The 72,089-nt window shown below is 39.3% G+C and overlaps 1 long non-coding RNA gene across 1 annotated transcript; it reads right to left on the bottom strand.

The window, feature by feature from the left end:
• Positions 1-14,652: 14,652 nt before the first annotated feature.
• LOC132056144 (uncharacterized) lies at positions 14,653-56,790 on the bottom strand. The gene is made up of 2 exons (XR_009414725.1): positions 56,672-56,790; positions 14,653-14,924 (listed from the first exon to the last, which is right to left on the bottom strand). It is a non-coding gene; the product is annotated as an uncharacterized LOC132056144 (long non-coding RNA).
• Positions 56,791-72,089: the final 15,299 nt, after the last annotated feature.

The following is a 72,089-nucleotide window of genomic DNA, read 5'->3' as shown; positions in this document are numbered from 1 at the left end:
AATAAGCCACAATAGAGTCACAATCCTCGTCTTAAAACAGTAACAGGTAAGGTGCTACAATATCATCATCAAAATATATCACTAGTCACCAATATCTACTATCTCCACGTGGTAACGAGCCAACAACAAATAGAACAAAATACGTCACAACATAGAGGATGGCTAGCCCCAATCATATAACAAGGCCCAACCTAAGGCAATATCCAACCTAACTTCTTACCAGAAGGTTTACATGCATTCTCTGATAATATCATCTAAACACACTCTTCACTAATTGAAGTCTCACCATAAGGTAAACTATAACCTACCTGGAGAGCTGAACAGCAAAGTCTCCCAAATCAAACCTTAATCTTCCCTTGCCTTTGAGCCTCGAGATAATGAAAGTATAAATATATCCGAATCATGAAATTAGAATAAAAAAGAACATCATTCAAACCTACTTTTATTAAAGACCCAAATCCCCAACCTATGGAATGGATTCTATGAACTAGAAGGACGAAATTAGGAATCGATAGGCCTCAACATGAAATTAATATACTAGGTGATCAATTCCCATCAATAATAATCTCAGAGTACTAACAAAATACTTAAATTCGGATTCTAGGCAAAAACGCAAAATTTAGATATGAACCCTAACTCCCAATTCCATCTATTAGCCACTAATTAGGAAGGAATCATGCAATAATAGATTCTAATCATCAATCCCATGCTTAATAAAGCTAGCCCAATCAATAAAGTAAGATTTAATAGCCTAACATGATGAACCTATTGAACCTTCTTTTAATCCTCAAGCTCTTAATGAAACTAGCATGATAATGGATTCCTAAGGTAATATTGTAATCATGGAATGGAAAGGAAAGTAAAGGGACTTACCACACTGAATTTCCCCCAAGAATTGCCTTGAAATACTCCCAATAACTCAGTTTTCAGAATAGTAAGAATGAGGAACTTAGGGTTTTTAAAACTTATTTAATGAAATTTCGCCCGATACCCTCTTTGAGACAACGAAGCGGTCCAGCTTCAACGCCCCCTCAGATTGTTGCGGCAGTCAACTAGAGTTTGCCGCTGTTGTGGCATGAAAACCGCTATAGCGGTGTCGCTGTTGCGGTACTGGTGCCGCCATAGCGGGCACCTGAGACTAGAAAAATCCCCAAGTTCTACAATCTCAAATCGAAATCCCGACTATCCCCGAGGCTATCTGCTCACATACCATATATGTAGACATACATAAAAATACTCTATGAATGTACTCGTGGCCTCGAAATTCCCAACGGAGGTCTGGTTGATCGAGTCAACCCCCGGTACCTCAAATCTAACTTCCCAATCCAAGTCCCAAAATGCACCCGAGTGCATTGGGAAGTGAACCAAGTATATGTACAAGTTCTAAGACCATCTGGACCTCTTGGAATCAACGAATTCCAAAAAAAGTTTCGTTTACCCAAAATTCAGATTTTAGTCAACTTTTTTTCGCTTTAAGCCTAAACTTCCCAATAAGTCACCAAAATCAAACTCAAAGACCTTGAGAAGCATGTCAACGGTCCCCTAGGGTAAATATGAGCTAAAAAAAGCTCTAGAAAGGTCAAAATATCAAAAAGACTATAACGACCATACGGGTCGTTACAGTGACTTCCCTTGGAGAAGCAGAGAAGAAAAAATTCACGGATGTTGGTTTCCTCTTCGTATCATTCCACCTGTAATTCTTTTTAAGGTCGTGATACATCTTGGGGGAACTTGGGTGAATGGATACCTAGAATTGTGGGCTTCTGACATGATCTTATCTTTAAGTCTATCTACATCTAGAACATATAATCTACCTTGGTACCTCAAAATATCATCATCTCCCCCTTGTTCAAAAGATGTCGTCTTATGCTTATGAATCCCCTCTTTCAGCTGCAACAAGTAGGGATCACTAAACTGTTCCTCCTTCACTTCGGCTACTAAAGAGGATTCGGCCCTATTATGAGCAACAACTCACCATCTTTGTGGCCCAAAAGTTGAGATCCTAGGTTTTGCTAAACGATGAACTTCTCTCACCATGATTCTCTTATCTGCCTCAATCATGAGCCAAATTTTCCAAGACTTGATTTTTTTTTGAGGTACTTCCTGAAAGTATTCATAGTATTGTTGTGCACTAAGTCCTTGACTAGTACTCTGAAGATTAGAGTCTCGTGCAATGGAACTACCCTCGTGACACATACTTGGCATGATCTTATGTTTTTTCTGTGATCCCCTAATTGATAATAATTGAACTTGACACAAGTCGATCGATGATCATTCTACTCACTTCGTATTTTCTTATACATGCAAGGCATCATTTCCCATTTCCAAAATTATTTCCCCAAAATGTCTCAAGGGAAATTTAAAGTGTTTTTGAGTGGATTCTTCTTGAGGTAAGTCTCTTCAACCTTGGTATCTATTATTTAGCTTTCCTAAGCTTAAATAAATGGTAAAAATCTAGAAAACTAATTGAAGAAAATAAGTCTCAACCTTAACTTTTTCATTTGAATTTTAGGCTTCAAATGTGAGATTAATTGATGGATTTGACCAATCTAAGCATGGAATTTCATTAATTAGAAACCAATAGGCTTGAATCTTCCATTTGAGTTAAGAAATTGAATATGGAAAAGCTAGGGTTTATGCCTAAGTTTTGCTTTGAATGATGAAATTGATCAATACTTGAGCTAAATTAGCAAATGGAGAATAGAATTGAACTTCTAGAACATTGGGTTACCAATTCCATCTTTGAACTACCTGTTTTAACCTTGTGGGTCCGAATTCCTTCTTTTCCTTAGTTGATTTTGATTCGAATGAATGTATAGTAATATGGGTACCGTTGTTTCCCGTTTCTAACTTGAATTCGATAATGGCTAGACTTTGAGTATTCGGAGGCTTTTCGAGGGGGCAAGGCTCAAATCTAGTTGTTCGTGGCACCAGCTCGATAGCGAGGTAGGTTACGGGTTACCTTTCGATTAGTCTTCAGTTAGCGAAGCATATGTAGAAGTTAGTTATTGACAGAGAAAGCATGTTAAGCCTTCGGGTATGAAGTTGGGATAAATATTCTTAGGTTGGTATTGCTGATGAATTTGTGGGCTTGTCGCCTCATTTATTGTGATTTGTCTTGTTTCCCTGTGCGTGGTGTTGGGCTTGTTCAACAATCACTCTACAACCGATTAGAATAATAAAGATCAGAACTTCAATCTAATTCCACCCATCTCCCCCCTTTTTTTAAAAACTAGGGTTTTTAAGTCAACATTCATGTTCTTTCTTTCATATGATTCACCCATGGATTCTAAACACTTGCAACAGCCCACACTAGTCTCAATCTATTCAATAAACACAATTACAAGTCAAAGATCTTACCTTTATTGAGATTCCCCCCAAAAGTCGTCTTTAATTGTTCTTCCTTTGATTTTCAAGAATCTATGGATTGGATGATAATCTACTGTTAATCCTTGTTATTTTGATATAGTTTTAATCAAAGGATGGGTAGGAACTGACCTTGCAATGTTTGGATAAGTTCTAGGGTCGTTTCGCCTCAAAAAGTAGGCAAAAGACAAAGTGGAATGAATAATTTTTGAAAATTCATGATCTGTACTTTTATAACAATGTCACCACCTGCAACACAACCTGGGAGATGCAGCCCCACTGCAAGTTGTGCCAGAGAGGCACAACTTCGGGCGTTCAACTTGCGAATCAACTTGCGAAACGCAGATCGGTAAGACGGTCATAACTTCTTGCTCACACTTTCGTTTGAGCTCTATCATATTAGTTGGAAAGGTATTTCAAAGGGCTACAACTTTCATGCTTCAAGCTTTCTCAAATTCGCAACTGATTTCTACATAATTAGGCTTGAAGGGAAACCTAACGTAATTTTAGTCAATTCTATCGTACCTTAGGCTCCTCATTATGCGTCCTGGTCTTAAAACAACTATTTCTACCCAAACTCATCCCAATATAACGTTATATAGCTATAATGTCACACTAATACTCATTTAACATGTTCACACCTTACCCGGATTTACGGAGTGTTACATTATCCCCCTCTCAGGATCATTCATCCCCAAATGAAAGTTATGGCCTAAGATTTTCACTAAACCTCAGGTTTAAAATAATTTCACTACAGTTCCTTTGTATTGCAATTTATCCCATCATAAGAGTCTGTTAATATCCCTACCACAACCACATAGTCCTCACAGGGACTCCCACAACCAACGCAAACAAGGAGAAATATGAAATAAGGAATTCACTCCTTTAGTCTACACTTTCGCTAGGATTCGATAACCAGAAGGTCCACACATGCTTGGAATAGGGAATAAGTGAGGGTATTTATAGCCTGAGCATTATTAACGATAGCTAGATGGTAACTACACCCCTTCGAGTTCATTTTGTGAGTCCTAATATATGAAATAAGTCTACCTCGATGTTTAGCAATATCACTCTTCCACTCTATAATGGGTTCATTGGGAAATTCAAGCCTAACTATTTTTGATTAACAGTTTAAGGTTTCATATCACTTGGAAAACAGTCTATTCCCATAATGGCATCAAAGTTCACTATTTATAATTCAAACAAATCAGAAGTAGTCCCACGACCCTTAACCACAACTACACAGTCTCTATAGATTCTAGAAGCGATAACGGGGACACTAGTAGGGGTATTGATATAAAAGAAAATGGTTCTAAGAATTGTTCAGGCTCCCCACAAAATCAAGGCTAAAGTTCGCAGTCACATAAGAAATATTCGAATCCCGATCAATCAGCTAATGCATTTCAAGAGAACAAATAGTTAGAGTACTTGTGACCACGACATCAGAGGCTTCAGCCGCCTCCCTACGAGTCAAACCATAAAGTCGAGCTTGTCCCACATTAGCGGTGTTAGCAACTGCTTTGCCAGCCCCATTACCACGAGCATCAGGAGTGTTGTTAGCATTACCAGTAGACGAATTCTTGGCAGCAACGAGAGTAGATGAATTATTCCTTTGGCCCAAAGAATGAGAAACACCTATAAATGTCTTTATAGCCTTTCAACCATGCAGGTGATCAGGCTGTACAAGGAAGACTCCACTAGACACAGCTCTACAGACACAGACACATCCTAGGACATATCTAAACCTAAGCTTTGATACCAAGCTTGTCACGCCTTGAACCCTAGACATAATAGGCATTCAATGCTATAAACAACACCGGAAGCATCTTATGAATCATTAAATCAAGTTCCTTTTTAATAATTTTCATTATCTATTCAAACAAATTATAAATAGCTAATTGAGCATGATCACAATTATTAAATAAAACAGCAGAAGTCTAATATAAATATAGCGTCATAAGAATGTAGCAATACCCAATGAGTCAAACAACGACTTCAACAACTACCCACAGTATCAATGTCTATCTATGGAGCTTCTAAGATGATAAAATAATGAATTTTCTAACTTCAAGATGCAGTCTGAAAACTAAAAGCAATAACCAAGACAGCGGTGTCCCGCGAAAAAGGATGTGGGGTCGCCAATAAGCCTGAAAGTAGCAAAGCTCTCCTAGTCCGCACGCGTATCACAAACTTGCTCCTCAACGATACCTGACACACTATAAAAAACAGCAATGATATGCCTAAGTACTGGGTACTCAGTGAATGCCTAAGGTGCAATAGTTAATAAAACAAAATAAGATAGTAAAACTCAGAAAGCAATATTTATGTAACAGTTTAACAACCAAAGGCAGAGTAAATCATCAAAATTAACCAAAATCATCAAAGAGAAAGAAATAACAAAGAACACCATGAGTTTAACTCATTTACCATTTACCACATCAAGTCTTTCACTTACAATTCTGAAATCATCAACAATCCAACTTATGGAGGACAAAAGAATCAATACAATCCAACTCACGAACAAACAATCATCCAATACACCAGGGTTATTATCCCTTAGAGGCTAATCGTCCTCTAGACTAGCACAACAACCAGGCTACCAACCTCGGAGGTCAATCATCCTCTGGACTGGCACAACAATAGATACACAGGGCTATACTCCATGGAGGTCAATCGTCCTATGGACTAACATATTCGTCTTATGGACTAACACATCAATGCTCAAAAGCGATACGTTCGGATCTGTCACGTTCCAAACAGACGAGAGTGGCACCCACCCTAGTCCTATAGTGGGCAAACCAATCCCTTAACCCATTATTCAAGATAATTTCAATTACTTAAATCAATTATAAAACACTACTCATGAGTAAATGACAAAATCTTATAAAATATATAAATAAATAAAAAGTGAGGAAATCTAGGTATTACATCCCCAAAATCTGAAAGTCATCACCCAAGAACTCTAACCAATAATGTCTAAAGAGAAGAGATAATTGTTTAAAATAAACATAATGTCTGGCATGAAAATAGACATCTAAAATAAAGAAAGATCTTCAAGCAGCATGGCACGGATGGGAGCTCACCCTCTGATCTTGGTAACGAATAACCTACACTAGATGCAAGGTCTGGAAGACGTGTCTAGCTCAAAATCTGAACTCAAAAAAAGTGTAGCAAGTGTAGGTCAATACAAACAATACGTACTGGTAGGTATCATAGGCCGACAAAGATTAGTATCATGCATACATACATAACATAAATGGAATAGGCAGACAGGCACAACAAACATGAAACCACAACAAGTATCCTCGTACAGTACTCACTCAAAAATCAGCCACCGATCATCAACAAAGAACATCGCTAGACAGGCCAAATGTAATGCAATAAATGATAAAAATCTCTATCTCTGCACACACATGCTAAATGGTAATGTTTTCACCAAATAGCCATGACATGTAGGGACCCATGGTGTCTATGTACCACTCATTCTGGAACGAACCTTGGACCACGAACTCATAATTACGCTACATCGTCACCCCCTGTCAAATGTGCCTTAAGAGATGTATATGTCCCATCCCAATCATCATCAATAAATGTCTCGTAATCACAATACAAGAATAGCTCAAAAATACGTATCAAGTCAACACCAATGAAGCATAATCAAATAACACAAGTCACGATAAGACTCACAGATAATCTGTTCAATTATAATATAATATGTAGCTATCACAATTCATCTCTAAAGGGTATATATGAACACCTCCCTTTCAACGGTCTCAAGAATACAATTCATGTTTATCAACCTCAACAATGGAGAATCGCTTCACACAATTTAATCATACAACTAACAACGATCTCCCAAACTTCATGTTCGAAGACCTAGACATGCTTTCTCTCATAAATTCTACAACATATACAATTAACTAATTAAAGTCTAACTCAAGTAAACCGTAACCTACCTTAAGCAGATTTGAGCAATGGAATCACTTCGCAACAGCCTTTTCCCTTTCGTAATGCCGCAGAACGTTCAAAGTCTAGAAATGACAATGCTAAGTAAGTAATAGAGTGTTAACTCTGTCATGACCCAATTTCACTAAGTCGTACGGGCACCTACCCTTCCCACCTCTATAGGCGAACACTCAACTCAACATTCACAACTAATAGAAAATCGCGGAAGAAAGTAAAATAACATAAGTCTCATAATATGATATAATATAAGCAAGTGCGAAAGTAAAGAAAATCCACCCCAGTATCTAGGCTGGTCATACAAGAGCATCTAAATCCGAATATACTAAAAGTCTGAACAATAATACATAAGTAGTCTCAAATCATGCCTTAGAACGGAAAACAAGACATAAGTAATAGAAGAATCGTCAAAGCCAGCAGACGCCATGCTCAACTTGGAAACTCGAGTGGAATCTGAAGAGTCAATCAGCCACGAGTCAGAGAAGTAGATCTGACCTGGTACTCTACATTCATAAAGGAATATAGCAAGTTCAGGTCAGTACGAATAACAGTACTGGTAGGCATCATCGGCCAGCTAAGCATAGTTAACACAATTCAGAAATTAAAGCAGCTAAGCAAATAAAGCAACTAAACATGAGGCAATATAATCATAACTGAGTATCCGTCATCACCTATGTAAACATCTAAAACCCAATATAATAAGTCTGAGTACATCCGATCCGAACCAATCACCACGATAGAATCATCACAATCTAATCATCACAACACAATCACCACAATCCAGCCATCACAACATCTCACTCAAGTCATAATGCAATGCAGTGCAATAATGGTATGAATGTGATGCCATGCCATGCAAATGAGGTGTACAAATGTACTCCGGGCGGAAATATCGACGTCTCCATAGCACAACCCAGCGTGACTCGTGAAGTCTAAATGCCACCCATCCCGGATCTTTTCCCAACAGACAGACGGGACCCTAGCTAATTACTCACAAAGGGAGTCTTACTGGCACCACCCTGGGGGACCCGCGGAGTCCATGCACTAACAATGATTTCGGGATAACATCGAAATCGGCCATGCAACAACGATGCCTGAATATAACCATCAGACATCGGCCTCTTCACAATCACTCAAAAGAGTCTGTCAAGTATCAGTTTCACAAATCAATGATTCCGGAATTGAACCTCGGATATCGGCCTCCACACAATCACTCAAGTAAAAGAGTTTATCAAATATCAATTTCATATAAACAACGATTCCGGAATATATCTTTGGACATCGGCCTTTTCACAATCACTCAAGTAAAAAAGTTTATCAAATATCAGTTTCGCTCAATCAACGATACTGGATCATCACCGGATATCGGCCATGCGTGATAAATATCAGAAATGCGTGCAATGCATATGTCAATCATCAACAATCAAGCTCAATATCACAAGTACCTTAACGGGGTACGCTAACAATGCATCACATCACAATACCAATAGTGGGTATGCCAGCATATATCAAATCAAGTACCAACAGTGGGTATGCCAACTTATATCGAGCATAAATACCAACAATGATATGTCAATTCTATCCAAATCAGGACAGCAAATAGAACTGCTATTTACCAGCTACACATGGCATCAAGCCACACATTTAAACAACCAAATACACATAACGGAGTGGCTAGTTCTAACACACATCAGGGCCCAACCTAAGGCAATATCCATCCCAACTTCAGACCTGAAGGTTCACATGCTGTCTTCGACATCATAATCTAAATATGTGATTCACTATACGAAGTCCTACCAAAGGTAAACCATAACCTACCTAGACTGTCGTACCGCAACACCAACAAGTCACTCTTTTGCTTTGTCCTTCCTCTGAAGCTCAGAATAAAAGTAGTCTAAGCATAACCGAATTCTATATTAGAAATCATGAAGAATGATACTAAGATTGCTATGATATCAACTAGGTCCATTTTAACCTTAGAAATTAGGGAAACGGCTCACAAGGGCAAAATGGAAAATTCACGGGCAAAATACCAAATTAAGTACTAGGTGATCATAACCCAACCACTAATTGTTGATTTAACTCAAGAATTATCCCAAATCTGATTTCAAGTAAAAAAACCCCAAATTGGGTATGAACCCTAATTCTCCAAATCCAAAATTCAACCTTAAAAGTGAAATATATAAGGTTACTAAGCTTAGATTCATCACATTTTAACATCACATCATCAATTTATCAATTATAATCCTAGGGTAAAGTCTCCAAAACCCTCCTTCAAATTCCATTTCTAAGGGATTAAAAAAGGAAGGGAAAAATCTAAGATGATTGTGATTAAAGAGGAGTAAAGGATTATACCAAGTTTTTCCTAAGTTTCTTCAATTTTTTCCAAGCTCCAATATCGAGATATGAAATAATTTGTTCATTTAATGGACTAACTCCCGAGACCATCTGCTCACAGCCGCTTGTGGTTATGGTGCTGCCAAAGCGGGCACCAAACACCGGAACTTGGCCTAAGTTTTTCTTTTCCACGATTTTTTGACTAAAACACGCTACATACGAGTCCCACATAAAAACACACTACGAACGCACCTGTGGCATTGAAATTCCTAACGAGATCTTGTTGATCGAGTCAACCATCGATGCGTTAATTCCCATTTCCCATTCAATGTCCCGAAATGCATCCAAATGCATTGGGAATCGAACAAATGCACACACAAGTTCTAAACGACTATCTGGACCTTTCGAAATTGATGAAATTTTGAAAAAGGTTTGTTTGCCCAAAAGTAAACTTTGGGTCAACCACTTTCACTTTAAAGCCTATATTTTTATCAAAGTTGTCCGAATCCGATCTAGACATCTCGGCGAGCATATCAACGATCCCCTCGGGTCAAAAGTGAGCTAATCAATGCTAGGGAACGGGTAAAAACACCAAAAGGACTATAACGACCAAACGGGTCGTTACATCAAATACCAATTGAACCGTTGCTCGTCCTCGAGCAAAGAAAGAAAAGAAAGTAGGGAAATACCTAAATCGGTGAACAACTGGGGATATTGACTACTCATATCAGACTCAGTCTCCTAGGTAGCCTCCTCAACAAGGCGGTGCTTCCATTGCACCTTCACAGAAGCAATCTCCTTTGACCTCAACTTTCGAACCTGCCTATCTAGGATCGCGATAGGCTCCTCCTCATAAGTCAAATTCTCATCAAGCGATATAGAATCCCAACGGACAATGTAGGTACCATCGGCGTGGTATTTCTTCAGCATCGAAACATGAAAGACCGAATGAACTCCCGCCAAGCCTGGTGGTAATGCCAACTCATAAGCTACATCGCCGATACAGTCCACAATCTCAAATGGACCAATATACCTAGGGCTCAACTTGCCCCTCTTACCAAATCTCATAACACCCATCATGGGTGAAACTTCAATGGAACCTGATCATCAATGGCAAACTTCAAGTCCCGGACCTTGCGGTCCGCATACATCTTCTGCCGACTCTGAGCCGCCAGGAGCCTGGCCTGATTAACTCTCACCCTATCAAGGGACTCTCTTAATAGATCCATGCTCCTAGGTCAAGCCTCAAACCCATCGAACAAACCAATCGGAGATCTACACCTCCTACCACATAAGGCCTCAAAAGGCGCCATACCAATACTCAAATGATAATTGTTGTTGTATGCAAACTCTACCAAGGGCAAGTGTTGATCCCAATAACCACCAAAGTCAATAACATACGCTCTCAAAATGTCCTGGAGCACCTAAATGTTCCACTCGGACTGGCCATTGGTCTGGTGATGGAAAGCTGTACTAAAGTCTAATGGGGTACCCAACACATCATGAAATGCTCTCCGAAATCGGGAAGTGAAGATAGTACCCCGATCAGATACAATAGAAATAGGGATCTCATGTAATATCACAATATCCCGAATATAAATCTTGGCTAACTTCTCCGCGGTATAAGAAACCTGAACTGGAACAAAGTGAGCAGACTTAGTCAATCGATCCACTATCACCCAAATAGAATCAAACTTGCCAGGGGTCTTCGGGAGACCCGTGACAAAGTCCATGGTAATCCTCTCCCACTTTCACTCGGGAATGGGCATCCTCTGAAACACCCCCACCAGGCCGCTGGTGCTCATACTTTACCTGCTGACAATTTACATACTTAGCCACAAATTCAACTATATCTCTCTTCATACGGCGCCACCAATAGTGCTGCCTCAAGTCACGGTACACTTAGTCGTTCCCGAATGAATGGAATAGCGAGAGCTATGGGCCTCCGATAAAATCAACTGAATAAGACACCAGCACGAGGAACGCACACGCATCCTCTAATCCTCAATATGCCCTCAGAATCAATCACGGCCTCCTTGGCCTCACCCCTCGAAACCCTATCTCGAATCTTGCTCAACTGAGCATCCTCAAACTGATGAGCCTTGATCTGATCCAATACTGATGACCTCGCCTCTATACAAGCCAAAATCCTGCCCGGGGCTGAGATATCAAGACGAATGAAACTGTTGGCCAGAGTTTGAACCTCCATGGCCAACGAACACTCAGAAACGATCAATCGAGCTAAACTCCCCATACTCACCGCTTTGCGACTCAAGGCATCAGCCACTACATTGGCTTTACCAGCATAGTACAAAATAGAGATGTCATAGCCCTTCAGGAGCTCCATCCATCGGCGCTGCCTGGAATTAAGATCTCTCTGAGTAAACACATGTTGAAGGCTACGGTGATTGGTAAAAACCTCACAATAGACACCGTACAAGTAATGCCTCCAAAACTTCAAGGCGATGACTACGGCCAACAGCTCCAAATCATGGGGAGGGTAATTCTTCTCGTGAATTTTTAACTGACGGGAAGCATAAGCTATCACTCTACCATTTTGCATCAACATAACACCCAAACCCATACGGAAAGCATCATAGTAGACAGCGAAGTCCTTGCCTTCCATAGGTAAGGCTAAGATCGAGGTTGTGGTCAAAAGAAGCTTGAGCTTTTGAAAGCCCTCCTCACAATCATCCGTCCATTGGAAGGGAATATCCTTTAAAGTCAATTTGGTCAAGGACGAAGCAATGGCAGCAAAACCCTTCACAAAGTGACGGTAGTAACTGGCCAAACCTACAAAACTACGAATCTCAGTAACGGTAGTGGGCCTCGCCCAACCCCTCACAGCCTCAATCTTCTGTGGATCAATCATAATCCCCTCCTTGGACACCACATGGCCCAAGAATGCTACAGACTCTAACCAGAACTCACACTTAGAAAATTTAGCAAACAAACTATGTTTATTCAATAACCCAAGAACGGTACGAAGATGGCTCTCATGATCCTCCCTACTCTTAGAATACACCAAGATGTCATCAATAAACACAATTACAAAGAAATCAAGGAACGGCCTAAAGATGTCATTCATCAAAGTCATAAATGCAGCTGGGCATTAGTAAGCCTAAAAGACGTCACTAGAAACACATAGTGGCCATATCTCATCTGGAAGGCTGTTTTTGGAATATCCCCCGCCCTAATCTTCAACTAGTAATGGCCGGAATGCAAATCAATCTTGGAAAACACCAAAGCACCTTAAAACTGGTCAAATAGATCATCAATACGAGGTATAAGGAAATTGTTCTGAATAGTGACCTTGTTCAACTGGCGGTAATCAATGAACATTCTCATGGTCCCATCTTTCTTCTTCACAAATAACACCGAAGCACCCCAAGAGGAGACGCTCAGTCTAATGAACCCTTTGCTCAAGAATCCTGCAATTGTTCCTTAAGCTCCCTCAAATCGGTAGGTGCCATCCGATATGGTGGGATGGAAATGGGGCGAGTACTCGGGTCCATGTTGATACAAAAATTAATGTCGTGATCGTGTGGCATACCCGGTAAATCTGATGAAAATACCTTTGCGAACTCGCTTACAATAGGGATAGACTCAAGGGGTGGAGATACAACAGTCTTATCACGAACATGCGCCAAATACGCTAGACACCCTTTACTTACTAACTTCTTCACCCAAAGAAAGGAAATGATCTTCTTCGGAGCGGGACTAGGAGTATCTCTCCACTCAAGCCTAGGAATGCTCGGCATGGCTAAAGTGACTGTCTTGGCACGACAGTCCAAGATCGCATGGTAAGGAGAAAGCCAGTACATACCCAATATAATATCAAAGTCCACTATATCAAGAATCATCAAATCTACCCAAGTGTCGTACCCCATAAAAGTAAATAAACAAGACTGGTAGACTCGATTAACAACCACAGAATCTCCGATCGGAATAGACACATGAATAGGTATATCTATACTATCACATGTCAAATCCCAACCAATGGCATGAAATGCAGATACATACGAATAAGTGGATCCAAGATCAAATAACACAGACTGCTCTATGACAGACAGAAATAGTACCTGAGATCACAGCATCTGAGGCCTCTGCCTCGAGCCTGGCTGCCCTAGCCCTCCTAGCCTCCACTCTCACTGTACAATCAATAATGGTCTGGAATGAAGCGTCCTCAGCCTCCAGCTGGATACAAGATAGCTGGAGATGACTATCCAGCCCGCTAATGAACAATCGGATCCTACAAGCCTCCATCGAAATCAAGGGATAGGAGTAGCGATCCAACTAGGAGAAGGACAGTGCATAGGTAGCAACTGGAATGCCCTCCTGACGAAGGTCAAGGAACTGCCTCTGACGCTCATCTCTTCGCGAACGGGACACGTATCTCTCCAGGAACACCCTATAGAACTGCTCCTAAGTAAGTGGACGCGCGCCTGCTGGCAAGGTAGTCTCTCCACCATGACCTCACGCCACTACTGAGTCGAAGAGTAACATACCTAACTCCAAAAGTATCCGTAATCCCTGCTTCATAGAGTATCTCATATGTGATCACGATGAACTCATAAGTATCCTCGTCTGGTGGGCCCATGAAAATCGGGGGGGGGGGGGAGGGGTCAACCTCATGTACATCCTCCATGATGGCGTGTCGTGAATCCTCACCATTCGGGAAGAAAGAGATAAGAGTCAGACACCAATTTGACTAAAGTAGCATGACGGAAAGAAGGAAAGTGAGATTTTCTAAATGTCCCATATCCTCCCGCAGATAAGTACGGAGCTCATCGTACCGATCCACGAGACTCTACTAGACACGCTTTTGTATGAAAGACCGGGTAACCTAGGGCTCTGCTACCAACTTGTCACGACCCAATTTCACTAAGTTGTGCGGGCACCTACCCTTCTCACCTCGGTAGGCAAACCCTTAACTCAACATTCACAACTAATAGAAAATCGCGGAAGAAAGTAAAATAACATAAGTCTCATAATATGATATAATATAAACAAGTGCGGAAGTAAAGGAAATCCACCCCAGTATCTGGTCTGGTCATACAAGAGCATCTAAATCCGAATACTAAAAGTCTGAACAATAATACATAAGTAGTCTCAAATCATGTCTCAGAACGAAAAACAAGACATAAGTAATAAAAGAGTCTTCAAGGCCAACGGACTCCATGCTCAACCTGAAAACTCGAGTAGAAGCTGAAGAGTCGATCAGCCACGGGTCAGAGAAGTAGATCCGACCTAGTACTCTGTATTCATAAAGGAATACAGCAAGTACAGGTCAGTACAAATAACAGTACTAGTAGGCATCATCGGCCGACTAAGCATAGTTAACACAGTTCATAAAATAAAGCAACTAAACATGAGGCAATATAATCATAACTGAGTATCCGTCATCACCTATGTAAATATCTAAAACCCAATATAATAAGTCTGAGTACATCCGATCCGAACCAATCACCACAATAGAATCATCACAATCTAATCATCACAACACAATCACCACAATCTAGTCATCACAATATCTCACTCAAGTCATAATGAAATGCAGTGCAATAATGGTATGAATGCGATGCCATGCCATGCAAATGAGGTGTACACATGTACTCCGGACGGAAATATCGACGTCTCCGTAGCACAATCCAACGTGACTCATGAAGTCTAAGTGCCACCTATGCCGGATCTTTTCCCAACAGACAGACCGGACCCTGGCTAATTGCTCACAGAGGGAGTCTCACCGGTACCACCTTGGGGGACCCGCGGAGTCCATGCACTAACAACGATTCCGAGATAACATCGAAATTGGCCATGCAACAACGATGCCCGAATATAACCATCGGACATCGACCTCCTTACAATCACTCAAAAGAGTCTGTCAAATATTAGTTTCATAAATCAACGATTCCGGAATTGAACATTGGACATCGGCCTCCTCACAATCACTCAAGTAAAAGCATTTATCAAATATCAATTTCATATAAAAAACGATTCCATAATGGATCTTCGAACATCAGCCTTTTCACAATTACTCAAGTAAAATAGTTTATCAAATATCAGTTTCGCTCAATCAACGATACCGGATCATCATTGGATATCGGCCATGCATGATAAATATGAGAAATGCTTGCAATGCATATGTCAATCATCAACAATCAAGCTCAATATCATAAGTACCTCAATGGGGTACACCAACAATGCATCACATCATAATACCAACAGTGGGAATGCCAACATATATCAATTCAAGTACCAACAGTGGGTACGCCAACTTATATCGAGCACAAATACCAACAACGATATGTCAATTCTATCCAAATCAGGACAGCAAACAGAACTCGCTATTTACCAACTACACATGGCATCAAGCCATACATTCAAACAACCAAGTACACATAACGGGGTGGCTAGTTCCAACACATATCAAGACCCAACCTAAGGCAGTATCTATCCCAACTTCATACCCGAAGGTTCACATGATGTCTCCGACATCATAATCTAAATATGTGATTCACTATATGAAGTCCCACCAAAGGTAAACCATAACCTACCTGGACTGCCGAACCGAAACACCAACAAGTCACTATTTTGCCTTGCCCTTCCTCTGAAGCTCATAACCAAAGTGGTCTAAGCATAATGGAATTATACATTAGAAACCATGAAGAATGATACTAAGATTTGTATGATATCAACCAGGTCTATTTTAACCCTAAAAATTAGGGAAACGGACCCATAAGGGCAAAACGAGAAATTCACGGGCAAAATATCAAATTAAGTACTAGGTGATCATAACCCAACCACTAATTATGGATTTAACTCAAAAATTATCGCAAATCTGATTTCAAGTAAAATCCCTCCAAATTGGGTATGAACCCTAATTCTCCGAATCCGAAATTCAACGTTAAAAGTGGAATAGATGAGGTTACCAAGCTTAGATTCATCACATTTTAACATCAACATCATCAATTTATCATTTATAATCATAGGGAAAAGTCTCCCAAAATCCTCTTTCAAATTCCATTTCTAAGGGATTGAAAAGGGAAGGGGAAAATTTAAGATGATTGTGATTAAAGAGGAGTAAAGGATTAGACAAAGTTTTACCTTCGAGAATTTCTTCAATTTGACTCCAAGAAGAGTATCCCCAAGCTCCAATACCAAGATATGAAATAATGAGGGTCTAAGACTCATTTAATGGATTTAAGTTCCCGCAGTGGTGCTGTGACCGCCCCAGCGGTGCCGCCATAGTGGCCACCTAACCGCATCAGTGGTCAACCCTAAATGGCTAGGACCTCTTCAGAGGCAGGGCTACCACCCCAGGAGTGCCGCAGATGTGGTGCTGGTGCCGCCAAAGTGGCCACCAAACACCAGAACTTGGCCTAAGTTTTTCTTTTCGATCTAATTTTTTGACTATCTCTCGAGACCATTTGCTCACATACCAGATACCTAGTCCCACATAAAAATGTGCTACGAACGCACCTGTGGCCTCAAAATTTCTAATGGGGGTCTCGTTGACTGCATCAACCATCAATGCCTTAGTTCCCATTTCCCATCCGATGTCCCGAAATGCATCCGAATGCATTGGGAACCAAACCAAATGCACACACAAGTTTTAAATGACTATCCAAACCTCTCAAAATTGACAAAATTTCAAGAAAAGGTTCGTTTGCCCAAAAGTCAACTTTGTGTCAACCACTTTCACTTTAAAGCCTATATTTTTACCAAAGTTGCCCGAATCCTGTCTAGATACCTCAGGGAGTGTGTCAACGGTCCCCTTGGGTCAAAAGTGAGCTAATCAATTCCCGAAAATGGGCGAAAATGCCGAAAGAACTATAACAATCAAACAGGTCGTCACAAACACAATAATAACAATTTTGGGAAGAAAACTCTCCACTTCTACTTAATCAATGGTTCACTTTCCTTAGGAACATATTCATCCTAATTCTAGTCTCAACAATCATATTAACTCCATTTATGGGTTCGATAATCAATTTGACCCTACAAATCTGATTTTAGCCAAAGTTCTCATTTTTATTGGAACCCTAGGTCTCAACAAGAAATTTCCATCATTAAATATCCAGTTCTCATCCTAGAAAGTGATAATCTCTACTCTTAGATGATTAAATAACAATAAAAAGCAATAAACAATAACCCATTATATTCTAGGGTTTTCTTTAGTGTTTGTGTTCTACCCTTCAATTCCTATTAAGGGTCTTTTGATTGAAAGAAGAATCTAATATGAACATTAAGCGAAGAAAGTTAGTGATTAAGGCTTATCTTTGATGGAGAATAGTGCCCTAGCCTTAGAAACTCGCCTATATGCTCTTGGAAACTGTTTTGGGGGCACGAAATAACTACTTAAACTCGTCATTAGACATTAGTAGTCTTTGTTGCAATGACCAAAGTCTGGTTGCAACGGACTCGTTGCAGCGAACGGGGTCTTCGCTACAACGAACCTTGGGATTTTCCCACCCTTCATTGCAGTGAACCTAATCTTCGCTGCAACGATCTTGCTACAACGAAGAATTATCGTTACAATGAGGATTGTGACCCAGTGAGCACGAAAATTCCAATATTTTTATACTTAGTCTCTAAAAATCATTCTAAGTCACTATGAACATAAGCCAACAGACAAAACAAGTCAAAACACATCACGGAGTCACTTACAAGTCACAAAACACAACATACAACACAATTAAATTATTTAGGTCCGCTCATTTCTAGCGTCGGGAAAGTACTTGCAAGGATAGAATGGTCAAAGCACACATAACGACCAAGTGGGTCATTACATCAAATACCAAATGAACAATCGTTCGTCCTCGAATGGACAAAAGGAAAGGAAACAAGAGGAGAGGTACTTAACTCCCCGAACAGATGGGGATACTTATCACGCATATCGAATTTAGTCTCCCAAGTGGCTTCCTCATGTAACGACCCGTTTTTTCATTATAGTTCTTTTTGCATTTCCGCCACTTCCGAGCATTGATTGACTCACTTATAACTCGAGGTTGACTTTTGGGCAAAAGGACCTTTTTCGAAGTTTCGTCAACTCTGAGAGGTCTGGATGATTGTTCAGAACCTGTATGTATGATTGGTTCAGTTCCCAATGCATTTTGGTGCATTCTGAGACTTTGGATGGGAAATAAAAAGTAAGCACTAGTGGGTGACTCAGCCAACGAGACCTCCGTTGGAAATTGCGAGACCACGAGTGCGTTCGCAACATATTTTTGTATGGGTTTAGGTGGTCGGGTTGTGAGCAGATGGCCTCGGGAATAACCCGAATTTTCGATTGACTTAGAAAATTAAGGGGGAATTTGGTATCTGGTGCCCGCAACGGCGGTACCACTATGGAGGTGTGATGACCGCTGGGGCGGTTAGGAGTGATTTAAGCTTTTCCGCTATAGTGGTGTCCCAGCCGCTGTAGTGTCACCGCTGTAGCGGCACTCCCTCCGCCGTGGCGGTCACGGGCAGTGGTATTTAATTTAATGTGTCTTAGATAAGTCTTAGACCCTCATTTTATCATATCTCGATATTGGAGCTTGGGAAAGCTGTTCTTGGAGACAAATTGAGGAAATTCTTGGAGGTAAAACTTTGTCTAATCCTTTACTCCTCTCTAATCACTATCATCCTAGAATTCCCCTTCACTCTTCAATCCCCTAGAAATGGAATTTAAAGGAGGGCTTTGAGAAACTCCTCTTTAGGGATATACTTGCTAAATTGATGATATTGATACTAAAATATGATGAATCTAAGCTTAGCAACCCCATATCTTTCACTATTAACGTTGAATTTCGGATTTGGAGAATTAGGGTTCATACCCAAATTGGGGGTTTTTACTTGAAATTAGATTTAGACCAATTCTTGAGTTAAATCATTAATTAATGATTGGGTTATGATCATCTAGGACTTAATTTGGTATTTTGCCTTCGAATTTCCCATTTTAGCCTTGTGGGCCCATTTTCCCAATTTCTAGGATTAAAATGGACCTAATTGATATCATAGCAATATTAGTATCATTCTTCATGATTTCTAATATAGAGTTTTGATTATTCTTAGACTACTTTGGTTCTGAGCTTCAGAGGAAGGGCAAGGCAAAAGAGTGACTTGGTGGTGTTGCGGTTCGGCAGTCCAAGTAGGTTATAGTTTACCTCTAGTGAGACTATGCATAGTGAATCACATATTTAGAATATAATGTTGGAGACAGAATACGGACCTTCAGGTATGAAGTTGGGTTGGATATTGCCTTAGGTTGGGCCTTGTTGTGAGTTGGGACTAGCTACCCTATTATGTGTGTTTATTGTTCCATTTGATGATTTTGACGCTACGAGTAGCGGTAGATATCTGAATCTGTGTTAATATCATGACTGAGATATGATTGGTATACCATGTTGGTATTTGCATTATGATACATTGTTGACGTACCCGTTCTTTGGTACTAGTGATATCGATATGTTGTTGGCATACCATTGTTGGCATTGTGATATGATACATTGTTGGCGTACCCCCTCATGGTACTTGTGATATTGAACTTGGTTGTTGATACTTGATGTATGCATGGCACGCATTCTCACACATTCATGATGCATGGCCGATACCCGGTGATGATCCGGTATCGTTGATTGAGTAAAACTGATATTTGATAAACTTCTTACTTGAGTGATTGTAAGAGGTCGATGTCCGAAGATCCATTCTGGAATCGTTGCTTGTATGAAACTGATATTTGATAAACTCTTTTACTTGAGTGATTGTGAGAAGGCTGATATCCGAGGTTCAATTTCGGAATCATTGAGATGTACATTGCATACATTCCCTCATATTCATGATGCATGGCCGATAGCTAGTAATTATTCGGTATCGTTGATTGAGCGATTCTTTACTTGAGTGATTGTGAGAGGCCGATGACTGATGATCTATGCCGGCATCATTGTTGCATGGCTGATTCCAATGTTATCTTGGAATCGTTGTTAGTGCATGGACTCCGCGGGTCCCACAGGGTGGTACCGGTGAACTCCCCCTGTGAGCAATTAGCCAGGGTCACGTCTATCTGTTGGGCAAAGATCCGAGATGGATGGCACTTGGACTTTGCGAGTCACGCTGGGTTGTGCTACCGAGACGTCGATATTTCCGTCCGAAGTACATGTGTACATCCATTTGCATGACATTACATCTCATCCATTCTATTATTGCATTGTATTGCATTTGCTTGATGGCGATTCGTGGTGATTGATTGCGATGATTGAATTGGGTATGTATATATTCCTGACTCGGTGTACTTAGGATTAGAGGCTTGTGTAGGCGATGACGAACACTTAGTTGTGATCTTATTATCTTATACCTGTTGATTTCCTTGCTATCTGCTTATTTTCTCAATTGTGTTATCTATGCTTGGTCGGCCGATGATGCCTACCAGTACTGTTGATTGTGCTGACCAGCACTTGCTGTATTCTTTTATGAATGCAGAGTATCAGGTCGGATCTACCTCTCTGACTCGTGGCTGATTGACTCCTCGGCTTCTACTTGAGTTTTCCGGCGAGTACGGCGTCCGCTGACCTCGAAGACTCTTCTACTGCTTATGTCTTACTTTTCATTCAAGACATGATTTGAGACTATTTATGTATTTATTATTCAGACCTTAGTATTCCGATTAGATGCTCTTGTCGACCGGACAATCTTTTGGTGGATTCGATTTCCTCACTTATCTATTTAATATTATAATGTGAGACTTACGTCATTTTACTTCTTGTATTATTATTTTATTAATTTGTGAATGGTGAACTAAGAGTTCTCCTACCGAGGTGGGAAATGTAGGTGCCCTCACGACTTAGTGAAATCGGGTCGTGACACCTCAATAGGACGATTCTTCCACTGGGCCTTAACTGATGCGATTTCTTTCGACCTCAACTTACGCACATCTTATCTAATATAGCAACAGGTTCTTCTTCATAGGACAAATTCTCGTCCAACAAAACCAAGTCCCAACGAATGATATAGGACCTATCACCATGATACTTTTTCAACATAGAAACATGAAACACCGGATGAACACCGGACAACCCTGGAGGTAAAGCTAACTCATATGCTACCTCCCCCACACAATTGAGAATCTCAAACGGGCCAATAAATCTAGGACTAAGCTTAACTTTCTTTCCAAATCTCATCACACCCTTCATAGGTGAGATTTTCAACAACATTTTTTCCCCAACCATAAACTCAATATCCCTGACCTTTCGATCCGCATCCTCCTTCTGCCTACTCTGAGCTGCTTAGAGCTTTTCTTGAATCACCTAGACTTTATCTAGAGACTCTCTCAACAAATCAGTTCCCCAAGGTCTTACCTCAAATATATCAAATCACCCAATAGGTGATCGACACTTCCTCCTATAAATTGCCTCAAATGGAGCCATACCAATACTCGAATGATAGCTATTATTATAAGCGAACTCCACCAATGGTAAAAACTGGTCCCAATGACACCAAAATCAATCACACATGCTCAAAGCATGTCCTCAAGGACCTGAATAGTCCGCTCGGACTGACCGTCTGTCTGAGGGTGGAAAGTTGTGTTAAGATCTAATCGAGTACCCAATTCAGATTGCAAGGTCTTTAAAAAATACTATGTAAACTAAGGACCCTGTCAAAGATCATGGAAATTGGAACCCCATGCAGTCTAACAATCTCACAAATGTATATCTTGGCTAACTTCTCTGCATTATAAGTAAGTTGGACCGTAATAAAATATGCAGACTTAGTCAACCGATCAACAATGACCCAGATCGAATCAAACCTACCCAAGGTCTTTGGAAGACCCACCACAAACTCCAAGGCTATCCTCTCCCACTTCCATTCAGGAATGGGCATCCTCTGAAGAGTACCACTAGGTCTTCGGTGCTCATACTTAACCTGCTAACAATTTAAACACTTGGAAACATAATCAGCTATATCACGCTTCATCTTAGCCCACCAGTAATGTTGCCAAAGATCACGGTATATCTTGGTAGCACCAGGATGAATAGAATACCTAGAACTGTGGGACTCCTCTAAAATCGTCCAAATCAAGTTATCAACTCGAGGAACGTACACGCGCCCCATAATTCTCAATACGCCATTTTCATATAGAGCCTCTCGTGGGAATCAATAATGAACTCATAGGCATCCTCCGCCTCAATACCATAGAACTCTAGAGGCTTTATCTTAGTGAAACTGCAAAACAAATCATGCTCATTACCTGTCATCGCTGGTCCTCCCACTGGCCTAGGAAATAACTCAGGTCCTGGGGCCTCATCCAAATATGGAGCCACAGCTATGGCATGTTGTGCCCCTGGCGCTTGAACTGGAGCCTGAGTCGAACTACCCTTCTCGCACCCTGATTACCGATTGTTTCTGGTAACACATCTGCCTCTGCTAAACTATTCAACAGGATCAGCACTCAGACCATAACATCTTACGGCACTGGGCTAGCAATAATATTTGGCTGAGCTGGTGCTACTGCAAACTCTGCCACCTTATCTGGAATTATCTGAGGCTCAAGGCACCCGCCGCGCGTCGACCGTACGCATGAGCCCCACCCCTACCGGTGTCGCTACTACCACCGCTCTACCACGACCAGTATCCGGCCCGGCCTCTTCCATGAACTGCGGCCTAACCTCTCCCGCGAGCGGCGGCCCCAGCGGCTGGCGCAGGTACCTCATTAGCTACGGCTACTGCACCAGTCCTCACCATCTGTGAGAGAATAGAAAGAAAATTAAGATACCAATTTGAATCACCCAGATACCAATTGGAATCAAGTAGCACGAAAGAAAGAAATTAAAGTTTCCTAGTGTCCTATAGCCTCCTGAAGATAAGTACAAATGTTTCCATACCAATCCGCAGGACTCTACTAGATATGTCCTTGTATGATGAGATCAGCGAACCTAAAGCTCTGATACCAACTTTGTCACATCCCAAACAGACATGAGTGGCACCCACCCTAGTCCTATAGTGGGCGAACCATTCCATTAACCCATTATCAAGCAAATTTCAATTACTTAAATCAATTACAAAACATTACTTACAAGTAAATGATAAAAATCTACCAATAATATAAATAAATAACAAGTGTGGAAACCTAGCTATTACATCCACAAATCTGAAAGTCATCGTACAAGGACTCTAACCAATAATGTCTAAAGAGAAGAGATAACTCTGTAAAATAAACATAATATCAGGGATAAAAATAGACATCTGAAATAAAGAAAGATCTTCAGGAGGCATGGCACGGATAGGATCTCACCCTCTAATCTTGGTAATGAATAACCTCAACAAGATGCGAGGTCTGGAAGAAGTCTCTGGCTCAAAATCTGCACTCAAAAAAAGTGCAGCAAGTGTAGGTCAGTACAAACAACACGTACTAGTAGGTATCATAGGCCGACTAAGATTAGTATCATGCATACACACATAAAATAAATGGAATGGGCAGACAGGCACAACAAAAATGAAACTACAATAAATATCCTCGTACAGTCCTCACTCAGAAATCAGTCACCAATCATCAACAAGGAACTCCACTAGACAAGCCAAATGTAATGCAATAAATGATAAAAATCTCCACCACTGTACACACATACTAAATGGTAATGTTTTTCCCAAATAGAAATGACCTGCAGGGGACCCCATGGTATCGATGTACCACTTGTTCCGGAACAAACCTCAGACCATGAGCTCATAATTAGGCTACATCGTCACCCCTATCAAATGTGCCTTAAGAGATGTACATGTCCTATCCCAATCATCATCAATAAATGCCTCATAATCACAATACAAGAATAACTCAAGAATACGTACCAAGTCAACACCAATGAAGCATAATCAAATAACACAAGTCACAATAAGACTCACAGATAATCTGTTCAATGATAATATAATAGTTAGCTATCACAATTCGTCTCTAAAGGGTATGTATGAACGCCTCCCTTTCAATGGTCTCAAGAATACAATTCACGTTTATCAATCTCAACAATGAAGAATCACTTCACACAATTTAATCATATAAATAACAACGATCACCCAAACTCCATGTTCGAAGACCTAGACATGCATTTTACCATAAATTCGATGACATATGCAATCAACTGATCAAAGTCTAACTCAAGTAAATCATAACCTATCTCAAGCAGATTTGAGCAATAGAATCAGTTTGCAACAGCCTTTCCCTTTTGCAATGCCTCAGAACGTTCAAAGTCGAGAAATTATAATGCTAAGTAATGGAGTATTAACTCAATAATAATAATTTGGGGAAGACAACCCCTCCACTTCTACTCTTAATCAATGGTTCACTTTCCTTAGGAACATATTCATCCTAATTCTAGTTTCAATAATCATATAAACTCTTTTTATGGGTTATATAATCAATTCAATCCTACAAATCTAATTTTAGCCAAAGTTCTCATTTTTGTTGGAACCCTAGGTCTCAATAAGCAATTTCTATCATTGAATATCCAGTTCTCATCCTAGAAAGTGATAATCTCTACTCTTAGATGATTAAATAACAATAAACAGCAATAAACAATAGCCCATTAGTATTCTAGGGTTTTCTTTAGTGTTTGTGTTCTACCCTTCAATTCCTATTAAGGGTCTTTTGATTGAAAGAAGAATCTAAAATGAACATTAAGCGAAGAAAGTTAGTGATTAAGGCTTAACTTTGATGGAGAATAGCGCCCTAGCCTTAGAAACTCGCCTCTATGCTCTTGGAAACTGTTTTGGGGATTATGAAAAGTTTGGGCATGAAATAACTACTTAAACTCGTCATTAAACTTAAGTGATATTCGTTGCAGCGACCAAAGTCTTGCTGCAATGTACTCGTTGCAGCGAACAGGGTCTTCGCTGCAACGAACCCTGGAGAATACCTTTGATGGAGAATAGTGTCCTAGCCTAAGAAACTCGCCACTACGCTCTTGGAAACTGTTTTTGGGATAATGATAAGTGTGGGCACAAAATAACAACTTAAACTCATCATTAGACTTAAGTAGTCTTCGTTGTAGCGACCAAAGTCTCGCTGTAACTAACTCGTTCTAGCGAACGGGGTCTTCACTGCAACGAACCCTAGGATTTTCCCACCCTTTGTTGCGTGCCGAACCCGGTCTTCGCTGCAACGAGACGTTATGAACCAGTGAGCATGGAAATTCCAACATTTTTATACTTAGTCTCTCAAAATCATTCTAAGGCCCTATGAACGCAAGATAACAAACAAACCAAGTCAAAACACATCACAGAGTCACTTACAAGTCACAATACACAACATACAACACAATCAAATTATTTAGGTCCGCTCATTTCTAGCCTTAGGAAAGTACTAGCAAGGATAGAATGGTCAAAGCACGCATAACGACCAAGTGGTTCATTACAGTATCAGTAATGGCTAATCATCCTTTGGACTAGCACAGCTTGCCCATACCAGCCCAAACAAAAACAAATACATGTCTTGGCATATTAACCGAATCATCAATTATGGCTTATAGCCGAATTAACTTCTCAAGTCACCTTCTCAAAATAAAGGTATTTCAAGTCATAATCAATTTTGAAATTGATGACCAAACCATTCATTCAAATTCAAGATAAACTTGATGACACCTTTAGAAAAATAAGTTTAATCATTCACATCAGGGAAAAACATGTTCATCACTATAGCATAATTCGTATAACGTTCGATGCGGCCAAGACCCTACACGCGCATGACCTTGTTTAATTGTCATCTTTTAGTTTGAAAACAAATTCAACAAAGAACAACCACTAAACTAGGGTTTTAAACTTGTACAAACAACCAAAGTAGTATTCTGAACCATCAATCATGCTTTCACAACATAAACGTACTTCAAATAAGATTTCAAAATGTAGACATACATAAGAAAACATTTTCAAAAGTATACATACCTCAATTTCCCACTAAAAGCTAGTAAATGGGTTTTTCAGAGGTTCAAGAATCACTCTACTATCGATTAGAATGATAATGATTAGAACTTCAATGTAATTCCACTCATCTCCCCCTTCTTTTTTTTTTTTTGAAAAACTAAGGTTTTTAAGTCAATATTCATGTTCTTTCTTTCATATGATTCACCCATGGATTCTAAGCACTCGCAATAGCCCACACTAGTCTCAATCCATTTAATAAACACCATTAGAGGTCAAAGATATTACCTTTAGAGTCTAACACATCGGGACACAGCCCAGAAACTCAAACAATAAACTGGATAGATAGGGTGTCCCACAAACAAGAGTATGGGATCACTAACAAGTCTGGAAAGCATCAAGTTCTCCTACTCCGTATGCCTATCACGAACCTGCTCTTTTTGTTACCTAACATACCATAAAAAAAACAATGATATGCTTGAGTACTGGCTACTCAGCGAGTGTCTCCGGAACAATAATTAATAGAAAAATATATAAGTAATAAGTGTAATTGAAAACAATATTGAGAAACAGTTCAAAACAAATGATAACATCTCACGAGCATACATCATAATTCAATGATGGAGAAATAATCACTGTGAATCATAAGTTATTTTTCCTATCTTAAGTTCTTTCAGAAATAATTCGAAATCCAAAGATAGAGTAAGCCAATAACCTTAGTAAAATCACCTGTGAAAGCCAACTACACGAAAATTGTTACACCTTGGAAATTTTTCATTAACGTACAGTGAATAGACTAACGAAGGGCACGACGTATACAATGTTTTGATAAGTAAGAAATAGCATTTGATGATCCTAATCGAAATTTTAAAGACATTCGAAGTAAGAGAGGAAAGTGTGCCAAGAAAGACAAGGTATACGTTATGTATCGGAAGAGATTTACGAGTAACAAGTTAATGATGGCTTAATGATGTTTTGGAGAAGAGTGATAATATCCCTTAGATTGGTATTGAGGTGTTAAACAAGTGTCAAGAAGGTTCCATAAGGATTGGAGGTCAAACGAGTCCACGAGAACGAACTTCGGAAAGCTAGGCATTATACGGCCAAACATACGGGCCGTATGTTCAACCATATGTTTTGCCCAGAATGAGGGTCTTCACTGGACCAAACATACGGTCCAGAGATACGGTCAGTACAAAATATACGGACCGTATGTTGATCCGTATGTTCGCGTCGGGTCTGATTTAAAAAATGATATAAGGACCCTCTCTCTCATTTAATTCATTTCATTTCTCCTCTCCACACTTCAAGAACACTCTAGAATCCTCTCGACTCTTCATCCACAAGAACCCAAGAGAAATCTATGATCAACTTTATCAAACCAACAAAATCAAGTGTATGAAACACATTAAAGTTCATCCAAGGCAAGGAATTCCAATGGAAGTGATATAGGGTTTTGGTGCAAGAAGAGTATTTCCACTCAAGGTTTATTCTTCCATTATCTAAGGTGAGTTTTATGGTATTTTCATGTTGTTTGAGATATTGAAAAGTTGAAACACTTGGATTTTAGAAGGAAATGGGTCATGAATGTAAGAAAAGTGACATATTGAGTAGTAGTTTGGAATGAGTCATGAATATTGATATGTTGTGATTGTAAGTATGTTATGAATGACCTTTAGAACATGGGATAAGTATTATATTTGAGAAAACGCAATAGTGAACTATGACCATGATTATGGAGAAGTTGAAGTGAAATTAAGAAATATGGATAATGTAGATGAATGATGATTGTTGCTTATAATATTGTGAACGTTGTTATGGATGTTTGGGAGTTGATATGAAATATGAGGAAAGTTGTATAAACAAAGGAAATGCTGCCCAATTTTCTCTAGCATTAGTAAGCACGTTCATGTAATCGATTAGCTAATGTTAATGTGAATTCTCTTGAAGGTAGAAACGTGGGCATCGAAGGAGAATGAGCAAGCGATAAAATAGTTAACGAAAAACGTATGTGAGGCTAGTCCCTTCTTTCTAAGGCATGAATCTTATGGCATGATTTTCCCTTCTTCTCCTTGAATTTCCTACATTCCGGAGAAACTAAGAGTCTATGTTCATGAATAGCCATATGAGCTAAGAGATACATTATGAGCACGATAATGATGATGATGAGCTTAAGTCTAAAGATTCGAGAGTTCATGATATGATGTTTCTACAAAGCTAATGATGTTGTTTATTGTATATACTCACCTTATATGTTAATTCCTTCAAGGTGAGGCAGAATGCTTATAAATGCTCCATAATGGAATCGGGGGTTTACTACCTTATGTCACCCCGATAAAGTATAATTGTCTTTGAGTTTCTATGCATGCATTATGATGAGTATATGATGATGATGTTACATTTGCCTATATGGCTGGAGTAGACACCGCTAAGGCGGGGGCCGTATACACCGTGTCTAGATGGTACGTGCACACCACTAGTGGGCGGCATGAGATGGTACCCACGCGAGGCCCGGACGCGGGCTAATGATTATCACACCGTACCTATAAGGTCGGGCGCCTTATACATATATGCATACGATATGATGATGATTGTGAAGTAAGCGCATGCATTGTTTCTTTTATAATTGTGTCGCGATTCTGTGTTGCTCCTTATTTGATGCTCCCTTATTCCATTGAAGTATTATTATTGTTTATGCCTTACATACTCAGAGACAATGTTCGTACCGACGTCTCCGTTTTTGGACGCTCGTGTTCATGCCTGGTAGTACAAATGGAGGTGATCCGTACTCGTAGGAGCTATTATCGACTTGAGAGCACTCTGTTGTTCCGGAGGTGCCATTGATTTATTCTTTTGTGTATATATATGCTTTGGGCATGACGGGGTCCTGTCCCCTCCATATGTCTAGTACTCTAGTAGAGTCTCGTAGATGCGTAATTGTGGGTATTATAGTCTCACGGTTTCTCCTCATATGTATATGCACTATTTTGATTTTGATAGCCGAAGGGCTTATGTATATAAAGTAAATATGTTTCACATGAAAAATGGCTTTCCCATGAATTGAGTATAAGATTAATGAATGAATGCTTGATGTGTATGATTGGTAATGGTATGAGAGGTGCTCGATAGTTAGCCCCGGGTACCCGTCATGGCCCGTAGTCGGGTCGTGACAAATTGGTATCGAACGAGTTTCCGGTACCCTAGGAAGTTGTCTACGAGCCATGTCTAGTAGCAGTCTTGTTTATGGTGTCGCGCGCCATGCTAATAAACGAGGCTACAGGCATTTAGGAAAAATGACCATCTTTCATCTTAAGAGATCGTGCGATAGTAGCCGTGTTATAAGATTCCTCCCTAATAGTGTGTTATGATTTGTAAACGCGCCAAAGGGAAAAGCTACCGCCCGCAAAGGCAAGGTTACGATGAAAAGCGCGGGTAGAAAGAGAGCTACCAATGAATGTAGAAGAGGGTGAATCACATAATGAGGCTCCATCTAATGCCTCTCCTCTACTCGCCTATTATAGAAGAACAAGAAGCGAGCTTCGTATCCGACTCCCATGCCTCCAATTCCTCCACCGGCCACTTCGGGTCAACAAGTGACCGAGGCTATTCACTTATTGCCGCAGTTAGTTGCCGCCCAAGCACAGCGGCAGAGTTCGAGTTCAGAAGACAAGGCAGTTAGTACTAGAGCCCGTGATTTTATGAGTTTGAATCATCCGGAATTTTTCGAGTCAAAGCCGGATGAAGACCCGCAAAGTTTTATTGATGAAATATTGAGAACGTTGAGGATTATTCATGCCTTAGAAACTGAATCTGTGGAGTTGGCATCTTATAGACTCCGGGATGTGGCGGTTTTATGGTACAATAATTAGATATCATCAAGAAAAGAGAACGCGCCTCCTCCGGTTTGGCAAGAATTTGTAGATGCCTTCATCCGCCACTATTTGCCACCCGAGGTCCGCCGAGCTAGAGCGGATAGGTTCTTAAATCTAAATCAAGAAAACATGAGTGCCCGGGAATATAGCCTTCAGTTTAATTCATTGGCTAGATATGCCCCGACTATGGTGGCCGACATGGGGGATAGAGTGCACAGATTCGTGAGTGGATTAGGGCCACATTTATTTAAGGATTGTTTGACGGCTTCGTTGCAAGATAGGATGGATATTTCCCGCATTCAATCCCATGTCCAGAATTTAGAAGGACAACAGCATCCACAAAGGGGTGATCGTGATATTGATAGAGGGCAAAGCATGAGAGCCAGATCTATGGGGGCAAGTAGTGATTATCGAGGGGGATCAAGGCAGTCACATTCTAGATACTCGCCGCGGTCGGCGACTAGTGCACCTCAACGATTTACTGCAGGAGATTTGATCGCTCCTTTCATTCGGACGGGTCGAGTTCGAGGGCCCCTGTGTTCTCGATTTCGGGGAGATTATAGCCGGAGAGACCCCCCACTGCCGCGATGCGGCCCAGGTGCAGTACATTACATTCCGGACAGTGTCGCCAAGGTTCAGATGCTTGCTATGCCTATGGCCAGGTCGGGCACATAATGTGAGATTGCCCGTCGATGAGTGGTAGAGTTGGGGTTCGACCACCGGATCGTTGGCCGGTTCTTCTTCGCCGTGCCGAGCGTACTCCCGCATTCCGGTAGGCCAAGGCAGGCCGAGGTGGGAGCATCTACTTCTGGTGCCACTCGGCCCCGTATGTATGCTTTAGGCCGGGACGACGGGATCTTGAGTCCTCTGGGATGGTTGGTTACAGTACATTATCCATATTTTTCTATGATTTGTATGCATTGATAGATCCAAGTTCTACCCTATCTTATATTACTCCATATGTTGCTGGTCGTATTGAGGTGAAACCCGAGCCAATTAAACCTTTTGAAGTATCTACTCTGGTTGGTGATCCCCTGATAGCTAGACAAGTGTACAAAAATTGTGTAATTGTGGTATGCGACCGCCAGACTAAAGCTGATTTAGTGAAGCTAGAAATGTTAGATTTCGATGTGATTATGGGTATGGATTGGTTGGCCTCATGTTATGCTAATGTTGATTGCCGAATGAAAGTAGTTCGATTAGAATTTTCGGGAGAGCCCGTGCTTAAATAAAAGGGTAATACAGCATCTCCAAGGGGTAGGTTTATTTCCTACCGTAAGGCAAGAAAGATGATAGCTAAGGGCTATATTTATCACTTAGTCCGAGTTCATGACACCGAAGCAAAGTTGCCAACTTTCCAATCCGTTCCGATAGTGAATGAATTTCCGGATGTATTTCCAGATGAACTTCCAGGCCTTCCTCCGGAAAGAGAAATTGATTTCGCTATTAATGTATTGACGGACACCAAGCCTATTTCTATTCCTCCCTACCGAATGGCTCTGGCAGAATTGAAAGAGTTAAAGGCACAGTTGAAAGATTTGCTTGAGAAGGGGTTTATTAGACTCAGTTCATCACCGTGGGGAGCACCTGTCCTATTTGTAAGAAAGAAAGATGGCTCCCTATGAATGTGCATTGATTATAGGCAGTTGAATAAGGTGACGATAAAGAACAAATATCCCCTTCTGAGAATTGATGATTTATTTGTTTAACTACAAGGTGCCAAGTGGTTTTCCAAGATAGACTTGAGGTCAGGTTATCATCAAGTGAGAGTTAAAGAAGAAGATATTCCCAAAACAGCTTTTAGAACGAGATATGGCCATTATGAATTTCGGGTGATGTCATTCGGGTTAACTAATGCCCCTACAGTTGTTCATAAATTTGATGAATAATGTATTCGTGCCTCTCTGGATTTATTCGTAATAGTATTCATTGACGATATGCGGGTATATCGTACGTAATCGAACATGCAGACCATTTACGTATTGTTCTTGGAATTCTTCGAACTCGAGAATTGTATGCAAAATTTTCAAAGTGCGAGTTTTGGTCAATTCCGTGGACATTTTTGGGTCGTGTTATTTCGTATGATGGCATTCGAGTTGATACTCGAAAATTAACGCCGTGAAGACTTGGCCAAGGCCTACGATGCCTACGAAGTCCGTAGTTTTCGGGATTGGCAGTTACTATAGAACGCTCGTAGAGGGATTTTCATCTATTTCAGCCCCATTGACGAAGCTAACCAAGAAGTCAGCTAAATTTCAGTGGAATGATGCTTGTGAACGCAGCTTTCAAGAGTTGAAGGACATATTAACCTCAGCTCCAGTTTTAACACGCCCAGAAAGGCCAGATAGTTATGTTGTATATTGTGATACTTCCGGTGTTGGGTTAGGATGTGTGTTAATGCAGCATGGTAAAGTCATCGCTTATGCTTCGAGACAAGTGTTTGCGGAAACATGAAAAGAACTACCCAACTCATGATCTCGAATTGGTCAAGTTATATATGCATTAAAGATGTGGAGACATTACTTGTATGGTGTGCATGTTGATATCTATACGGACTACGCGTAGTCTTCAATACATTTTCAAATAGAAGAGTTGAATCTGCGTAGGCGGTGGTTATAATCATTGAAAGATTATGATGTGAATATTTTCTACCACCCGGAAAGGCAAAATTGCAGGCCGACGCGCTTAGCCGCCGATCGATGGGCAGCCTATGTGGAGTTCCTCTGGAGAAGAAAGGATTGATTCATGAGCTCCACCAACTAGCTAATCTTGGAGTACGTCTAGTTGATTCAGGTAGTGCAGGAATTGGTATCAATAATCCCACAGTTTCGTCCTTGAATATAGAAGTGAAAGAGCGTCAATATGAAGATCCTCAATTGAGCCATTATAGAGACACATTTCATGAAAAAGAGAAGTCTTTATTTGAAACTTCTATGGATGGAATTCTTACATACCAAGGTAGGCTATGTGTTCCGAATGTTGCAGAATTACGTCGCCGAATTCTAGAAGAAGCTCATTATTCTCGGCATTCTATTCATCCAGGAACGACAAAGATGTACCATGATCTTAAGTTAAATTATTGGTGGGATGGAATGAAGAAAGACATAGCAGAATTTGTAGCTCAATGTCCAAATTACCAGCAAGTGAAAATCGAACATCAAAAGCCAGGAGGATTATTACAAGTAATGGAGATTCCTATTTGGAAATGGGAAGTGATCAACATGGATTTTATTGTGGGGTTACCCCGCTCCTGAGGTAAATATGATTCCATATGGATGATCGTGGACAGACTCACGAAAGCAGCTCATTTTTTTCCAGTCAGAACCACATACTCAGCAGAAGATTATGCAAAATTGTATCTCAAGGAGATTTTGAGGCTTCATGGTGTTCCGATATCCATTATTACAGACAGAGGGGCACAATTTACAGCTAAGTTCTGAAAATCTTTCCAAGAAGGCTTAGGTACTCAAGTAAGCTTAGCACAGCATTTCATCCACAGACTGATGGGCAAGCCGAGCGTACCATTCAGACCTTGGAAGATATGCTACGAGCATGTGTTCTAGATTTTGGTGGTAGTTGGGATGACCACTTACCTCTAATTGAGTTTGCATACAACAATAGCTACCATTCTAGTATTCGAATGGCTCCGTATGAAGCTTTATATGGAAGGAAGTGTAGGTCTCCAATTGGATGGTTTGAAATATGAGAAGTACAACTAATAGGCCCTGAGTTGATTCAACAAGCAGTAGAAAAAGTCAAGGTGATCCGAGATCGATTATTGACAGCCCAAAGTCACCAAAAATCTTATGTGGACAACCGCCGGCGAGACTTAGAATTTCAAGTTAGTGACTGGGTATTTTTGAAGGTGTCGCCAATGAAGGGTGTGATGAAATTTGACAAGAAAGGAAAATTGAGTCCTCGATACATTGGGCCCTATAAGATTATCCGCAAGGTGGGACAAGTACCTTATGAATTGGACTTGCCTCTAGAATTTGAATCAGTCCATATCCAGTTTTCCATGTCTCAATGCTCTGCAAGTGTGTTGGAGATCCTACGAGGATTGTTCCAGTAGATGATGTTCAAGTGACAGAAAATCTAGTCTATGAAGAAGTGCCCATTGCCATATTAGACAGGTAAGTACGGAGACTTCGAAATAAGGAAGTAGCTTCAGTTAAAGTCTTGTGGTGAAATAACAACCGAGAAGAAATGACTTGGGAGGCGGAAGAGAAGATGAAATCCACATACCCGCACTTATTTCCTTCCCTCCGAAGAGATCCATGAGACATCGAGATTATGAGGTATGTATGCTTTCTTTCTATGCATATAGGCCGTGTGTGGCCAACTTATATTGCTATTGTGTTGTAGCCCTGTGAGGCAATGTTATTGTGGGCTGTTGTGACAGGATGGTAGTGCCATATTACAGGGGAAACTCTAGCGAAATTTTCATAGAATTCCCGAGTGTTTAACATTCGAGGATGAAGGTTCCAAAAATGGGAAGAAAGTTACACCTTGAAAATTTCCTGTTAACGTACAGTGAATAAAATAACGAAGGGCACGATGTATACAATGTTTTGATAAGTAAGAAATAGCATTTGATGATCCTAATCGAAATTTTAAAGACATTCGAAGTAAGAGAGGAAAGTGTGCCAAGAAAAATAAGGTATACGTTATGTACCGAAAGAGATTTACGAGTAACAAGTTAATGATGGCTTAATGATATTTTGGAGAAGAGTGATAATGTCCCTTAGATTGGTATTGAGGTGTTAAACAAGTGTCAAGAAGGTTCCATAAGGATTGGAGGTCAAACGAGTCGACGAGAACGAACTTCAAAAAGCTGGGCATTATACGGCCAAACATACTGGCCATATGTTCAATCGTATGTTTTACCCAGAATGAGGGTCTTCACTGGACAAAACATACGGTCCATAGATACGGTCAGTACAAAATATACGGACCGTATGTTGATCCATATGTTCGCGTCGGGTCTGATTTAAAAAATGATATAAGGACCCTCTCTCTCATTTAATTCATTTCATTTCTCCTCTCCACACTTCAAGAACACTCTAGAATCCTCTCGACTATTCATCCACAAGAACCCAAGAGAAATCTATGATCAACTTCATCAAACCAACAAAATCAAGTGTATGAAACACATTAAAGTTCATCCAAGCCAAGGAATTCCAATGGAAGTGAACTAGGGTTTTGGTGTAAGAAGAGTATTTCCACTCAAGGATTATTATTCCATTATCTAAGGTGAGTTTTATGGTATTTTCATGTTGTTTGAGGTATTGAAAAGTTGAAACACTTGGATTGTAGAAGGAAATAGGAAATGGGTCATGAATGTAAGAATAGTGACATATTGAGTAGTAGTTTGGAATGAGTCATGAATATTGATATATTGTGATTGTAAGTATGTTATGAATGACCTTTAGAACATGGGATAAGTATTATATGTGAGAAAACGCAATAGTGAACTATGACCATGATTATGGAGAAGTTGAAGTGAAATTAAGATATATGGATAATGTAGATGAATGATGATTGTTGCTTATAATATTGTGAACGTTGTTATGGATGTTTGGGAGTTGATATGTAATATGAGGAAAGTTGTATAAACAAAGGAAATGCTACCCAATTTTCTCTAGCATTAGTAAGCACGTTCATGTAATCGATTAGCTAATGTTAATGCGAATTATCTTGAAGGTAGAAACGTGGGCATCGAAGGAGAACGAGCAAGCGATAGAATAGTTAACGAAAAAGGTATGTGAGGCTAGTCCCTTCTTTCTAAGGCATGAATCTTATGGCATGGTTTTCCCTTCTTCTCCTTGAATTTCCTACATTCCGGAGAAACTAAGAGTCTATGTTCATGAATAGCCATATGAGCTAAGAGATACATTATGAGCACGATAATGATGATGATGAGCTTATGTCTAAAGATTCTAGAGTTCATGATATGATGTTTCTACAAAGATAATGATGTTGTTTATTGTATACACTCACCTTATATGTTAATTCCTTCAAGGTGAGGCAGAATGCTTATAAATGCTCCATAATGGAATCGGGGGTTTACGACCTTATGTTACCCCGATAAAGTATAATTGCCTTTGAGTTTCTATGCATGCATTATGATGAGTATATGATGATGATGTTACACCATGCCTATATGGCCGGGTAGACACCGCTAAGGCGGGCAGCGTATACACCATGTCTAGATGGCATGGGCAGACACCACTAGTGGGCGGCATGAGATGGTACCCGACGCGGGAGGCCTGGACGCAGGCTAATGATTATCACACCGTACCTATAAGGTCGGGCGTACTTATACATATATGCTTACATGATATGATGATGATTGTGAAGTAAGCGTAATGCATTGTTTCTTTTATAATTGACAGTCAGTTACAGGTTGCTCCTTATTTGATGCTCCCTTATTCCATTGAAGTATTATTATTGTTTATGCCTTACATACTTAGTACAATGTTTGTACTGACGTCCGTTTTCTTTAGACACTGTGTTCATGCCCACAGGTAGACAGGGAGGTGATCCGGCACTCGCAGGAGCTATTAGCGACTTGAGAGTACTCCATTGTTCCGGAGGTGCCATTGATTTATTCTTTTGTGTATATATATGCTTTGGGCATGACGGGGTCATGTCCCGTCCATATGTCTAGTACTCTAGTAGAGGCTCGTATATGCGTAGTTGTGGGTATTATGGTCTCACGATTTCTCCTCATATGTATATGCACTATTTTGATTTTGATAGCCGAAGGGCTTATGTATATCAAGTAAATATGTTTCACGTGAAAAATGGCTTTCCCATGAATTGAGTATAAGATTAATGAATGAATGCTTGATATGTATGATGGGTAATGGTATGAGCGGTGCTCGGTGGTTAGCCCCGGGTACCCGTCATGGCCCGTAGTCGGGTCGTGACAAAAATATATCAATTTCAATTTAGCGTATCGTTTATCACATTAAGTCTTCTCATTCATGAACTCAATATCATCAACAAACCATTAGCAGAAAACCAAAGTATAACACATGCCAATACAGGCCCACATTAATATAACAAAGGGATAACCACTTAGGGTTTCATAAATGGCATAGAAGCACCACATTGAAGCTATAAACTCATGACGACTACCCTTTCTTCCAAATATCTAGGCAAAGACCACACCAAGGCTACGAACCCTCGATGACCACTCTTCCTCCCAAATGGCTAGGCATAAAGCACACCGGGGCTAACAACCCTCGATGGACACTCTTCCTCCCGAATGGCTAGGAAAACCCCACTAGGTTCCATAGTGACTATCCTTCCTCCCGAGTAGCTAGACCAAACTCAAACAACAGAAATCATGGCATATTAGCTGAATCTCAAATCATGGCATGGAAGTCGAATCACAAGTCATAGTATGATAGCCAAATTTGTAATTATCAATTGTGTTCATCATCCCGTTTATAGGGTAGATCAAGTCATTAATCGATTTAGAAACATGTTCAATCATTAATTAACTTTCAACTCACCAAAACCTGTTCACAGGGAAAAACATATTAAAGACCGAAGTTTTTAGAAAATAAGTTCAATCACCCCATAATAGGGGAAAATAATATTTAAAGATTATCACTTTAGAAATCAATGTGATCATCCCATAGGAGGGGCAAAATAGTTTGAATAATATCTCTTTCAAAATCAAGTTAAGTCATCCCTCATAAGGGGGTAAAGCATGTTCAGAGTTCAAAGCTTTATAATTTAGTTCAATCATCCTTTGATAGGGGAAATCACGTATACATAGATATAGTATAATACACATAAGGTTTAATGCGGGCCTGTCCCTCACGTACACAAACCTTGCAAAAAAAATCGTTCTTAAATATTGAAAAGTATGTTCGAAAAAAAACATAACTCAATTCCTGCTATAACACTACCAAATGCGTTTTTCCAAGGTGCAACAATCACTCTACAATAATTAATAATGATAAAGTCCATAACTTTATCTAATTTCTAAGAGCTCATACCCTTATCGAAAAACTAGGGCTTTTTGTACCCAAAAACGTGTTCTTGAATTCCACATGAATCACCCACGGATTCATATGTTTCTAATATCTTAAACTAGTATAAATCCTCCCAATAACATCAGTAAAAATCAAATATCATACCTTTAAAAAGTTTCCCAAAGTCTCTTTCAATTTCTCTTTGTTCGGTTTTTGAGAATCTATGGTTTTGAAAGATGAACTAGTGTTAATTTGATGTTATATTGATGTAGTAATGATAAGAATTGATCAAGAACTTACTTAGATGTTTTGGGGGAGCCTTAGGGTTGTTTTTCCTCAAAAATTCGGCCAAAACAAAGTGGGGAAAAGTTAAAATGAAGTTTTAAAATTTTAGGATTTGGAACCAAAAAAAGGGGGACCTCCCTTGTGTAACCCTTGTATCACAAAGGTGTCGCACAAGGCCAAAAATCGGTCTGAAACACGAAAACTCATGCCACCTTTGCGACACAAGGGTGTTGTGACTGCCAATAGTGTTCCGTAAATCGGGCTTAACTACTAGTACAGAGCTCCATTTGAGCTCCACCATATATGGTTGGAAAGGTATTTCAAAGGTATACAACTTTCATGCTTTAAATTTATTCAAATTCGTAACGGATTTCCATTTAAACAGGCTGGAGGGCCTACCAAAAATTTAGTCGATTCTATCGAATCTTACACACACCACTATTCGTGTTGATCTTAAAATAACTATTTTCACCCAAACTCATCCTGATAGAACTTAATATGCCTAGAATGTCACATTAATACTCATTTAACATATTCACACCTAATCCAAATTTATAGTGTTGCATTATCACCCTCTCAGGATCATTCGTCCCCGAATGAGAGTTATGGCCTAAATTTTTTCACTAAACCTCAAGTTTTCAAATTTTCGCTAGAGTTCTTTTGTATTGAAATCTATCCCATTATACGACTCTGTCAATACCCTAAACAATAACCATGTGGTCCTCATAGGAAATCCCACAACTACCACATACAAGCTGAAATATGAAATAAGGAATTCACACCTTTAGTCTACAATTTTGCTAGGATTCGATAACCGGAAGGTTCAAAACATACTTGAATTTAAGGAATAAATGAGGGTATTACATCTTGAGTGCCACGACCCAACCTGAGGGCCATAATGGGCACCTAGAGCTAATCTACCGAGCACCTCTTGACATACATCTCATAATCATATCTAGCTAGACCACAAAGATAACTCATAAATATCATAAACTGTAAGGGCATGAGTCCAAGAGATGAGTGCACATCTATATAATCAACATCAACTATTCCCATATATACAAGCCGACAAGACTGCTAAAAAAATGATATACAAAAATATGAACAGAAAAGGTCATAGAACATCTAACTATACACATCTCTCTACGAGCCTCTACATGGAGTGCATAACATCATAAAGACGGGACAGGACCCTACCATGCCCATATATGTACACAAAAGAATAATACCAGCTGAACCACAACTCCGAAACAAATGGAGCGCTCCTGTACAATCGCTGATGAAACAGCCTTGTCACGACCCAAATCGATGAGCCGTGACGAGTGTCTGATCTCTAGTAACCAAACACCCCTATGCTCATATCTGAATGGCGCTAGATAACAAGGGCCCATAAACAACTCAATTTGAACTGTATTATCTCTAGAAAGGAAGACATCACGAACTTTGTACAATCTGCATATATATATAAGTTGGAAAGAACAATGCAAGCCGACTAGGCCGCCACGAATACTGTACACAAAAGAATAGAAGCCGACAAGGTTACATCATCTGTCCAATACATACAACTGTCTACAGACCTCTACAGGAGTATAAAGTCAGAGAAAGGACGGACGGCCCCGTCATACCCATATGCATATACATCTCAAAAGAATGGCATACCAAAATAGACTGCAGCTCCAAATCAAATAGAGCGCACTGACTACCGCTGGGTAGAGGTCCTACTAAGTTGAACTACATGTCTGTCTACCTGAACCTGCGGGCATGAACGCAGCCCTCCCGAGCAATAGGGGAGTTAGTACGGATAATGTACTGAGTATGTAAAGCATAAGAGTAACATGAAGATAAGAATCACGAACGAAGTTCAAAACTCAAAAGCCAAACGGACTGTCTGAATGCATCTGTATGACTGAGAATCTGAAAGTATCTGCATAAATCTGTATAACTGAAAATGCCTCGGTGGGCGTGTAATATGCATGCTCTTAATGATAATCATGCTCATGTATAAAAATAGGTCATAGTGCTAAGGAACGTTCAGCCCGATCCATTATCTCATATCCCATCAGCCTCTCTGCGACCATCATCATCATCATCATCCTATACATTGCTGCGGAACGTGCAGCCCGATCCATATATCATCATCATGGGGCACCAGCCGATCAGGAGGTAATGCGCATATAACGCCTATCCCTTTCCCCATACCCTATATATATATAATATTCGCGTATATAACGCCTTCTGGTCACGGGTCAAGATGCATATGAATATATGAATGCAATGCATGTATAAACTGAATACATAGAACTCTCAGAGTGACACAAGGTCATACTATCTCCGATGAACATCTTTTGAGCTAACATCATAAATATAAGAAATCTCAAGACCCATGAACAGAAGGAACAATCACAAACGGAGTAATATGGAAGCTCGTTTATTCGCTTGTTGGGTCATATCATAAGATCATGCCAAAAATGAAAGAAAGGTTAACCTTAACATACCTTAATTTCTCCTTAATCACTTAATGTTCTCCTTCCAAGTTTGCAAAGTCTACATTCAAGAGGATTCATAATGAAGTTAAGTCTTGAAAATATGCTTAAGTTCAAACTAGAGGGAATAAGAGCTAATGAAATTTAGGCAGCACTTCCCCTATTTCATCAACTTCCACCATATGGTAAAAAAACTCCCAAACAACAATAACATCATCCATAATATCACAATCAACAAGTTATATTCAAATAATTCCCAAGTTTAGCCAAAATCCCCTTTTTGATTCACCTCATAGTCATCTTCTTCATGACACCATTCATGGCTTCTCCACTTTAATTCTTTTCCTTTCTAAGGGGTACTAAACCTTTACATCAACTCAATAATAAGAATAATATGGAAAACATACCTTATAATCAAGGAAATTCACCTCACTCAACTCCCTCCAAGATCAAGTTCACCACAACTTTGAAAGGAAGCAAGAATAATCACCCTCCTTGGATTACATTTGAGTTTTGATGTTGATTCTCTCCTTGGATGATATGGAAAGGTGTGGGTGATTGGGAACCTTCAAGAACTCTTATAAAACCTCTAAAAATGTAGGGAATTAAGTGTGGAAAGGTGGAAATGAATTTAGGGTCGTTTGGGTTTTAAAAAGGTGGCCAAATCACACCCCGACTTACTTGGCGGAGAGTATGCGACCTTGCACACTGAGTGTGTGGGCGCACACTCTCCCCAACACTTAGGGGTGGTGTTGTACAGTGAGTACACCCAAAATGGGAAGTTGGCATGCAGTGTTCGAGTCAGCACACTCAATGTGCGACCTCATACTTCACCAATTTCCCCGGTTTTGCGAAATCGTGTTCTTTTCGATTCGTTTGACCTCCAATCCTTATGGAACCTTCTAGGCACTTGTCTAGAACTTCATTAACCATCTAAGGGGCCTTATATTTATATCTCACCCTCAAAGTGATGCTAGGCAATGTGTAACTCACATGGTGTGAAAGCTTTCCAAACATGACTCAACCTAAACTTTCTCTGACGAACTTACTTCCATTGCTTCATATAACTCCGAAACCTTACGGTTTACACTTAGCATTATCAAATACCCTTATTAACCTTACAAGGGCCTCATTTCCACTTTAGGTTCACATTAGCATACTCATAATGTGAGCGACACGAAATTTCCAAGGTGTAACATTCCTCCCCCCTTAAGAACATTCGTCCTTGAATGTTGAACTCTTAAAGATTCTATAAAAAATTTGCCAGAGTTTCCCCTATAAATAAACCATTACATCCTGTACACAACAACCCAAAATAATGCCAGACAGGGCTACATACTAAAATGTATAACATACTAAAATATACAACACCATGCGTCACGCGACCAATCACAATGACTATAAATAAAATCAATACTTGGGGAGGATGATGATTCACACTGAGCCACCTGGGACAACGAAAATAAGGACGGGTACTTAGTCTTTATCTCCTCTTCGGCTTGCCAAGTCACCTCTTCAACATTATTATTTCTCCAAAGCACTTTAACAAAAGGCACATCCTTAGTCCGCAATCGGAGAACTTGTCTATCCAATATAGCTATAAGGATCTCCTCGTACGATAACTATTCATTCAATTGAATATCATCTACCGGTACAACTCTCAAAGGATCTCCTATATACTTACGGAGCATGGATACATGAAATACCGGATGCACAAACTCCAACTTAGAAGGTAGCTCCAACTCATATGCTACCTTGCCGACTGTACGAGTAATTCTATATGGCCCAATGTATCGAGGGATCAACTTACCCTTCTTACCAAATCTCATCACTCCCTTCATAGGAAAAACTTTCTGGAAGATCTAATCGCCCACTTCAAACTCTATCTTGCGTCGCCGATTGTCTGCATAGGATTTCTGTTGACTCTGTGCTGCTAATAATCTTTCTTGAATTACTTTTACTTTGTCAATTGCTTGCTGTATCAAATCTGGACCAACTAACTGATTTTCTCCAACATCAAACCATCCTATAGGGGATCTACATCTTCGTCTATACATAAGGAGCCATCTGAATATTGGAATGGTAACTGTTATTGTATGCAAACTCTATAAAAGGCAATTGATCATCCCAGCTACCTCGGAAGTCAATCACACAAGCTCTTAGCATATCTTCAAGTGTCTGTATAGTATGCTCCGCTTGTCCATCTGTCTGTGGGTGAAATGCAGTACTAAGACTCATCTGACTTCCCAATCTATTCTGAAAAGATTTTCAGAAGTTAGCTGTGAACTGCGCTCCTTTATTTGAAATAATAGTTGTAGGAACATCGTGAAATCGCACAATCTCTCTAAGGTAGAGCTTTGCATAATCTTCAGCTAAATAAGTGGTTTTGACAGGTAGGAAATGAGCGGACTTGGTAAGTCTATCAACTATGACCCATATTGAATCATACTTCCGCTGAGTACGGGGTAAACCTGCAATGAAATCCATATTAATTACCTCCCATTTCCATGTCGGAATCTCCATAGCCTGCAATAAACCTCCGGGCTTCTGGTGCTCTATCTTGACTTGCTGACAATTTGGACACTGAGCGACAAACTCCGCTATATCTTTCTTCATGCCATCCCACCAATACACTTCCTTGAGATCATGATACATCTTTGTTGTGCCCGGATGGATAGAATAGCAAGAATAATGGGCTTCCCCCATAACTTGCTGACGGAGGCCTGCAACATTAGGAATGCATAATCTACCTCGATACCTGAGTACTCCATCCCCTGTAATCACAAAGGGTGTCTTTTCTTTCTGAGGAGTTGTATCCCGGTAATGAACTAAAGCAGGATCCTCATACTGACGCTCCTTTATCTCCGCTACCAAAGATAACATCGCTATATCCCGAACTACAACTCTTGTATCACCTGAGTCTATCAACCGGACTCCCAAACTGGCTAGCTGAAAAATATCACGGGCTAGCTCCCTCTTCTCTGGTTGCAAATATGACAGGTTACCCATAGATTTTCGACTAAGAGCGTCGGCTACTACATTGTCCTTCCCAGGATGGTACAGAATATCAACATCAAAATCCTTTAGCAACTCTAGTCATCGCCTCTGACGTCCTTCTGCTTAAAGATGTATTGATGCTCTTATGGTCGGTATAGATATCAACATGGACACCATATAAATAATGCCTCCATTTTTTCAAAGCATGGATCACCGTAGCTAACTCGAGATCATAGGTTGGATAATTCTTCTCATGCTTCTTCAGCTGTCTAAATGCATAAGCAACAACCTTACCGTGCTGCATCAATACACGCCCCTAACCCAATACCTGAAGCATCACAATAAATCACATAGCCATCTGCTCCCTTGGGAAGAGTCAAGACGGGTGCTGAGGTCAACTTGTCTTTTAATATCTGAAAACTTCGCTCACACGCATCCGTCCACTGAAACTTAGCTGATTTCTAAGTCAGCTTAGTCAACGGGCTAAAAGAGAAGAAAATTCTTCTACGAACCTTCTATAATAACCAGCCAAACCCAAGAAACTACGTATCTCCGTTGGTGTTATGGGCCTTGTCCAATTCTTCACAGCTTCAATCTTTTGAGCATCTACTCTAATGCCTTCATCTGAAATAATGTGACCTAAAAAAGCCACAGAGTTCAACCAGAACTCACACTTGGAGAACTTGGCATACAACTCTCTACCCCGAAGAACTCCAAGCACTGCTCGTAGATGTTTTGCATGATCAGCCTCTGACGGTGAATAAACTAGAATATTATCAATAAACACAATCACGAACAAATCTAGGAAGGGCCTAAATACGCGATTCATCAAGTCCATGAACATAGCTGGAGCATTGGTTAACCCGAACGACATAACACGAAACTCATAGTGCCCATATCTAGTTTTAAATGCCATTTTTGGGATGTCTTCCTCCTTCACCCTAACTTGATGATATCTCGATCTCAAGTCTATCTTCGAGAAGTGTTTGGCGCCTTGCAGCTAATAAAATAAGTCATCAATACTCGAAAGGGGATATTTATTCTTCACAGCCACTTTATTCAATTTCCTATAATTAATACATATTCACAAGGAGCCATCCTTCTTTCTAACAAACAACACTGGCACTCCCCACGGTGATGTACTAGGTCTAATAAAGCCCTTCTCAAGTAAATCCTTCAATTGCTCCTTCAGTTCCTTCAACTCTACAAGTGCCATCCTATAAGGAGGAATAGATATTGACTGAGTATCTGGCAATATATCAATAGTAAAATCAATCTTCCTCTCTAGAGGAATGCCTGGGAGCTCATCTAAAAATACTTCTGGGAACTCATTAACCACAGGAACATCGAAAGGTCGGTAACTCTGCTTGTACATCCTGAACATGAACCAGGTGATAAATGTACCCTTTTCTGATCATCTTTCTTGTCTTAAGGTAGGAAAAAAACCTATCCCTCGGTGAAGCAGCATTACCCTTCCACTCAAGGACTGGCTCACCCAGAAACTGGAATCGAACTATCTTCGTTCTGTAATCAACATTAGCATAACAGGAAGCCAACCAATCCATACCCATAATAACATCGAAATCAACCATGTCTAACTCAATCAAATCTTCTAGGGTATGGTGATTACAAACTATCACTACACAACCTCGATATATTCTCTTAGCTATGAGTGGATCACCAACTGGCGTAGACACCTCAAAAGGTTGAATCGACTCTGGGGCTCTATCCCAAACTTGCCAAGAATAAATGGAGTGACATATGATAGGGTAGATCCGGATCAATCGCGTACACACATCATAGGAGAAAATCGATAATATACCCGTGACGACATCGGAGACGACTCCACGATCCTCGTCTATCGCCCAACGCATAAACGCGGTGCTGAGGTCCACTCGAGCTAGACGCACCACTCCTCCCTCTACCACATCCTGCTGGTGCCTGAGAACCTTTCCCTAAAGGGCGTACTACAGAAAAAGAACCAGCTACAGACCCTGTGGGCTGAACCATGCCCCTACTCTCTCTCATCGGACACTGCCGCATCCTATGACCCGGCTAGCTATAAGTATAACAAACATCTGATCCCAGCCGACACTGACCTGCATGTAACTTGCCACACTGGACACATCGCGACAAAAGGGGTCTTATCTGGCCTGACTCCAGTTGATACTGAGAACTCGAAGCTCTGGAACTCTGACTCGCTCCGGAATAAGAAGACCGATCAAATCTCGAACCTAAAAACTGTGGAGGTGCACTCCCTGTTGAATGGAATGGATACTGGGAATACTGCTATCTCTGTCCCTCTCTGAACTCACCCCCGATATCTAAAGATCTAGCCTTTTTACCATAGCCCCGGTCACGCTCATGCTCTGTCCTCCGCTGACGCTTACGGTTCTCCAAATTCTATGCATATGCCTACATACGGCAGATATCCATGCCTAGCTGCAACACGGCTGTCCTACACTCATCTATCAAATGTGGCCCTAGACCCGCCATAAAACGATGAACTCTGTCCTCCATCTCAGCCACCATGGCTGGGGCATATCTAACCAAAGAATCAAAATACACACAATACTCCTGAACACTCATACTGCCCTGCTCAATACGTAAAAACCTATTTGCTCAGGCCCGTCGGATTTCTGATGGTAAATAATAGCGAATAAAAGCATCTGAAAACTCTCGCTAAACAGCTGGAGGGGCATTCTCTCCCCTAGATAGCTCCCATGTCTGATACCACTGTACTGCAAAATCACGAAGCCTATACGAAGCTAACTCCACTGACTTGACCTCATCTGCATGCATAACCTTCAAGATCATCTGCATACCATCAATGAAATCCTGAGGGTCCATATTTTGCTTCAAGCCAGAAAACTCTAGAGGATCTAACTCGAGGAAAGTCTTAACCCTCGAACTACCAGCCCGATCTACCTGATCAATACCAGTTCCCCGCCGCTGAGCCTGAGCGGCAACCAATCTGGTCAATAACTGTACAGCATCCCGTACATCCTGGCCTGGTCCATCTGGCTGAGGAACTAGGGCACTGGGGCAAGTACTGGAGGCAGGGTATGTGAAGTCTGAGACGGGCTCTCACTTTGAATCTCATCCCGAGCCCTATTAGCCTGTCGGGTACAGCTAGTGGCCTCACCAGCCATTCTCTTGCCCTTCTGGGCAACTATAGCTTTCTTGCGAAACATCGCTGAAATCAGAACAAATCATCAGAAGGCAAACTCTTAACACATAGCTCTATCGCACGATCTAAGAGCGAAAAATGACAATTTCCTAAATATCCTGTAGCCCTCTGTTTATAAGTGTGGTGCACAACACACCCATAAATAAGACTCTATGATACACTGTCTGTAGACACCCTAGGACAAAACTGTTCTGATATCACTTCTGTCATAACCCAAACCGATGAGTCGTGACAAGTGCCTGATCTCTAGTGACCAAACACCCCTATGCTCACATCTGAGTAACACTACATAACAAAGGCCCATAAACAACTCAATTTGAACTGTACTGTCTCAAGAAAGGAAGACATCATGAACTCTATACAATTTGCATATATATAAGCTGGAGAGAACAATACAAGCCAACTAGGCCACCACATATACTGTACACAAAAGAATAGAAGCCGATAAGGTTACATCATTTGTCAAATACATGCAACTGTCTACAGACCTCTACTGGAGTATAAAGTTGTAGAAAGGACGGGACAGGGCCCCGTCATACCCATATGCATATACATCTCAAAAGAATGGCATACCAAAATAGACTATAGCTCTGGATCAAATAGAGCGCACTGACCACTGCTGGGTAGAGGTCCTACTAAGCTGGACTACCTATCTGTCTACCTAAACCTGCGGGCATGAACGCAGCACCCCGAGCAATAGGGGAGTGGATAATGTAATGAGTATGTAAAGCATAAGATTAACATGAACATAAGAATCACGAACGGAGTTCAAAATTCAAAAGCCAAACTGACTGTCTGAATTTATTTGTATGACTGAGAATCTGAAAGTATCTGCATAAATCTGTATAACTGACAATGCCTCTGTGGGCATATAATATGCATGCTCTCAATGATAATCATGCTTATGTATAAATATAGTTCATAGTGCTGAGGAACGTTCGGCCCGATCCATTATCTCATATCCCATCGACCTCGCTACAGCCATCATCATCATCATCATCATCCTATACATTGCTGTGGAACATGCAGCCCGATCCATATATCATCGTCATGGGGCACCAGCCGATCACGTGGTAATGCAAATATAGCGCCTATCCTTTTCCCTATACCCTATATACATATAATATTCGCGTATATGGCGCCTTCTGGTCAAGGGTCAATATGCATATGAATATATGAATGCAATGCATGTATAAACTGAATACATAGAACTCTCGGAGCGACACAAGGTCGCACTATCTCCAGTGAACATCTTTTGAGCTAACATCATCAATATAAGAAATCTCAAGACCCATGAACAGAAGGAACAATCATAATATAGGAACATCGAAGACTGAAGTACTCCTAATGCTTCTAAGAGTGGAGTAATATGGAAGCTCGTTTATTCGCTTATTGGGGCATATCATAAGATCATGCCAAAAATGAAAGAAAGCTTAATCTCAACATACCTTAATGTCTCCTTAATCACTTAACGTTATCCTACCAAGTTTGCAAAGTCTACATTCAAGAGGATTCATAATGAAGTTAAGTCTTGAAACTATGCTTAAGTTCAAACTAGAGTGAATAAAAGCTAATGAAATTTGGGCAGCACTTCCCCTATTTCATCAACTTCCACCATATGGTAAAACAACTCCCAAACAACAATAACATCATCCATAATATCACAATCAACAAGTTATATTCAAATAATTCCCAAGTTTAGCCAAAATCCCCTTTTTGATTCACCTCATAGTCATCTTCTTCATGACACCATTCATGGCTTCTCCCCTTTAATTCTTTTCCTTTCTAAGGGCTACTAAACCTTTACATCAACTCAATAATAAGAATAAGATTGAAAACATACCTTATAATCAAGGAAATTCACCTCACTCAACTCCCTCCAAGATCAAGTTCACCACAACTTTGAAGGAAAGCAAGAACAAACACCCTCCTTGGATCACCTTTGAGTTTTGATGTTGATTCTCTCCTTGGATGATATGAAAAGGTGTGGGGTGATTGGGAAACTTCAAGAACTCTTAGGAAGCCTCTAAAAAGTTAGTGAATTAAGTGTGGAAAGGTGGAAATGAATTTGGGGTCGTTTGGGTTTTAAAAAGGTGGCCAAATCACACCCCGATTCACCTGGCGGAAAGTATGCGACCTTGCACACTGAGTGTGCGGTCGCACACTGAGTGTGCGGTCGCACACTCTCCCCACCACTTACGGTGGTGTTGGAAAGTGATTACACCCAAAATGGTCAGTTGGAGTGCAGTGTGCGGGTCAGCACACTCAATGTGCGACCGCACATTCATCCAATTTCCCCGGTTTCGCGAAATCGCGTTCTTTTCGATTCGTTTGACCTCCAATCCTTATGGAACCTTCTAGGCACTTGTCTAGAACTTCATTATCCATCTAAGAGGCCTTATATCTCTCCCTCAAAGTGATGCTAGTCAATGTGTAACTCACATGGTGTGAAAGCTTTCCAAACATGACTCAACCTAAACTTTCTCCGATGAACTTACTTCCATTGCTTCATATAACTCTGAAACCTTAAGGTATACACTTAGTGTCATGCCCCATTTTTAACGGGTTAAAACTAGTTCACAACTTATGACTATGTCTCTTCTGGTGTTGTAAATTTCAGAGTCGCCACCTAATTTTAGGAAAATATTAGGAAACCATTCGTAAAAATGTAAACTCCATTTTTAACCTGTGAAACCTGTGAGATTCTAAGTAAGGGTTTTATTTACCCCGAGAGAAAGGTGTTAGGCATCCCTCAGAGCCTGTCCGAGGACAGTCTTTAAACTTAGTTTAGTTAACGCTAGAGGGGGATTATTTATCTATTTCTTATTTACTATTACCTATTTAAAGAATTGTGGAAAAGAAAACTACTCCTTCAAAACTATTTGTATAAAGAAAAAAGGGGTTTTTAATGTAATCGTAATTATGTGAATAAATGCATATACATAAAGGAAGTAGTTAATGCTAATGTGTGCATGAGAAAAATATGTATGACATTTTATTTTATATAAGAATAACATGTATAATATAGAATAAGGAGATGTATATTTTTATACGAAAATAATCTACATATGTGATAGTATATCCTAGGTGAATGCTTAAAAAAATAGTTATGACGACACGGTAATACTATATGTGTACATATAATGAAAATGAGACTAAGGGAATTAATAAAAAATAAGATAGTACAGGTATGGTATGCGCGTATGAAAATAGTATGTTGGTACACCCATAATAAAGGAAAGCAATTAAGACAAGATGTAAAATTATATATATATATATATATATATATATATAGTTTTCGAAAGAGTACGTATGTATATTTTAGAAGATGAGGTATAATATGATTGTTGTATATAAGGACAGTATATATAATGTAGAGTATGAAAATGTATATTTTTTATGAGAAAATAATATATACATGAAGTATATTAATCGTATAAAAACAAATATAGTGTAAAAGATATACTTTTAGAAATAGCCATGAAAAATATAATAATATGCATAAGTATCGTGATATAGGTAAGTACACGCATAATGAAAAGATTGATTAAAAAATAAGATAGTATATGTGTATTACAATAAATACGTACCTTGTAGTTCTTGTAAAATAACTCGCCACTATACATAAGCCTAATATGACGTTTTTAATTAAACTCAAAGAATTTGACCTGCCCCATATGTTAGCATCAAATAAAAAATGATTGCCCATGAAATATACATCTTACCCTTTTGAAACCCCGATTTAGATTGCTAATTTTGTTAAAATGGATTTAAAAAAAGGGAACGTTAATTAACTTTAAAGGAGAGAAAAAGAAAAAAAAAAAAAAATACAAAAAAATGAAAAATTCAGCCTTATCTATTAGTAAAAAAGGTGTTTATAACCTGTGAAATACGCAAAGTTAAAGGGAAACCAAGATTTACATCTAAAGGAAAATGACCAACGACAAACTTCGGCCATTTACGAATTCACAAACAAGCAAGAAATAAAATCTTATCAATACAAACCCATGAAAAAAAAAAAATGTTAGTCAAAGGGTGCAAATAACATATAGTAATACAAAAGATATGTAAAAAATTTTAAGAGAGTAAGAGGGACGAAGACTCGAGACGAAGGCTAAGGACTGCCTAATGTGAGCCAACGAGCTGCCACTGGTTGCTCTCTAATTCTGGGCAAAATTAGAGTTGAGCCACAACTCCAACAAACTCCCATAGTGTTCATTTAAAAAGAAAGAAAAGAAAAGGATTAGGTACAATTCTCGATGATTAATAACAACAAAACTTAACTGAACATCATATAATCTGGAAGGAATCACAACTATCATAAACCAATCATAACAGCCAGAATTATCTCTAGAGCATACATGATCAAAGATGAATACGAGACACATGTGTGAATTCTATAACTCTATTCAAACCTACTTCATTTGAATACCGGTTGTTGGTTTGTATTTTCGGATAAATTGGGGGGTATTTAATTACGAGAAGTGTGCCTTAAACTAATCCTAACAGTAAGAATTCACCATACTAGATTGGTATCTCGAGCATATGTGAATCGGATAGACGAAAGGAACACAAAAAAAAGGAACCTTTTTGGTCTTGCCATCGAGTTGAAAACAACAGTTAAAGTTTTGCCACAATTACAAGTATAAAAACAACTCCAGCAACTTAAACCAGTCATAACAGCAACAATTCATCATCCTAAATTGGAAACATTCTTAATCAAAACAAAATAAGCACATTAGTTAACTAGTTTAAGTAGTTTTTAACTTCGGAGAAAACAAGAAGTATAAACAGACAGCACTTTAAGTATCCCAAGTTGTCAATCAAACCAATATAGAGGTGGTATTACCTATTTGCTAAGCATGAACAAAATACAGTATTAACTCAAACTCCAGGATGTATTACTGAGATCCTACACTTTCTACGTTCATGTAGATAAATACTTGTTTAGTAATAATAAAGAACAATACGACCTCACTCTTATCCAAGTTGTGATGCTTGTAAACACAAACGTCTAATTATGAACATAAGTATATTCGAACATCAAGATCGAACAACTACTAGTTTCGATCGGATATTCTTCAACTATTTCAACTTCTCGTTAGTCTACCGGTGACATAGCACTTTACAGATGTTTATTAATGGTTATCAAGCCAGCAAACAGACCTAGATAGTCGATTATAAAATCAGAACAATCCCATAGTACACTTCATACAACTATATTTACACTATGGGGCTGAAAATGGGACAAGTCGAGGGGATTAAGTCCATCGATATGACTATATTAGAAACAGGATTCGCCTTTTTGCAGTGAACACTAATAAGGGTTCATTGAATCAAATGATCAAGTATCATGAAAATAATAGATATAATTGGGGTGGAACAACTTTAATAAGACCAATCCATCGAGTTTGTTAACACTAAGTAGCTTAATGAACTTTCGCATTCAAGTTCATGGCTCTTACCCTTGAAGCCATTAAACTCTAGTTTTAGCTAAGGTGATAAATGAGTTCATATCTTACAAACAAAACCCGGCAAACAAGAGATAGATCTTTCAAGCATTTATATTGGGAAGCAACACGGTCTGGACTTATACATGTAAATGGTTCATATCCTGCACCTATTCCAAGCATTATCGATTGGTAATTTTATGAACTATATAACCAGGCTTTTAAGTGCATAATCCTAGTGAAGAGAAGCAGTCAGTCCAAAAAAAAGGGAGGACAAAGCACTTGACTCAAGGAAAACAAGAGACTTTACTTGTTTAAATTATAAATTTTCTATTAGCTAAAGAGGAGACAGACCGGGCTCAATCCTCGAAATAGAAGAAAAACACTAATCTCAAAGCCATACTTCCAAGTTCATACCAAGTGTTAAAACTAAGTTTCTATTTATTAGTTAAAGCACAACCTGTGTTCTCTAAAGAAAAAGATTAGCACTTTAAACAAGGAGTGCAACACCTAATTTTGATCAAAATCTCCAGGAAGACAACTTAGCCCAGGCAAATTCATTCTCGTATTGCTTTAAAGGAAAAAACAGATTGGAAATAAAAGATGGAAACATTTTTCAAGGTAGAGAGTAAACTAGTTTAAGGATTTGACTAACTAAATCACCAACGACTCTAAACTAAATGAACATGGAGACTGATCTTTGAATGAAAGATTCAGGTTTGAGCCTACGCCTATTCACGTTCACAAACCAAAAAAATAATCCAGAAGCAGTAACCTTTTAAAAAAAAAAAGCCTTTTGTTTGGTTTATGAGCAAATTTTTAACTAAAATGGCAATAATGGATTCACATAAACACTTCAAAGAAGAATTTGGATGAGCGATAGAGTTATTCTAACAATTACATGTCTGACAGATTAAATTTTCACATATCAGTAACTTTTGGTTCGACCAAAAATGATAAATCTTTTTTTTTTTTTTCAATCCAAACAGTGACTTTTTTAACCCGAAGACAGTAGCTTTTTAGTCAAAACAATGGCTTTTCTTTTCAAAAAAAAATCAAAAGCTAGCTCAAACTGATTTTTTTTTTTTAGTAAAATTACATCAAAGCAGCCCCTTCATCTTAACATGCACATATTACTCAAATTATTAAGTCAACACATACGATCTTGAGAAGAAACTACTTCGATATATTCCCAGGGAAACTTTGCACATGACATCTAAACAGATTTCTATTCACTTGTTTTTTAAAGAATATAGGGAGCAGCCACGAGATATATTGATTTGGAAGAGGCTGACTTAAGCAAATGTCGCAACAAAATACTTATTTCAAAGGAGACTCAAGCCTTAAACATCGATAGCCCCCTGCTCCCCAGTAGCTAAAAAAATAAGAAGTTTACCAGAGAGAGAAAAAAAAATTCTGAATTTTTGATTAAGGCATTAATTAGTCCTGCCACTTAAAATTCTAATATGCGGCTAAGGTATCTAACAAAGAAACAAGGCATAATCACATATCTTCTCAAGAAACTAAATATCAATTCAATTTTTTAACATGAGCACATTCAAAACCAATTTTAGACAAAAGATGTAGTTCACCTAGACAAGATTTCTAAAACATATCCTATTCTCCAAAATACGCAAGTCAGCACATTAATCAAACCAGCAACTCGAATATAATAGCCCCATTCCCCTTTTAGTGCAAGTTTAAGTGTTCAAATCAGTAAACTTTCAATCAAGTATGAAAATCCGTTCTTTTAAAAGTGAGGCCTCAATTTAAACAAATTTTTTCATCGGCCTAACTATAGTATATGTTCAAATCAGTTAAGTGGTTAAATTGAAACACCAGCTCACTGTTAAACAGGCCAATCACACAAACAAAAACATAGCAGTTTGTTTCGACTGTAGGAGCTGAATCTCTGCCAACTATGAGCACCACAACAACTCATAACATACAACCACTTAAGGTCACGACAACAGCTCAAACCTAGTAGCATTCATCAACAAAATAGGCATCAAACAAAGGTCACCAACCCCTCTAAATTAAAGCAACTTTAGTCTCGAAATGCAGCAAGCATTCAACCAAAAAAAAAAAGGTAATAGCAAACTGAACATAGCAGCAACTTTAAAGTTCCAAATGTGCCTCAAGAATGTTATATTTTCACCCTCAAAAACACAACAATCAGTTGGCCAAAATGTAGGCAGTAAATCAATCCCAAAATGAGGTGAAAATGGACTAAAACACAGTAGAAAATGGCCAAAAATGCAGCAGTGTTGGCCTCAAATTGCAGCAGCAAAACAGCTCACATCTGCTCATGCTTGCCTTAAAATATCATACTTTGGTTTAAGTTTTACAAACAGTTTAAAATGACTAGAAAGCCAAGTTTCAGAACAGTCCCTAATATGACTAGATCCCAAAAACCATAAACTAAGGATGAAGATCAACTCTTTAAATTTGAAATCTAGGAGTTTATTTCTTGCTTGACGAGAACTTGTCGAGTCACATTGTTTAAATACTTCATCTTTAACTTAATCAAGATCAGTCCCAAAAAAAAAAAAAAATATTTCTCCAGGTTAAACAAAAATGCCGCTATGCATGTCATAGAATGCAATGAGCTTATGCGGTGAAGTTATGCACCAAAATAATGACATTCGAATTAGGCAAGAGGAGAGAACGTAGTATTTGTGGGTTAATATCCTTGGTATAGAAATTTTTTTTTTTTTTTTTTTTTTTGCAGCCAGTTATGGATTTAGTCGAATCTGTATTTCCAAACCGACATTCAAACTAAAATTAATAAGCTAGAAAAATCTATATAACTATATACTTTAATAAAACTTCGCAAATATCATGTAGACAGAATCTATGTATAGGATCGAACTAAGCTAACATGTTCATTTCATATGGTATCTGGTTATAGTAAGAATTAGAGTTAAAAAAAAAAATTATGACAGGAAGGAAAGTATTAGTTAGAAGTAAAGAAAATACTCTCACAAGGAAGTGCTTTTATTTTTCTAAGATGTAAAGGAAGGACACTTCTTCAAACATTTCTTTTTATAATAAACATTCTGGGAGATTTGAAAATACCCACTGCACATGAGTATTAACAAACTTCATAACTTCGTGACATCATCATAAAAGATCTGAACCAACTGAAAAGAAAATGATCCTAGTTATTGACTTGTACAAATGTGAACAAAAGGGTCCTGTTTCAGATTGAAAATAGGCTATTTAGACCTATAGATATGATCTCTAAGTCGCTACCAATGTCATGCTCTATCATTTGAAGCCACCAAGAAGAACAGTTTTAAGCCTCGAAGAAGAAAGTTGGCATTCTCACTTCTCTTTAGTTCGTTAAATACCACTATTCGCTGGTCATGCCTCAAATTTAAAAATCATACTAAAAGAAATGATCAACTCCCATCTGAACAAACAACCAGCATTCTTCCTAGAACATTTAAGGTAATTAACTTATAACTGTTTTAAAAGGAAAAAAAAAAAATCTATGTAAGATAGGAATTTAAATGTTACATGACGACAACCAACTAACCACATAAACTTAATTAATTACTTCCAGCTAAACCAGCAAACAACCAAACAATTAATAAATATTTCCTAAGCCTAAAACAGTGAACAGGAAATGAAAGGGGAGATGACTGTTGCCTTTTCCCCGAGCAGCGACGGGGCGACGGGAGTTAAACACACATTCGATGAAATTAGTCGTTTTTACGCTATTTTACAACAAACGAGGAGAATACATATTCCAGCAGCCAACTAAACCAAATAAACGACAAGAAATACTTGAACGACTACATTTTCACTTCTAATAAATTAAAGACGAAGATAGGACGAATGCGATTACCTTCTTTGTGACAGCGAACTGAGGCTATTGACGTCGTCGAGTCTCCGAATTCGCTCGAAGATCTTGTTTAGCCGAGAACCACCAAGAATTCGACAAAACAAACTTAAAGTTAAAAGAGAATTTTTGAGAGCCTCAACTTAGAGTAAAAGGAAAGATTTTTATGAAAATAGATGAGATTTTTTTTTTTTGGGTTATTCAAGAGGAATTTCCAACATTTTAACCTTGTTAACTTAGATGGGATTTTTTCTTTTTCCTTTTTTTCCACTCTCCTCAAAACAGCCCGCAAGGGTCTGTATTTATAGAAAAATACTGAGGGGTTTTTTTAAAAAAAAAAAACTTGAATTTGAAGTTCGAAAATAAAGAAAAAGGGGGGAAAATTCTGGGAGACGTTTTTCCAAGAGATAAGATGATGCAAAATGGGTATGGGACTTACCCTAAAATCGGCTGAAATTGCACATGGAGCCTGCAAGTTTTCAGAGATGGAGTGTGAGAAAAGAGAAGGCAGCGGATTTCGTGGGATGTTGCTGTGGTGGTGGTGAAGTGATGGAAGTGACGGGGAGTGGGGTGGTGGTGACGTTGGGGTGGCAGCTGGTTGAAGGGAAAGGGAGAGAGGGGTTCGTTTGGTTTGGATGGGTGGTTGAAGAGGATTAGGGATTTGTCTTGGTTAAGGAGAAAGAGTTAGGGATTCATTTGGTTAGGCTGATTTTTGAGGTCTTTCATTTGGTTACGGGGAATTGGGCTGGGGATTCATTTTTGAGGTCTTGGGTCGGCTTTAAATTTCGGGTAGTGGGTTGGGGCGGGTCGACGGGAATTGGGCTGGGGATTTGAGTGTTGGGCCACAAATTTTGTAGAAATGGGAATAGGATTTGGCCCAAATTTTAGGTAGATGAATTAATTTCTAATCCCCTCTATTTCAATCAATTAATTAAAAAATGCTCCTTTGTCTCAATTAATTCCCACAAAATGCATACCTATATAAATTATGACACAAGTAATTTAATATACGTATTTCAATCAATTTTAGTTTCATTAATTCCCACAAAAATACCTAATAAAAGATGATTTAATATACGTATTTAGTTTAAAATAGAATAAAAGATGATTAATACGGTAATAAGTAAGATTAAAGGAAAAATGTCAATGCCAATATTGATATACTAATATCAACATTATTATTGTTATTTTTTTTTTCGAATGATAAAAAAAATGTTTAGTCCTTTTCAATTATAAAATATGACGTTTAGTTATTTTTAAGAGACCATAAAAATGTTCTTGATTTTAGCGAAATGTATCTCGAAAAATAGTGTGATAATTAGTGAAAATATTCCAAACTCATTTTCGGGGAATTTTCACGACTGGGAAGCATAGTGAAATTAATTAAATAAAAAGGAGGACCAAAATTGGGTGTCAACACTTAGCATTATCAAATGCCCTTATTAACATTATAAAGGCCTCATGTCCACTTTAGGTTTATATTAGCATACTCATAATGTGAGCGACACGAAATTTTCAAGGTGTAACAAGCCTAGGGGTCTGGTCCATCTCCATGTCTACCTGCGGGCATGAATGCAGTGTCCACAAACAAAAGGTCCACAAACAAAAGGATATGTAGTAACAAAATAATGTCCGTACTAATAATATACCGAGTATGTAAGGCATGAGTAACAAAATAATGAAAGTATGAAGATAACATAAGATAAAGAGATTAATTTGTACCTCTGAATGCCTCTTAAGGAGGATGTCATGCATGCTTAGATTTTTAAAAACAAATACTTTCATACATACATATATAATACCTTACCCCTCCATATAGGCTCGGTGTTATCATAATTATCCCGCGTTTAGGGCATCTCGTGTATGGGTAACGTCATAACATACCCATTACTGTGATGTGCACATCTACGTGCCGCACCCGGCCAACTATAGCACGGCTCGGTATGAGAAAATAACTACATATATAAAGCATGCGTGAGAGTCCAAAGAAAATGTTACAACTCTATCAGAGTGACATAAGGTCGGTAAACCCCCGATTACTATTATGGAACCACTATCATCACTATATCTCACCTTGAAGGAATAATTACCAAAAGATAAGATCAACAACAATGAACAATATCAATAATCATGAAACAAAGTTCAATAATATCATAAGAACATCAAGAACTATAAGCTTTAGTATATCTAGAAATGGAGTCATCATGGCGGGCATTTGTATATATGTTCGTATCGAAGTGATCATACCATAAGAAGGAGGGTTAGCCTTAATATACCTTTTTCATCTCCTTAACTACTTAGCATTTTTCCTCCCAAGCTTGAAAATCTACATTCAAGGATTCATACTAGAGTTAAGTCTTGAAAACACTCATAAGTTCAAACCAGAGGAATTAGTGAGCTAGCGAAATTTGGGCAGCACTTCCCCTATTTTATCTACTTCCACCAATTTCCAAAACAACTTCGAATCAACAATAACAACATTAATAATACCATAATCAAAATATTTCATTCAAACTAAATTTAAATTAATCCAAAATTCTCTTTCAAATTTAACTCATAGCCATCAAGTTCAATTTAATACCTTGTGACTTCTCCACTATGATTCTTTTCCTTTCCAAGACTTGTTCTTGTTAAACCTTTAAGTCAACTCAATCATATAAATGAGATGAATAACATACCTTATAATATAAGAACTTCATCTCACTCAACTCCTTTCAAGACCAAATTCATCACAACATTGAGTAGAGGCAAGAATAATCATCTTCCATGGATTCTCTTGGGGTTTAAGTTTTAATCTTCTCTTGTGATGGTGTGGAAGGTTTTGGAATGATGGATAACCTTCCATAACCTTCCATAAAACTCTAATAATATGGGTATAGAAGTGTGAAAAGTGGATATGAAAAATGGGATCTTTTGGATATTAAAAAAACCCTAAAACCATCCCACCGCCCTGTGTTGCGGGGGAGATGCGGCCCAACAAGTTGGGACTTGCGGCCGCATACTCTCTCCATAAGATGGGGACATTTTGGGAAGTAAGTTCCCCTAAAATTTGGAGTTTACGTCCCATATGCTACACAACAAACTCCGTATGCTCCGCAAACGGCCCACAAACTCCAATTTTCGCGAAACATACATTCTTTTCAATTCATTTGACCTCCAATCCTTATGATACCTTCTTGAAACTTATGTAAACCTTCATTAACCATATAAGGAGATCTATCACTCCCTATCAAGCTAATGTTAAACAATTTATAGCATAAATTATGCGAAATCTTCCCAAAAACATGACACCAATTCTAACCTTCAACGAACTTGCTTCCACCGATTCATTTAACTCCGAAACCTTAAGGTACATACTTAAAATTATTAGATATCCTCCTTAACCTTGTAAGGTATTCATTTCCACTTAGGGCTTGCTTTAGTTTACTTATAATGCAAACGACGCGAATTTTTCCAAGGTGTAACACTGAGTGTCCTTAACGGGAACTAGATAATAACTTTGCCCCTTCGAGATGATCTTACGAGCCTTTAGATAAGAAATAAATCTACCCCGAGGCTTAGCTATGTCACCCTTCCATTCGATAACAGGTTCATCAAGAAATTAAAGCCTAACTATTTTGATTGACAACCTAGAGCTTCATAACGCTTGGGAAGCTAGTCTATGCTTATAATCACATCAAATTTCTCCATCTCTAATTCATATGAATCAGCAGTAATCTCATGACCCGTAACTACAACAACACAGTCTTTATATACTTAAGAAGTAATAACAGGGACATTAGCAAGGGTATTCATAGAAAAGGGTTCTAACAATTGTTTAGGTCCCAGTTAGGGAACCTTAAGTGGTCATCCCTTTGATATATTGATGTGGGCATTTATTGGCTTGTGTTATACTTTGGTTTTCTGTTAGAGGCTTGCTGATGATCTTGAGTTCATGAATAAGAAGACTTAACGTGATAAACGGTACAATAAATTGAAATTGATATATTTTCGTGTAATTGGCTTTTACTGGTGATTTTACTAAGGTTATTGGCTTACTTTATCTTTGGGTTTTGAACTGTTTTTGAAAGAACTTAAGGTATGAAAACAACTTAAGGATTCGAAGTGATTATTTCTCCATGATTGAATTATGTTCGATGTTCGTGAGATGTTATCATTTGTTTTTAAATGTTTCTCAATATTGTTTTCAATTACACTTATTACTTATATACTTTTCTATTAATTATTGTCCTGGAGAGACTTACTGAGTATCCTGTACTCAGCCATACCATTATTGTTTTTTATGGTATGTTATCTCAGAAAAACCGGTTTGCTAGCTTTTAGCGGGAAACTGAGATATGTCTACTTTTGAAAATATTTTCTTATGTATGTCTATATTTTGAAATCTTCTTTGAAGTACGTTTATGTTATGAAAGCATGATTGATGAATGAGAATCCTTCTTTGATTGTTTGTACAAGTTTAAAACCCTAGTTTAGTGGTTGTTCTGTTGAATTTCTTTTCGAACTAAAAGATGACAATTGAACAAGGTCATGCGCGTGCAGGGTCAATCCCACATTGAACCTTATACGAATTATGCTATAGTGATGAACATGTTTTGCCCTGATGTGAACGATTAGACTTATTTTTATAAGGGTTTAAACTTTAAACATGTTTTTCCTTGAATAGGTTTCTTGAACTTGAATGAATGGCTTGGTCATCAATTTCAAAATTGGTTATGACTTGAAATACCTCTATTGTGAGAAGGTGACTTAAGAAGTTAATTCGGCTATAAGCCATGATTGATGATTCGGCTAATATGCTATGACATGTATTTGTTTTTTTTGTTTGACCCGTGGGCCCCCCCCCGCCATGGACCGACCGATGGGCCCCATGGAATGTGCATGACATGACATGACATACTCGGAGTATTGTACGCAAGCAGGCGCTTGCTTGCCGATATCTAGAGGATCGAACCCGCGACCTTGCACTTGCCTTTACATTCCCCAAAGACATTTCTTATGACTTAATTGGTTTTCAAACACTTCCTATAACCCTCATATTGGTTCCATTATATTATCATGTAAAGGCAAGTGCAAGGTCGCGGTTCGATCCCAAGGACGATTGACCTCCGTCGAGTATGTCATGCGTATAGTCCATGGTGGGGGGGTGTAAGCCGTTAGTGCAGGATGACCCGTTAAGGCATCCTAACGTATCGCTTTTGAGCATGAGGCCGCAGGACGATTGACCTCCGTGGCGTATAGCATGGTGTATTTATTATTGTGCCAGCCCAAAGGATGATTGACCTCCTAGGCAGGAAGCCCGGTGCATCTTTTGTTGTGTTAGCCCATAGGACGATTAGCCTTCGAAGGATAATAACCCCGGTGTATCGAATGATTGTTCACCCGTGAGTTGGAATGTATTAGTTCTTTGGTCATCCATAAGTTGGCTTGTTGATGATTTTTTATTCGCAAGTGAAAGACTTGATGTGGTAAACGGTAAATGAGTTAAACTCGTGGTATTCTTTGTTATTGGTTTCTCCCTGATGATTTTAGTTAAGTTTGATGTTTTACTATACCTTTGGTTGTTAAATTGTTACATAATCCATTTTTTAAATTTTTTGATGTTTGATGTTTTACTCTGCCCTTGGTTGTTAAATTGTTAAATTGTTACTTAATGCTTTATTGAGTTTTACTATCTTATTTTGTTTTATTAATGTCAAGACCGAAACGAAGGGCCGTGACAGGCACCCGACGCTAACCTACCGAGCACCTCCTAACTTACATTCCATAATCCATATCTAATTATATACATCTGTCTATGAGCCTCTACATGGAGTGCATAACATCATACGGATGGGACAGGGGCCCGCCATGCCCATATATACACAAAAGAAACTGCAGCTCCGGAACAAGCAGCACACTCTTGCACAATCGCTGATGAAGCAGCCTAAGGGTCTGGTCCGTCTCCCTGTCTACCTGCGGGCATGAACGCAGCGTCCACAACAAAAGGACGTTAGTACGAGTAATGTACGAAGTATACAAGGCATGAATAACAACATAATAAAGATATGAAAGAAACATGAGATAAGAGAAATAACCTGTAAATCTGAATGCCTCTTAAGCGGATGTCATGCATGCTTAGCTTTTTTTTAAAAAAAAAAATCATACTTACAAATATAGTACCGTATCCGCCCATATAGGCTCAGTGTAATCATCATCATCCCGCGTTCGGGGTAACATCATAACATGCCCACTGCAATGGTGTGCACATCTACGTGCCTACCCGGTCTACTATAGCGCAGCTCGATGTGAGAAAATACATATATATATATATATAAAGCATGCATGAGAGCCGAAATAAAAGCTATGAATCTATCGGAGTGACGTAAGGTCGGTAAACCTCAGATTATCATTATGGATCTATCATCGTCAACATATCTCATCTTAAAGGAATATATTCATAAGATGAGATCAATGTCAATAAACAAGATCAATAATCATAAAACAAGATCAATAATCAATAATAATGAGACTAGGATCAATAATATCATAAGAGAATCACGAACGAGCTTCTAGCATTTCTACGAGTGTAGTCATTGTAGATATCCTTCATATAAGCTTGTAACAATGGAATCATTCCATAAGAAAGAAAGGGACAGCCTTAACATACCTTATCATCTCCTTAACTACTTAATGCTTATCCCTTGTGATGGTTTGGAAGGCTTTGGAATAATGAAGAACCTTCAAGAACACTCTTATAATATGGAGAGTGAATATATGAAATGGGACCTTTTTGGACTTTAAAAAGCCCTTAAGGCGACATTTCGCGTCAACTTGCGATGGAGATGCGGTCCAGCAAGTTGCAACTTGTGGTCGCATCTATCCACCTCATCTTGGAGAGGTGCTGGGTGGTGAGTTCACCCAAAATGGAAAGTTTTTAGCCATTTTTATGCACTGCAACTTCAATATGCGGCTACAAACTACCTACAAACTCCAACTTTCGCGAAAATACGTTCTTTTCGAATCGTTTTCCCTCCACTCCTTATGGTACCTGCTTAACACTTATGTAACCTCTCACAAACCATATAAGAAACCCTATAACTCCCTATTAAGCTAATTCTAAACAATGTATAGCACAAACAATGCAAAACCTTCCAAAAACATGGCACCAGTTCTAGTCTTCAACGAACTTGCTTCCACCAATTCATTTAACTCTGAAACCTTAAGGTACAAAATTAGAATTTGTTAGATATCTTCCTTAACTTTATAAGGGTTTCATGCCCACTTTGGGATTACGTTAATTTACTTATAATGCAAATGACACAAAAAAAATCCAAGGTGTAACATCCTTCCCCCCTTAAGGACATTCGTCTTTGAATGTTAAACTCTTACGGGTCCCAAAAAAATTCCAGCAGAGTTTCCCCTATAACTATACCACCATCATCCTTTCACAACAACTCGAAATATATAATGCCTCACAGGACCACAACAACAATAACAATAATGTCCCCCATACGACCAAGAAAACATTACGTACCTGAAGACAATGGTGTCTTTGTCTTATTCTCTTCTGGCAGTGGAAACAAGTGTGGATACCTGGACCTTATCTGCCTCAGCTTCCCAAGTAATTTCTTCATTATTACAGTTTCCCCAGAGAACTTTGACTGAAGCTACATCCTTAGTCCTCAATCTCCGAAAACTGGGTGGACAGACTCCAAGTTTGAAGGTAGATCTAACTCATAGGCCACCAGGCCCACTCTAAGCACAATCCTACAAGGCCCAAGGTACCGGGGACTAAGCTTACCCTTTTTGACAAATTTCATAACACCTTTCATAGGCGACACCTTCAAGACTATCCAATCATCAACTTGGAAGTCTAAGTCTCGTCGGCAATTATCTGCATAAGACTTCTGACGACTCTGGGCTGCCAATAATCGATCCTGAATAAGCTTGACTACTTGCTGGATCAAATCTGGCCAACTAACTTAGTCTCCCCTACTTCAAACCACCCAATTGGTGATCTACACTTCCGCCCATATAAGGCCTCATACGGGGCCATCTGGATACTGGGATGATAACTCTTATTGTACACGGCCATCTAGATACTGGAATGATAACTCTTATTGTACGCGAACTCAATAAGTGAAAATGATCATCCTAGCTACCTCTAAAGTCTAGTACACATGCCCATAGCATATCTTCGAGAGTCCGAATAGTACGTTCAACCTGTCCATCTATTTTGGGATGAAATGTTGTGCTAAGACTCACCAGAGTACCCAAACCTTTTTAGAAGGACTTTCAAAAATTAGCTATAAACTGCGCAACCCTGTCAAAAATAATGGATACCGAAACACCATGGAGTCGTAGCATCTCCTTGATATAAAGCTTTGCATAATCTTCAACTGAGTACGTAGTTCTGATAGGTAGAAAATGAGCTGGTTTTGTAAGTATATCAACAATCACCCATATGGAATCAAACTTGTGCTGAGGACGAGGCAAGCCTGTAATGAAATCCATATTAGTTACTTCCCATTTCCAAGTCGGAATCTCAATAGCTTGCAATAATCCACTAGGCTTCTGATTCTCAATCTTTACCCATTAACAGTTAGGACATTGGGATACAAATTCTGCTATGTCTTTCTTCATTCCGTCCCACCAATAAACTTTCTTAATATCATAGTACATCTTTATCGTTCCCGAATGAATAGAATAACAGGAATAATGAGCCTCTCCTAAGATCTGGCGACATAATCCTGCAACATCGGGAACATATAATCTGCCTCGGTATCTGAGGACTCCATCTGCAGAAATATCAAAGGGTGACTTATTTTTCTTCTGAAGAGATGTATCTCTGTAATGAACTAACATGGGATCCTCATACTGGTGCTCTCTCACCTCAATTACTAGAGATACTAGAGACGAGACTGCTGAATCCTGAATAGCAACTCCCGTATCGCTCGAGTCTAATAATCGGACTCCCAGGTTAACTAACTGCTAAAGCTCACGAGCTAACTCCCTTTTCTCTGGCTGAGCATCACATAAGCTACCCATGGATCCACGACTAAGGGCATCGGCTACTATGTTCGCCTTCCCGGGATGATATAAAATGCTGACATCATAATCTTTCAACAGCTCCAACCATCGTCTTTGCCGTAAATTTAACTCTTTCTGATTGAAAATATACTGGAGACTCTTATGGTCTATATAGCTATCAACATGAACACCATACAAATAGTGTCTCCACATCTTCAATGCATGAATCACCGCAGTTAACTTTAGGTTGTGGGTTGGGTAGTTCTGCTTGTGTTTTCGCAACTATCTTGAAGCATAAGCCATAACCTTTCCATGCTGCATCAATACATAACCTAGTCCAACACACAGTATCACAATAGATAACATAGCCTTCTGATCCTGCTAAAAGTGTTCGAACCTAGGCCGAAGTTAATCTGCTCTTTAACTCCTGAAAACTGCACTCACAAGCATCCGCCCATTAAAATTTAGCCGATTTCTGAGTCAGCTTCATCAGTGGTGCAAAAATGAAAGAAAACCCCTGTACGAATCTTCTATAATAAAATGCCAAGCCTAGAAAACTACGAACTTCCGTTAGTATTGTAAGTCTCGACCAAGTCTTCACAGCTTCAATCTTCTGGGCAGCCACCCGACTACCATTAACTGAAATAATATGCCCTAGAAATGTCACAGAATTCAACCAAAACTCGCATTTAGAGAATTTCGCATATAACTTCCGAGCCTGAAGAACTCTAAGGATAGCACGTAAATGATCTACATGTTCTACCTCAGATCGATAGTATACCATAATATCATCAATAAACATGATCACAACAAATCTAGGAAAGGCCTGAATTCACTGTTCATCAAATCCATAATTTCGCCTGTGCATTCATTAACCCATACGACATTACATAAAATTCAAAATGGCCATATTTGGTTCTGAAAGATGCCTTCAAAATGTCTTTCTCTCTAACTCTCACTTGGTGGTACCCAGATCTTAAATCTATCTTTGAGAACCATTTGGCACCTCCAACTGATCAAATAAATCATCAATCCTTGGAAGTAGATACTTATTCTTTATTGTAACCTTATTCAACTGCCTATAGTCGATACACATCCGTAACGAGCCATCCTTCTTTCTTACAAATAACACAGGTGCTCCCTACGGCGATAAACAAGGCCTGATCAAGCCTTTCCCAAGCAAATCCTTCAGTTGCTCCTTCAACTTTCAATTCAGCAGGTGCCATTCTACAAGGAGGAATAGATATTGGCTTACTATTTGGTAACACATCAATGGAAAAATCAATCTCCCGTTCTGGTAGAAGGCCTAGGAACTCGTCCGGAAATACATCCGAAAACTCAAGTACTGGAACAGACTGAATAGTCGGTGGCTTTGCTTCTGTATCCTAAACCCAGACTAAATGATAAATAGAACCCTTAGCAATCATCTTCTTTGCCTTGAGATAAGAAATAACCTACCCCTCGGAGATCCTGTATTACCCTTCCACTCTAGAATTGGTTCTTATTTGGGCGAAATCGAACCATCTTTGTTCTACAGTCAACATTAGTATAACAAGAAGCCAACCAATCCATACCCATAATTACATCAAAGTCTATCATATCTAACTCAATCAAATCTGCCATAGTATGAGGATCACAAACTATAACCACACAATTTCTATATATCCGTCTAGCTATCACTGGGTCACCAAAGAGTGTAGACACTTTAAAAAGTTTAATCGGCTCAAGTTTAACCCCAAACCGACCAGCAATATAAGGAGTAACATACGACAATGTAGAACCTGGATCAATCAATGCATACACATCATGAGAAGACACTGATAATATACCTGTAACAACATCAGGCGAAGACTCGAGATTTTGTCATCCAGCCAGTGCATAAATACGGTTCTGAGGACGGCTCGAACTGGACGCTCCCCCTCTACCTCTACCACGGCTAACTGATGTCTGTGAGCTTTGCCCCAAAGGGTGTAAAGATGATGAAGAACCTGTTGCTGATCCTATAGGCTGAACTATACCTCTACCACCTCTCGATGGACAGTCACGCATAATATGGCTTTCTCGTCGACCGTAGGGCATAACAAGCATCCGAACCCGCAAGACCTTTGTCCCCAACGTAGCTTACCACACTGGGTACATCGTGGTAAAGATGGACTCATCTAGCCTAAATCACCCCTATACTGAGAACCCGAGGCTCTAGAACTCTGATCCGGTCCTGAATAACTAGGTCGATCAAATCTCTGACCTGCAAATCGTAGAGGTACACTAGCCGCTGAATGGCCTAAGTGCCTAGAATACTGACCCCCTCTGAACTCACTAACAGTACCTGAGGATCTGACACTCTTACTATAACCCCTATAATACTCACGCTCAACCCTCCGCTGCTGCCGACGCTCCTCAAGATTCTGAGTATGGGCCTGAATGCGGAAAATATCCATACCTAGCTGAAGTGAGGCCGTCAAAAAATCATTAATCAAATGTGCTCCCAATCCACTCACAAGCCGGTAAACACGATCTCCCATATCAGCTACCTTAGCTGGAGCATACCTAGCCAGTGAATTAAAACGAAGGCTATACTCTCGAGCACTCATATTCCCTTGTCTAAGGTTTAGGAATCTATCAACTCTGGCCCATCGAATCTCTGGTGGCAAATAATATCGAAGGAAAGCATCTAAGGACTTTTGCTATTTGGGTAGAGGTGCATTAACCCCTCTAGAAGACACCCAGGTATTATACCAATGAACAACTATCACGACCCAACTAGAGGGCCATGACGGGTACCCAGAGCTAACCTACCGAGTACCCCTAAACATACACTTCATAATCATATTTAGGTGGGCTATAAGCTAGCTCATATGCATCATACTCTATAAGAACATGTATCGCAAAATAATGGCACGTCTTCATGTAATCATCAACAACCATGCCCATAAACATAAGCCAACAAGACTGTCTATATACTGTACATCAATACGTATTGTTAAGACTACAAAATATCTAGATACATGCACCAATCTACGAGCCTCTAAATAAAATACATGAATCCATAAGGACGGGGCAGGACTCTGCCATGCCCAAGTGTATATACATACAAAGGAGTACTAATTAGTACAAGACTCGGGACAATTAGACACTTTTTTGACATCGGCCGATAAAGCTCCCTAAGAATCGGTGTCCGTCACCACGGGCATGAACGCGTACGTCCAAGAAAGGACGTCAGTATGAGCAATGTACTGAGTATGTAAGGCATGAATAACAACATAATAAGAAATATAGAATTATAACGGGAGATAAAGATAACCTGTACACCTAATTGCCTCATAAGGCGAAAACCATGCATGCTTAGCTTTCAAAAGAAAATATATATATATATATATGTATATATATAAAATCGTTAGCCCGCATCCCGGGCCTCCCGTGTCCGGGGTAACCATCCCATCGCCGCCCACTAAGCAAGCTGTTGCCGGCCATATAGGCACGGTGTTACTATCATTATCCATAGCCGCCCACCGTAGTGGTGCTGCCCGGCCGTATAGGCCCGGTGTTAATATCTTACATCAAGCATGCATGAAAGCCCAACTAAAAGCTATGACTCTATCGGAGTGACGTAAGGTCGGTAACCTCCGATTTATATTATGGAACAATCATCATCGCTATATCTCGCATGAAGGAACAATTATTATAAGGTGAGATCAACAACAATGAATAAAATCGAGAAAATCATGAAATAAGCTCAATAATATCATAATAGCATTAAAATCATAAGCTTTGGAACTTAGAATTAAAATAATCATCATCGTGTTCATCATAGAAAACATCTCATCTTTAGTATCATAAGAAGCTTTTAAAAATCATGAACTTCTAACTTTTGGAAGTAAGAAGGTTATGGAAACATATATGGAATCATAACATAGAAATCATGTCTTTTGAAAGAAAGGGACTAGCCTTTCACATACCTGATTGATCCCCTACTACTTAACACTTATTCTCTCGAGCTCGTAATTCTATATTCAAGAGAAATCATACTATCATAGACTTATTGTCGTATGCCTATCTTAAGTCTTTAAATTAAACCCTCTTAAAATCACGAATTCACTTTCACTCAACTCAACTCAATCCAATACAACAAAACCATATCAAGCATAATGCATATTCACGTTGCCATACTAAGTTAAATCAAAAGCCATCTGATAGATTCTTCCAAAGCAGCCCATATGCATAACATCTTATTCTATAAATTCTATTCCAAGTTTACTTCAATTCTTCCATCAAATCCTCATATAAACACATGGACATGTACCACAACATCAAGTTCACCATATTCATATTATCTACTCGATTTCGAGCCACAATAACATGTACATAATACTTCAAAAATGAGTCAACAACACACAAGAACAACATACATGATTTTGGAAAATCCAAAACACTTCCCTAAATCTTTACCTCTTTCCAATTCAAACCAACACCAAAACAATAAGAACAACATCAGCAATATAATAACCAAGTTATTCCGTTAATTTCTAGCGATAAAATACCACAAGAACAACTTCAAAACAGTTCATCAACTAACAATATCACAACTACGATTTTTGAGCTTTATTTCACAAGTTTTCAGCCGTACAAGTTAGTCACGACTTCTATAGGCTCAAATACATAGAGGAGAGAAATATTCTTACCTTTAATGAGCTTGCTTCGCCTCTAAAAATCCTAAACCCGGTAACTACACCAAGAACTCAAGCTTCAACTTGCATCCAACACCTTAAGAGTGTTTCTTCTTGCTCTCTTGGAACTCTTGAGATAGAACTTGGGTGAAACCCTATTTTTTTGGCTTAAGGTCTTTATGATCTGACTTGGGAGGGTCTTAGAAGCTTATGGACAAAGTTTCAAGTGAAAATGACTTAAAATGGCCTTTAAAACGTATTTAATATACAAGAAGGTCGGCCACCACCATAGTGGGTCCCAGCAAGGTTGACTGCACAGTCTCGCTAAAATGCGAATATCTCTCTACTCCGATGTCGTATGGATGAACGGTTTGTTGCATTGGAAACTAAACTTCCTGAACTTTAATTTAGGCTTTTGTTTCACGTCAAAACTCCTAATATACTGGGAGATATACCCCTCTAAAATTGACCCAAAATTTCTGTCCAAAATTCTTCCAACTTTTTTTTTTCAAATTTTTGACAAACTTATTTGCTTCGATTTGCTTGATCTCGGAACCTTTAGAAACTTGCTTAACACTTGTTAAGAGTTTTCATTAACCTTATAAGGGTTCCATGGCCTCTCCGAGCTTACGTTAGCTTACTTACAATGCAAACGACACGAAAGTTTTTCGAGGTGTAATAACAGCCATACCCCGTAATCTGTAAGAGGCCAACTCCACCGACTTAATATCTGAAGCATGCATCACCCTCAATGTCCTCAACATCCCATCTATAAAGTTCTGCGAGTCCTTATTTGGTTTTAACCTAAAGAATTCTGGAGGGTCTAAATTAATGAAATCATGAATTCGCACTAATGTTCTATCACCATGACCGTACCCTCGTCACAGCTCCTGGGAGTGGCTACTAACTAGGTCAACAAATGTATAGCCTACCTCATATCTTAGCCTAAGAAATCTATTGAAGGAACTAGGGGTGCTGGAGCTGGAGCTCTCCAATGCTCTTTCGGAGCAGGCGGAGTGTGAGAGGACCGAGATGGAACCTCGTTCAGGGACTCGCCCTCCTCAATATCTGTAAGCGGTACCACTCCAATTCTTCTACCTACCACTGACTTGCCCTTATGGGCCACTATAGCTTTTCTCTTCACAGGCATTGCTGAAATCACAACATAGTGTCAGAAAAGGAGAACCCTTATAACATGACTCTATCGCACGATCTAAGATGAGAAAGAAAGGTCAATTATTCCTAAATGCCCTGCAGCCTCCTGTTTATAAGTGTGGCACGCTTCACACCCATAAATAAGACTCTAATGGACACGGCTCGTAGACAAACCCTAGGACGAACTGCTCTGATACTACTTTTGTCATAATCCAACTGGAGGGCTGTGACGGGCACCCAGAGCTAACCTACCGACCACCTCCTGACTTACATTCCATAATCTATATCTAAGTGGACCACAAAACTAACTCATAAATACCATAATTTGTAAGGGGCATAAGTCCAAGATATATATGCACATGTATATCACCATCAAACTATGCCCACATATACAAGCCGACAAGGCTGCCAAAAATGATATAACAAAATGTGAACCGCAGAAGTCATAGATCATCTAACTATATACATCTGTCTACGAGCCTCGGCATGGAGTGAATAATATCATAAGGATAGGACAGGGCCCCGCCATGCCTATATATACACAAAAGAAATTGTAGCTCTGAAACAAGCAGAGCGCTCCTGCACAATCACTG

This window comes from Lycium ferocissimum, chromosome 1, assembly GCF_029784015.1.
Source record: "Lycium ferocissimum isolate CSIRO_LF1 chromosome 1, AGI_CSIRO_Lferr_CH_V1, whole genome shotgun sequence".
NCBI classification, from domain to species: Eukaryota; Viridiplantae; Streptophyta; class Magnoliopsida; order Solanales; family Solanaceae; genus Lycium; species Lycium ferocissimum.
This window is presented reverse-complemented; position numbering and strand designations above follow the sequence as displayed.